General features: G+C 34.3%; 4 protein-coding genes across 6 annotated transcripts; 1 reads left to right on the forward strand and 3 right to left on the reverse strand.

Moving 5' to 3' along the window:
- Nucleotides 1–2251: 2251 nt before the first annotated feature.
- LOC132557331 (ubiquitin carboxyl-terminal hydrolase 16-like) lies at nucleotides 2252–22101 on the reverse strand. Its single transcript, XM_060221815.1, has 19 exons — nucleotides 22019–22101; nucleotides 20202–20345; nucleotides 19656–19741; nucleotides 18970–19110; nucleotides 16966–17069; nucleotides 15295–15398; nucleotides 14557–14678; nucleotides 13860–13907; nucleotides 12945–13231; nucleotides 12691–12778; nucleotides 11672–11762; nucleotides 11441–11529; nucleotides 10605–10661; nucleotides 9735–9905; nucleotides 8692–8881; nucleotides 7265–8377; nucleotides 6943–7037; nucleotides 6571–6657; nucleotides 2252–6380 (listed from the first exon to the last, which is right to left on the reverse strand). The coding sequence occupies exons 2-19, from the start codon at nucleotides 20314–20316 to the stop codon at nucleotides 6024–6026; spliced, it is 3345 nt and encodes a 1114-aa protein (XP_060077798.1). The 5' UTR covers nucleotides 20317–20345; nucleotides 22019–22101; the 3' UTR covers nucleotides 2252–6023.
- A 644-nt stretch (nucleotides 22102–22745) lies between these two features.
- Nucleotides 22746–28173, forward strand: LOC132557330 (kelch repeat and BTB domain-containing protein 2-like). Its single transcript, XM_060221814.1, has 2 exons — nucleotides 22746–22815; nucleotides 24842–28173. The coding sequence occupies exon 2, from the start codon at nucleotides 24897–24899 to the stop codon at nucleotides 26730–26732; it is 1836 nt and encodes a 611-aa protein (XP_060077797.1). The 5' UTR covers nucleotides 22746–22815; nucleotides 24842–24896; the 3' UTR covers nucleotides 26733–28173.
- A 1493-nt stretch (nucleotides 28174–29666) lies between these two features.
- Nucleotides 29667–51042, reverse strand: LOC132557324 (T-box transcription factor TBX20-like). The gene is made up of 7 exons (XM_060221809.1): nucleotides 50865–51042; nucleotides 37325–37427; nucleotides 36951–37067; nucleotides 36269–36425; nucleotides 34881–35065; nucleotides 32285–32400; nucleotides 29667–29932 (listed from the first exon to the last, which is right to left on the reverse strand). Exons 1-7 carry the CDS (start codon nucleotides 51040–51042, stop codon nucleotides 29667–29669), a joined length of 1122 nt encoding a protein of 373 aa, XP_060077792.1.
- Nucleotides 51043–59960: 8918 nt separating this feature from the next.
- Nucleotides 59961–70560, reverse strand: LOC132557339 (procathepsin L-like). Of its 3 annotated transcripts, none has more exons than XM_060221826.1 (10): nucleotides 70492–70560; nucleotides 65689–65905; nucleotides 63789–63928; nucleotides 63174–63329; nucleotides 62501–62533; nucleotides 62075–62266; nucleotides 61535–61700; nucleotides 60977–61082; nucleotides 60503–60618; nucleotides 59961–60033 (listed from the first exon to the last, which is right to left on the reverse strand). In XM_060221826.1, exons 2-9 carry the CDS (start codon nucleotides 65879–65881, stop codon nucleotides 60519–60521), a joined length of 1086 nt encoding a protein of 361 aa, XP_060077809.1. In that variant the 5' UTR covers nucleotides 65882–65905; nucleotides 70492–70560; the 3' UTR covers nucleotides 59961–60033; nucleotides 60503–60518. The 3 variants fall into 3 exon arrangements, with proteins under 3 accessions (XP_060077809.1, XP_060077808.1, XP_060077810.1); XM_060221825.1 differs by having other exon boundaries at nucleotides 59973–60052; XM_060221827.1 differs by lacking the exon at nucleotides 70492–70560 and adding an exon at nucleotides 66020–66042 and having other exon boundaries at nucleotides 59973–60052.
- Between the last annotated feature and the right edge of the window lie 1529 nt (nucleotides 70561–72089).

Genomic DNA, 72089 nt, shown 5'->3' on the forward strand with positions numbered 1-72089 from the left:
GAATTTGTAAGATCCTTCAGTCGTTAGATAGGTACGATAAGAAATCATCAGTATTGGATTTCCTGTCACTAAAAATCACAAAAGTGAAACACCAAAAAGGGATGATAGACTTAGATATCGGGATAATTTTAAACAATATCCCTTTATTTTTTGTTGTCTTGTACGTTCAACTTTGAGACATGCTTGGTTTCCTGTTTTTTTTATTAATGCTTGACTGGCTTGTACCGGTTAGAGTCACGCTTGGTTGTCTTCCAACATTTGAGCCATGCCTCGCTGCCTTGTACTGATTCCATTCCTAGTTGGTTGTCTTGAACTGTTTTGATTTGTTTTTCTCTTGCAATTTGGTCGAAGTTTGGTTGTATTTCGAACACTTGAGTCTATGCTTTGTTGCCTTTAACATATTTGATTGTTTGGCTGTAAATATTAGGTCATGCGTGTGTATCTTAAACAGTTTTGTTTCATACACAGTTTTGATACATGTTTGATTGTCTTCTGCAGTTATTAATTCACCATTGGCTGTCATGGGACATTAGCCATTTCTACTTGTCTTCTACAGTTATTAATTCACCATTGGCTGTCATGGGACATAAGCCATTTCTACTTGTCTTCTACAGTTATTAATTCACCATTGGCTGTCATGGGACATCAGCCATTTCTACTTGTCTTCCACAGTTATTAATTCACCATTGGCTGTCATGGGACATCAGCCACTTCTACTTGTCTTCCACAGTTATTAATTCATCATTGGCTGTCATGGGACATTTGCAATTTTTGCTTCCGTTTCATTTTTTGTTCATTTTTATACAACTTGGATTCTTGTTTGGTTGTGTGGTAAATGTTTGGTTCAGGCATGGTTGTCTTGTTCATATTTGGTCCATGCTTAGTTGTTCATATTCGAGTCCTGATTGGTTGTTTTGTTCATATTTGAGTCATGATTGGCTGTCTTGTTGATATTTGAGTCATGATTGGCTGTCTTGTTGATATTTGAGTCATGATTGGCTGTCTTGTTGATATTTGAGTCATGATTGGCTGTCTTGTTGATATTTGATTCATGCATGGCTGTCTTGTTGATATTTCATTCGTGCATGGCTGTCTTGTTAATCTTTCATTCGTGCATGGCTGTCTTGTTAATCTTTCATTCGTGCATGGCTGTCTTGTTAATCTTTTTCGTGCATGGCTGTCTTGTTAATATTTCAATCGTGCATGGCTGTCTTGTTAATCTTTCATTCGTGCATGGCTGTCTTGTTAATCTTTCATTCGTGCATGGCTGTCTTGTTAATCTTTCATTCGTGCATGGCTGTCTTGTTAATCTTTCATTCGTGCATGGCTGTCTTGTTAATATTTCATTCGTGCATGGCTGTCTTGTTAATCTTTCATTCGTGCATGGCTGTCTTGTTAATCTTTCATTCGTGCATGGCTGTCTTGTTAATCTTTCATTCGTGCATGGCTGTCTTGTTAATCTTTCATTCGTGCATGGCTGTCTTGTTAATCTTTCATTCGTGCATGGCTGTCTTGTTAATCTTTCATTCGTGCATGGCTGTCTTGTTAATCTTTCATTCGTGCATGGCTGTCTTGTTAATCTTTCATTCGTGCATGGCTGTCTTGTTAATCTTTCATTCGTGCATGGCTGTCTTGTTAATCTTTCATTCGTGCATGGCTGTCTTGTTAATCTTTCATTTGTGCATGGCTGTCTTGTTAATCTTTCATTCGTGCATGGCTGTCTTGTTAATCTTTCATTCGTGCATGGCTGTCTTGTTAATCTTTCATTCGTGCATGGCTGTCTTGTTAATCTTTCATTCGTGCATGGCTGTCTTGTTAATCTTTCATTCGTGCATGGCTGTCTTGTTAATCTTTCATTCGTGCATGGCTGTCTTGTTAATCTTTCATTCGTGCATGGCTGTCTTGTTAATCTTTCATTCGTGCATGGCTGTCTTGTTAATCTTTCATTCGTGCATGGCTGTCTTGTTAATCTTTCATTCATGCATGGCTGTCTCATTCATCTTTGGTTAATTCTTGACTGTCTTTTTTCATATTTGTTTCATGTTTGATTGTTTTTGAAGAGCATTTATGCCTGCCTGAATGTTTTGTACAGCACGAGACATGTTAGCCACTTTGAATCCAAGTTTGTTTGTCTTGTACGTCATTGATATATGTATGGTTGTGCTGTACACACATAAAATTAAGTGAGACAAAATTTAAACAAAGTCCAGAGACATGAACAGCTAAGAGGACATAGAAATTGACAAGAATCTGTTTATCAGTTTGTTTTTATTATAAGATCGCTATTGTGTAAATATCTTATAACAATGATATTGAGTTCTGAAAATGTCTTTAACAACAATTAACAGTAATTACTCCAAAGTCATCCACTATCAAGCACATTTTTTTAAGAATACAGTCAACAAATTAGGAGACATATCTGGCAGACAACTGTGTCAGTTACCAGCCTCCAATAATCCCCTGATGTGGCTAGCTGTTCTAAACAAGACTAAAACCTCATATCACATTGTATACAGCACTGGAAAAATCTTCTTTATATCACAAATGACTTGTGCCAAATGTTTTCGAGCTATATATAGGACAATCTGAAAACAGTAAGAATTTACTTTCTCAATTACTTTGAAAGGAAATAGCTTCTACTTTTCATTTACATATTCTAAAAGTGGCAGACCACTTGGCAAAGTCATTCACAAAGTCGTGCAGGAAAATGAAATAAAGGAAGTTTTCAATAATATTCTGTAACTAAAATGGGACAATCTTCTAGAACTGTCCTGTATAAAGAGGAAAAATCCTAAATTACATGAAAACATGTTCCCTTCCTCTGTTTGATGGTAATGTTAGTATAATTTTGTATATAATGCTGATTTTAAAGGTTCTTAATGTGACTGCAGCATACAATATCGAATGATATTTATAACAGTGTTTTAAGATGTTTAAAGCATAAAACATTTATTTGTTGGACCTGAATTTAACTTCAAACAACATTCGTGATTAAAATAGATGTTCAAGTGGAATGTGACATGTAGGGTACTGCAATTACAGCATTTGTGTAATGTTTTAATAATCTTCAGTAATGAAGATGATTTGACATTTGACCTTGATCAGTGACCTTGACTGAAAGGATGTGAAAATAGCATGTAACACATCATGGAAAAAGCCAAGTTTCTTAAAGATAGATTTCACCTAGATCAAAGAGGCACAAAAATGGAATGCAACACATTGTGTCAATAAGGAAGAAATAATTTGGTGGAAGAAAACATGGGAAAACCCCCCTCTCTTCCCTTCCTCCAATTTAATGTTGACCAAGTGTAAAGGGACCTGTTACTGGTTACTGCAGTCCCCTAAACTTCTCTTTCAGTCGTGCTTCAACATAGCTTGCAAGGAAGCTTTGCATCACCCAGTGCACCATTTCAATATTTTAAACAATGAACATAACACTTGCTGGGTACCCTGATGCACACCTATAAAAATGAAGCTTTCAATTAACACCCCTATTCGGCCACTTTGCCCAATCAGAAAACAGACATCATCATCATGATTTAGATGTCATACTACACATACATACCAAATTTTATTAAAACTTCCACCAATCAGAAACCTCCATTTGGCAGCCATTTTGTGAAAATGTCACTGTTTTTTGTTATGCCAACTAATAGATGACCCTATACTTATCCTTTCCACCAAATCCCATCTTGATGCTCTGAATAGAACAAGATTTATCGGTGAAAAGATATTAGCCAATCAGAAGTCAGAAAATTGCAGCAATTTTGCCAGAAAACAGAAGTTGTTTGAATATCTACAGGCCATCAGCATAAATCCATCTAAGTTGGAGAAAAGAAACTTTATGGTGCAGGGAACTTCACAAGTAGTGCAATACCCGACATGTTAATGGCACCATAATTCTAACTCAAAATTGTACAAAGGTGTAAAAGAAAAAAGCAAAACAGAAAATAGTAACAAGTAAAAACAGACTCTGCCTTAAAATAATTTTTTCCTCACAGATCAAGCATCACATGGACAATGTCATCGTATTGAAATAATCTATTTTTTTGTTTTGTTTTTTCACCAAGATGAATCCAATATACATATAAATTGAGGAAGAAGGATTAAAGTTCAAGCACCAACCTGCTTACTGTGCTGTGATGCCTGTCCAGTCTGGTTGGCTCATGAATTAAACATCTATTGATGCAACTGTAGGAATTAAGATTTAAGGCCACAGTCCTGTCTATACAGGAGTTTGTATGGCAATCACTGTCGTGATGGTACATATATAATTAACCTTACCTGTATCAGTAACCAACCCAAAACCTCACCCTAGCACTCAAACAACATTCTATTTTTATTTATAAGTATAGTGTTCCATTTTTGCAACAAAAAGACTTGTAACTTACAAGCTTTTACAATATATCAAACAGCAAAATATAAAATTTTGCAGAAAGTCAGGTATATATGAACTTTGAGTCAAAGACATGAAAATAATAAAAACAATACAACAAGTCAGTATAAAATAGAACCAGCAGAGAAAGTGTTCCAACTCCTCTGTTGTTTTTGACTAACAATCCTTTATAGCTATAACTGTGAATCTTGTATGTATTGAATATCAATAATATCATTTTCTGAAATGACAATGAGAGTTTATCATGAAAATATAGAGTAGAATGACCACTTACTAAATATAAAAAATCAAAGATAAATAAATAAAAATAATCACCAATCAGAATCTGCTTTTTAATTCCACATTTTACCTCATACAATGAAAATCTAAATAGCTGTAAAGTAAAAACTATCCAACCTGATGCTAGAGCTTTAACAATATTATATATGCAGCGGCAATTTTCAATGAAGTTAATGTTGAAAATGTTTTGTTGTTTTCATGATTGGTACTTAGCTATTCAGGTAGAAAGAAATAAAAAACTTTTAATTCCAAGTTCAAAATGGCACCATAGAATGTTCATACTTTAAACGATGCCATATATTAATTAAATTCCTCTGGCACTCAAAACTGAGTGATCACATTAGTTATAGCACATAATAATAACTTCGGACCTTCAAAGAATAGTCCATTAACAAATCACTGGTAACAATATTTTCCTGTGACACTAATTTAATAACAAAAACATCTATTGCTTCAGTGAATGTGCAATTGGAAAATTTATATATCTATATACATATATTAATATAAAAAAGAAATAAAATTTGGCAAGAGATTATCACTGACAAAAAATATGTTGCACGGTGATTTGAAAGTTTTTTCTTCACACTTAATAATATGAATGGTGTGATCCTAATGAATATTTATAACAGTTTCATATAAAAATGAAATTTCATAAACTTTCATAATTATGTAACATTAGCATAGCAGCTTTTTGCCGGTAAAAGAAAAATGAATCATGCTAGTATAAAAAAAACCTTGCAATTTCATAACATGTCTTTAAAAGGACATGTTCTCAGTATACTTAATTTTTGTAACACCACACAGTTCAGTCACTATAGTGCAGTTGATAATGTGCACTGTACAATAAGAAACAATAAGACTTGATTTAAGACATGTCCTAAAGTTGTAAAATTGTGTAGTTTTAAAAGAAAAGTTTATAGCAGGATGTTATTATCTGTGGAAGTGCATCCCGTGACAAATTCCCAAATTTCAAACAGAAAGGTAATTTTTATCCGTTAAATTTTGTGAGAAAAAAATAAATTCTAGCCATCAACTCCATGTGACAAGACAGCACATCACCATGTTGTGAGGCAAAGCTGAATGAGATCATTAAAATTATTTTGTAGTTACTGTGGAGGATAAAAAGGAAACTATCACAATGACTTAGCATAAGCTAGCCTGTTCACAATTACCAACACTTTGTACACAACTGCAGTACAATATTACATATCTACATCAAATTGAAAATCCTAGACTTTTAAACAACTGTTTTAGGGAATGATTATCAATGGCCAACTTGATGTCATGTTCACTTGGTTATTTCTTATGAGAGCTCCTTAAATCTTATGATGTGAATATGTTAAGGTGTCTAGTAAATACGTTCATAAAACAGAAGGTAGGCCTGAGCACGCTGTACAGTAGACTCTGTAGCCTCTGTAACACGACTGTCACTAATGTGGTACCAACGCCCTGGGGGAACAAGCTTTTCTTCCAGGACATCAATAGACTCCTCACGCTCTGGGGGCACACTGTTAGCCAGGTTTTCCATGTAGCGCTGGATGTATTCACGCCGACTGGGGAATCCTGACAGGAGGAAGGTGTTATTGAGGCCTACATTGGGACGCACCTTAACATAGGCAGTGTAATGACCAGCATTGAGACGGCCACTGTGTTCTACTACACCATACAGGGCATAAAGGATCCTCTGCTGGCCAGTCTTGATACCCTGTAATACAAAGCAAGTTATGAGATCTAGAGTACAGCAGACATGGTCTCTGATACTAATATAAATGTTATCATGCAGGCTCATCTGGTCTTCAATATGAACAAGCACATCCACTGAGCCAGGCGCAGCATTCCAAGGGAGGCTACTCTTATAAATTTATTACATTTATGCACGGTCATTATTCCCTTACCTGACATAGGGAACTACAGTAAGGTGCCAAGTCCAACACAAAGGGGAAGTCAACATGACGGTTTACTTTTCTGGAACTGTAGCCAACCTGAGAGAAATAGAATTCACAACCAAAGTGAAAGTTTTTTTTGTATATCATTTCATAATCATCAGTCATTTGAATAATAACATCACAAAATCTGCTTCATTCTGTACACAAATGTAACGTAACTGTAACAAACTTCTTGCTTCAATCTGGTTTAAAGATCAATTTGGATTTCAATTAACCTAAACAAACATATAGGTAAAAGGTGGTAAGCATAACAACTGAACACAGGTGGTCTCTTTATTCTAACTGGAAGATTTGTGAATCATGTATTCAGTAAATACTTACTTGCTCAAACCGTTTTAGATGTAGTGTGAGAATCGGAGGCGGTGTAAATATCAGGTACTGCTTTGAGGCAATGGAGTACTGCTTATCTTTTTTATCTGTTGATGAATATGATACTATGATATATTATACATATATAACATGAACATATCACTAATTCTGTATTAAAAGCTGGAGTACTTTTCTGTATACCCATATAAAAGAAAAATAGAATCTTGATTTGATTAAAGTCAAGATTAAAACTGCATTAACTATTTCATCAAGTTCTTTAAAATTAATTAAACATTCCCCTGACTTTTCCCCATCTGAAGCCTAATGAACTGACCTTTGTTAGGGTTCTGTTTATTTTTTATCCTGGTACAGTTGGCACATCCAAACTTGTTGTTACCAGTGAGAAGCTCTGCTGATGTGAACTGATGCAGACATGACATGATGGAACACTCACGTGACGACGGTTGGTATCTTTGTCCTAGGGTCAAAGTTGACTTTACCTTTGCCTCTTTACGTTTGGAATGCTTAGAGGCCTGTCGACACAGACCAGGACAAGTCTTCTTGTGCACACCATCAAGCATGCTTGAAGAATTTGAAGGCTTTGGCGAATTACGCCCACCTTCTACACTGGGTCCTAAATACTCCACTGAACGTGACTTTGGAAGGGATTGGTGATCACACACATTCCTTGAGGTATTGTTGTAAGAGTCTCTTGTTTCCTCACTAGGATCATCATGTAACTGTAGTTTATCTAGTTTATCTGTCAGTAATGAAGTGTCAGCGGAGACTCCGTTACAGAAACCAGTTTGCTCTTTATTCACTGAACACTGTGGCATGTCACAACTACTTACATGCCCATTGACGATGTGCGTATCTGAAAGACTTTTCCGTACCATTTCAACATCACAACTGTTACAACTTTTATCTACCAGTTCACCATTACATAGACTAGTATTTATTTTCTTCTCCCCCATACTGCTTACATCCAAGTTTAAGTCTGAGGTTTGACAGTGTCCATTCTGTGGGTCAACTTTACTATCACTCTGTCCTTGGCCTTCCTCCTTACCTATGTGACCATTACTTCCTCTATCATGTCCAATCTCCTCCCCATTACACATGCGACTTTTGCTATCCTTATTCTGGTCTAGTCCTTCCTCTGTGCTGTCCTGTCCTTGTTTGATGGTGCTTGTGCTCCCACTCATTGAGCCAGCTCCAGTGCTGCTTTCTGCCCCCTGTGAACCTTTATAAGTGCCACTGGACTCTGACAAATTTCCAGCTCCTCCAGATTCCTGCATGATTGACTCAACCACACAGCCTGATTGGAAGGTGTCATCATCACCACCAACGGCTCCCTGCTCCTCTTCTGTTGCACATTTCTCTCCAAAGGAGGCTGACAGACTGGCAAACCGGTTGACATCACTTTCCAAGTTGTCCTCCACATCAGCATCTGTTGCAAAAAAATATACCATAGACAAAGTGAGCATCTAACACACAAGCAAATAAAATTAAGATGTAATCAAACAATATCTTACTGCATCTGTAAGTTCTATGTCAGATCACAATATCAGTATGTTCTGGCATGTACTTGCATGTAACAATGTAATATCATTAATATAATATGACTTACATAGTGTAACAAATTTCATCCAATGTTCAATCATATTCTTCATATAATTGTGAATGGAAGTATCCCTATTTTCTCCATGATCAAAATCAAAGTACACATAACAAACAAAAACACATTTTCCAGAGTTCTCCTACCAGATGGGTCATCTCTATTACTGGAATTTCCATCTTCATCTATTGGCTCTTTCTGTCCTTCTCCAACTTTCTGTAGTTCAGTCTCTGTAACTTCAGGCTCTGCCTCCTCTCCAGCCCCATCTTCTTCCTCCACAAGAGTGCTGCCATCTGCCATAGGCAATACTTGGTTCTTGGAAACTTTGGCACGCCGCTATCACCATAAAACAAGATGTATACAGGTGAGAATTTCAACAGCAAAATTCATCCAGCCATTTATTTTCATTTGTAGCAATTTAACCTCCAATTATCTAAAGCACATAACTGAACTACATAAACTTCAATATTACAATCCAATCACCTAGTAACCTAATATATCTAAAAGATAGCTGTTGAACAGTTCACAACATTTCAAATTTATTTTTGCACCTGTTGAAAAACATGATTATTTGTATTTTTCACTTACCACATAAATGAAACTATTTGGTATTTAAGAGATAAAATGAAAACTTAAACCTCTAGGATTTTTGGTGCTCATAATCAAACCATGTTGATAACCTAGAAAACTCTAAACTGATTTACCGGTACAAGCTTTCTTCCTTCACTAGAAATGTCCTTAGTAAAGGCAAATAAAATGCCAGAGTTTCAAAACTATGTGGGCACAAAGGCCATCTTTATCAGATTGTAACATCATAATGATAAGGGACATAACTCTCCAAAAAAAATCAATATGGCTTTCGATTTCCTAATATTTAAATCTATTGCCAGTAACAGGTCATCTCATCGGCATTTCTCCAACAAAATGCACTGTCCAACCATGTTGAAGTATGCTACTTAGATATATATTCTGTATATCATTATACTTTATACTTTATTGTCACAATTTGTGTTTCTCAAGTTTGTGACAGAATTACATACAGGGAATTTATAGTAATATCAAAATGTTCTACAATAGGAAAGGTGGATGGAATGACAGAGTCATTACATAATACACCAATGTTAAAGGTAAACAAATAAAAGTGCACTATTACCATAGAAACACATAGCAATAAAATAACTGTATATACCTTTGCATCCTTCTTTGCTTGACGTTTTTCCTTTTTGCTGATGTGTTTACTGTTCTTATCACCCTTAAAGGCAAATCCATCTACACCAATCGCTGGGGAATCCTCCTGGACCTCAGTACTAGCTGCTACCTCTTTCTTCCTTCCACTTGGCACCTGGTTTGGTCTCTGAGGCTGGAGTAAGTAAACAGATAACCGTGAGACTTTTCCTATTATACTTCCTCACATATTACCACTTTTGTAGGACATATTTATATATATTTGAAATCTTGTAAACCTTTATTTTAAAGTTTATTTTTCTTTCATTTTTGCAAGCCTCTAGTTACGAAACAATTACATTATTTCCTTTTCGTTTTCTTGCCTTTAGTTATGAAACAGGTAGATTTCCCCCCACCCTCAAACCTTTTTATTGCAAGCCTCCAGTTATGAAATGAGCAGATTTAAAAAAAAATCATTTCATTTTTTTTTTCATTTTTGCAAGCCTCGAGTGAAAATCAAATAAATCACACTTTCTTATGTCCTTTCATGATAGCAAAGAGGCTCTTTACCTATCTTCACCATCATGACACTATAATTAAATCTTGAGATGTGCAACAGTAGATTAGGTCTTAACATAATAGTGTAATATACAAAAAAAGAAATAAATATTCACACAATCACATGACAATCACATGCTGTTACTGACAACTTTGGGAGTATGTCATGATTTAGAATCTTCATCTCAACAATGCTGATTAACAATGTCAATTAATCATCACTAATTAACTATGGGATGGGTACTGAAAGTACCTAGAAGTATGATTTTAACGGTAAATAACCGCTAAATAACCGACATCAGGGATGTGTTGATATAGGTTTTAAACAGGGGCCTACCTTCTCTTCAGTAATGGGCAGAGAAATGTCCAGAAATGGCTCAAAGATCTGCGAAATCTGTAACAGAAACGGAGGTTGTCTCATCTTTCTTTTTCATTTGTAAATTTCTCTTACTCCCTTCTCTCGAATTTGCACATTAACTTGACTTAATAATCAGTGTATTTACTATTTCCATGGTTTTTAAGTATTTGAAATAACAATATTTGTGTCCATATACAGGTTACCTGAGCATTCACCATTACACCAGCCAATTCCAGTCAATTTAATGTCTTATACTTATTGTTCCAAATTCATTAATATACATATATCTATGCTAGGTTGATCAAATCTTCCTAGCAATGCCTTGTGTCTCACAGATTTGATTATTATTAAACAACTGAATTGTGATTTAAAAAGATATGGATAGTGTAGAGTAATTCACTACATATATGTATGATGTATCAGTTTCAGAATATGCAACATATTAACTTATGTAAGGTTTGAAATTTAGTGTTGTATTCTTATGTATATAAAAGTATCAATATTGGTATTAAATGATCAATTATGTAATAAATACAGTTTTCAAGCATTGCAGCCATCTTCAGGCAATTGCACTGACACCATAGTAACCTTAGTAACATACATTATGACGTAATGTTATTGTCCAATGCAATGCAATTTCCTGAAATGGCCACAAGGCTTGAAAACATTAGTGATTGTGATTTGGAATCTAAATCTAAAAAGATTTTGTGGAACAATGAGATAAGTTGCAGTTTTAATGTTATGTAAGCAGATGGCCCTTGGGACACCAAAACCACTTAATCCTGTTTTTAGTATTATATTTTGCATATACTTACATAAGAACATTCTTCACAGATTACAGTGCTAATCAGGCTCCCTCCAAATACTGCATCCACAAAAGTATGCTTGCCTTGGCGACCATATTCTGTAAAGAGAAAATCAGAAAATTAATTCCGGTATATTATATTAATCTTTCAATGTGAATTGTTTTAAACTTTATTTTTCTTTCTTTCTGGTGAGCGTTATTCTGAATCATTCTTTTTATTCTGCCCCTCTTACAATCTTACCTCGAACTCTATATCGAGTTTCCTCATCGACTTTCTTTGGATTGACATTTTCTGGCAATTTGAAAAACTTTAAAATAGCAGCCTGTCGTCTCTAAAAAATAAAGAAACTCTTGATTACAAATGCTGTTGGTATGTTCGCATCAGGATTTTTCTGAACACTGTGGGAAACATCCACTTTTGAAGTAAAGTTTACACATCAAACATGAACAATTAGAGACAAAAAAGAGGATACACAAAATTTTATTTGAAAAGACTGATTGGCATTTTCTGACAAATAACTTCCAACATATGTATTTGTTCAAATTTGAAATCCAACCTAAGGTCCATTTCTTTTACTAGTACAACTAGGAACCAAGGGGAACTTACATAAAAAATTCAACAATAACCATAACATGTTTTCAGAGAATTTCACAAAAGGTCAAAGTTTTAAATACTCTTTTGGCCATTCAATTTCTTGTATCAGTTTCAAAAGCAACACAAAATTTTAACAAAGGGCAATAATTCTGTTGAGTGGTTTCAGTACACTGCACATCCTCTTAAGTATGGCCCATGTATACACCAAGTTTCATTATCCTAGTTTAAAGATAAGGAAACTTATACATTGGACACAAAATTTTAATGAAGGGCAATAACTTTTAACTGAGAGGTTGCCTCCTCTGAACGCACATTTCTTTCGCATAACCAATATCTACATCAAGTTTCACGACCCTGGCTTAACTGTGAGCAAAGTTATGTCTGTACACGAATGGATAGATGGCAAGATGGATGGGCAGACAAAGCAGCAACTATATGCTCCCCCTAAAATTTCCAAGGAGAATTAAAAAAAAAATAGTGACAGGAAGGACAGATGTAAAATGGACAACAATTATCTTAAATTGCCCATCTATGCTCCAGAAATGTGATGTACATGTGGAAAGGTAATAATTATGAACTAATAAACAATCTTGTGAAGACAAAATAGGCCTGATTAAAACTCTCTCTCACAACTTTTTGTGTTTACCATCTCAATTTGCACTCACCTTCACTTCTTCCATTTTCATGCTGTCTAGTAAATAACGCAATAATTCATGGCTGTCTTGCTGCTGGTAGCCTCGGAATCTCTGGGCTCTGTAATAGAGTAACCATTACTAGTCATTTCACATCCTACGAAACCTCATTAAAATTCCTCATCAGTAAGATGAGAAAAGAAAAACTTGTTATTTGAAGTTTTGCATAGAAATAGAATAGCAAACATACAGCTTCTTTGATTCAATAAATGAAAATTATGGCTCACTTTTTGCAGACTTGACTGAAGAGAGCATTAGGGTTGACCGTGGAGCTGCGGTTCGAGGTGTTATTGTTCATTTCCAGAAGGAAGTGTATGAGTGATTGAGTAAGTGGCCCAGCCTCTCCCAGAGACACAGCGATGCGTGGTAATTCCTTCAATGGTGGGGGTTCTCCATCACTTTCTTCTCCCGTGGAACTGTCGTCAGTGTCACTCTTGCCAGAGATTGACATTGACCTCCCTTTCTTTCCACGCTCCAACAGACAACTCTCAAAACAGTGAGTTTGAGTCATATTCTAAACCAATAGAAAAGATATCTATGAAAGAAGTATAAACACAAAATACAATGGTTATTTGGTAATTTCTTTGACCAACTACCTCAGAAACAAACAAAAATAATTGTGAAGTATCTAGTAAAACATCACAAATGTAATTACTGGTAAAGAGCAATGTCTCTGCAAACTTCTAACATCAACTTCAATGATTGGACTTATAACACTTAAACAGTAAAATGGAGTTGAGACTAAAACTAAAATTTGTTCCTATATCAAAACCAGTAATCCTAATACAGTTCTCATAGTTCTACAGCATAATAGACACATCTGATACCACTTTCAGAACTTATTTCCATGTGGGTCAGTCCACTCAAAAACTCTTATGCTGACATCAAAATAAAACAACATTAACGAGCAGTATATAATCTATTGAGAAGACTGTTTTAAGGATGATGGTCATTGAAATTATAGAGGCTTTCAATCTAATGGATTGGATACCACTTTTTAAATTACTGATATCTGAACAACAGACCAAGCATTTGAAATGTGTTTAAAGATGCATTGGAAAGGTTACATCCAGGGAAAATACACACACAAAAGTTAGTCTGTGGTGCTGATTACTCTTTTATAGATATGTAAATCTACCTACCTGTAAGACAGCATTGAAGAAACAAGTGTTTCCAAGGTTACTCAGGCCCTAAATAAAACAAAATTAAAACAGAGTCAAGGATAGCTAATCAGTGAAAGGAAACTTCTTAACTACAAACAATAATTAAGCACAAAATGTCTTAATAGTTGTTGACCAAGCATGTACATGCAAAATGACAAACAGCTGCAAAAGAAATTCTTTTTAACTGTATGACTTACATCAACCTTTGCTTAGTGATGCTTAAACACATTATATAAGAAACTTCGTCAAAGTCCAAAATGGCCACCTTGTGACAAACAAGTCATCATGAGGTTCACAATTAAACATTGTATAAAACAAAGAGAAGAGATTCTACCAAACAGTATGGTTATTAAAATGTTCAACTAGCAAAACAATGATGTATTGTTTGGTTGTGATATTGGTCTTTTTATCAGTCTTAAAGAAAAATATGCATAACGAAAGACCAAAAAAATGAATAACATAGAGGAGAAAACTAATTGTGTGAATTGTAACAAATAAAGGAAAAATAATTATCTTTTCCAATTTAACAAAGCTATCCTGGCAGCTGCCATGACAAACACAGGTCAATGTGATAAGAAATATGTTCTTTGTAAAATAGAGAATCAGAGATAATAATCAAACATAATATAGTGGGATAAAAAAAATTGTATTTCATTCAAGATCAGTTGCTTAATACCTTGATTTTATTACACAGTCCAGGTGTTGAGGTCTTTGGTGTAAGAGGTCGAGCATTGGAATCTTTTACAACTTGTTCTGCTCCATCCACAGCAGCAGATGCCTCATGAGTCACACGCTTAACTTTGTTAAACAAAAGACAAAAATTAATAAATATTGTCTTGACTGTTACGAAAAATAAACAGCATAAACATTGATTTCTGAAACCACCTACAAAAGTACAAATCAATATTATTAATTATGTTTTTCGAAAAAGTGTTTTCAAGTCATTACTCACTGGTCTGAAGATACTGAAATGGCAGAAAAAGCCTACAAATAACATAAATAAGTATGACCTTTGACCCTTTAATTGATTTGACCAATAACCATTAAATTTAATCAGGATTATAATTTGATACAACAATACTATACGTGAAAAGTTAGAAATTATATATCAAAAGGTGAAGTTAAACATTTGATCCCCTAACCTTGACTGACAACCAAATGAGTAGAACTTGATGTTACCATATTATTTTCAAAATATACATTACATTAGTTGGAAGATTCATGACATATATCCTGTATACAAGCAATATACAACTAATAAGACCTCATGTGTTTATCCAAATGTAACTGATGATAGTGTGAACTTACTCCAAAACTTTATGAACACCTTAGCTGGGCATTCATTCGTCGAATAAAAGTTGTTGAGAGATGTGATAAGTGAACAGTATACAATTTTTGAAAACTACTTTCTCACCTAATTCAGGCTGAGGCAGTCCTGCCTGTTTTCTCAAAAACTCCATACATTCTTGTAGCCTTTTACTGCGCTCCAGTGGAATATCATCATCACATTTGTAACACCTGAAGCAGAGACAAGAACATAAGAAAACCACATCCGATTTGTGCTGATTACATCCAACAAATTACAGTTTTGTATTAGACCACTGGCCTGAAGACACTGACCTGAGCAGAATCTGCTTTTCAGCATAAAATAAATTACTTCAGTCTACACACTAACTTTTGTAGGTATACAGATAAATGAGGAACAGAAATCTTTCGGGACGGCTAAGTCAGAAATGGTGATTTTCAGGGATGACCGAGACAGAAATGGTGATCTTTAGTGATGGCAGTGTTAGGAATGGTGATCTTTAGGGATGGCAGTGTTAGGAATGGTGATCTTTAGGGATGGCAGTGTTAGGAATGGTCGTCTTTAGGGATGGCAGTGTTAGGAATGGTGATCTTTAGGGATGGCAGTGTTAGGAATGGTGATCTTTAGGGATGGCAGTGTTAGGAATGGTGATCTTTAGGGATGGCAGTGTTAGGAATGGTGATCTTTAGGGATGGCCGAGTCAGAATGTGTGATCTTCAAGGATGTCCAAGTCAAAAATGGTAATGTTAAGAAATGGCTGAGCCAGGAAAAGTGATCTTTACTTTAGGGATGGCCGACTTAGGAATGGTAAACTTTTGGGATAGCTGAGTCAGCTTTGGTAATCTTAGGGATGACTGAGTCAGTTATTGTGATTTTTAGGGATAGTGTGATGGAGGAGGTTCAGACCCACCAATTCCAAAAAGTTGTTTTTCTTTTCCCCAAGGATGCTTCAGACCAGATTTGATTAAAATCAGCTCAGTCAATCATGAATAGTTGCAATATGTAGTAAAAGATGACAGACAACCAATGACAGATGCCGGAATATCCCTTTAGTTTACTGTCATTGACAGATTAGATTATGATTAGATACATTTACTGGATATACATGTATATACATAAACTGCAAGTTTTATTTAATTCCATTTACAGTGTGGTTCATGTACAGTTATGCTTCATTGACATTGTTGCAGCCTTCACCTTTTGATAACACAACTCAGTGCTATCGATGCTAGTATGTATCTATTGAGTTTTATTTTAAAATATTGTTGATGGGGCTTGTCAATCTTAAGGATATAAATATGAGTACACTACTTGTATTACTTAAGGTATCAAGTTCACAAAGTTATGTGTATGAGAGTGGGTGCATATGCATGTCTGCAATGACGAGTGTTTCATATTGCACTCTTTGTTTATATTTATACTTATAACTGTTCATTCAAATAAAAGAAATCCTTAGTGTATCAAAATATGAAATGTTTCTATTTACTTATTACTTATTCATTACTGTCACGCCATGCATTAAGGCACATATCTGGTGAAGTGATGAAAATAAGGCCAATCCTCAATGCACAATGTCTCCGCTCATAGAAACATGGCCAAGTCAAACCAATGAATAAGTTGAATATTGCATTTGGTCCTGTCAACTTCAACTTATCCGTATTTTACTGTATATCACAAATTCAGGAAAACATGTTTGCAGGAAGGACAAGATCAGTAACAGACATTTTTTGGCAAGTCTAGATCAAGAAAATTTGTAAAAAGTATTGTGTCCATTTTTACCAGCATGTCCAGGTGGAGGAGTTGATAACCAGACAGTGGCAACTGGAACGTGGCGTCTCGTAATGCTTTAGGCCATGCTTTTCCCTGGAATTCCGGTCACATCCCTGTAATACAAGTATACAAATATACTTAATTTGCTATCAATTTCTGACAATTTTTTGAAAGTTATAATTTTCCTTTACCTATGCTGTACCCATCACTAAATTCAGGGCTTGAACATAAGGTTGGCACAACAGTTCAAGAAGATAGAATCTCCTATGGGCTAGTAAATTGAAATTTTGGAAGCCCAACTGACTACTGAATGTCTTACTATACTTTTCTTGCTGAAAATGCTGGACTAGTGGCAGTCTTAGTTAGGTATCCAACAATATCTGCGGTAAGGTATCATGATAACAATCAAGCCCGAGTATTCCGATTTTGTGAATGGTGGTCTTGGACTGTCTAGGAAAGCATGGGGATTAAAGTATAAAGAATGGCCAAGAAAAAAGAAAAGACATATTTCAATATTTATGCTTTGATGTAATAGTTGTTTTACATCAAAAGTACAGTCTAATAAATGAAGACCAAGGGTAGAGCCCACGCTGAGGTGAAAAGTGGAGGATAGGTTAGTCTTAATGTCCTTAGTTTGGATACGAAAAAAAAACATTCACGGCAATCAGAGAGTAAAAGTAAATCTAAAAAGGGGTACAATAAGCTAGGGACTGGTTTTCTTGTGTTTATTGGTGTGGTCTACCGGTTTCCCTCGAACATTGGGCTTCATCAGGACAGATTGACTACAAATTTTTTCAGCTAATGTTAGTAAAAAAAAAATGGATGTGGTTGTTTACTAAATAATGTTCATGCTATCATTCTACATAGTGACATCATGAAGGATGGCAGGAATTATGACATCATCAATAGCTAATTCTAGTAAGACAACATAAATACAGATCATTCTTAATGAGGTGTAAAACAATGACATGTATTTATATAGTAAACAAATTTATACAGTAAACAAACTCATCCATAATTTTAGTATTTAGATGAAAATTTTGTGGTCAACGATTCATAATGAATTATATACTTATCGGTAAAGAGAGTGGCCTTTTCGGGATAATGTCAGTTATAATATAGAAACACTTTCATGTTCGACTTCTAGGAAATGACAGATTTCATTTTATTTCCCTTAATGTTGGATATCGTGACAAAGAAGCAATCAGCACATGTCCATTTGTGTATTTGCAGAAGTTAGCATCAGCATATTAATATATGATGTGGATGGAGACTGATGACTACAGATTCACTACCTTTTAATATTGGTCTCATTAGTGTTTAGGAAGCATCTCTATGAGTCTTACACTACTAATTCATCACAATAAAAAGGGATAGCCCTGCAGCCATTATCTTCAAAAATGTATCATGAAACACTGTTACTCTTGGGGAATACACATTCCCAGCTCCATATACCAATCGCTTGCAAATACAGAGTTGAGGCCTCAATTTGTGTCAGCTAGCATGCACACAATGTGACAGCAAGACATAAGTGAAAATTTGACATGCATGGATCCAAATTACCTGATTTATCAGGAAAATAATTACAGTATACTTGTACCTGAGATTACAATACTGACCACTGTTTATTAGTGTGAAGTCAAATGTTTCTGTATACAAGATAAATAAATATAGTAGGTTAACTGAATAGGTGAGTAGTCATTGAGTAACATGTCTGATGGATTGATTTCTTTGCTCTGGAAGATAGTTCATGACTGAAGCTTTTGGATGCACTAACTATACAAGTAGAGGCGAATTTTCAACCCCAAAATGTACCTGTGCATATAAAGTAGGTGTAAACAATACATGGGTTTTATAGTGCTTTGTTTCCACAGGGTCAATTTACCATTGGTTTGATTTGTTTTTTCCAATGTCTAAGCAATTAAACTAAAACTACACTAAATCGTAAATATTATATACTTTACAGCACTTAACAACTAAAAAAGCTACCAATGACACGAAAGTGTTTTATACCTGGTGACCACACTGGAGACACACCCATAGTGTAGGCTCTAGGTCACTAATCAAACTTTCTTCCTGATGAGATGCACCAGCCTGGTCCAAAGTCTCCCCTTGTGCTGGTTTACGTCCAGATGAGCTTTCCTTGGAACACGACTATCAAAGATATGAATGCACAAAATCAACAACTGATCAGACCTCTCTTAATGTTAGGAAGACAAGATAAATCTGCACATTTTTTTTTATTCAACATGCATGTATCTGTACAGTGTTTTACCATTCTCTTCAATTGATAGATGTGATGATACTTGAATATGTGAAGAAGTACCTTATATTCAAGACAGAACTTCCACAAAAATCTTTTAGGAATCATGAAGTAGGCCTCAAAAACTTGCACAACTCTATAATATTACAGATCCTAATCAGAACTAGATTACGTCATGGCAACCTTATTTTACTTTTCAGAAAACCTAGCTCGTCCCATATAAAAACCACCTTTAACAAGCAAGCACTATCCTGTTAGAACATTTTGTGTTCTTGTAGTCCACCACACACTTGAAATATTTTTAGCTGTTTGAAAACAATTTGTAAACAGACTTTAGTCTGTACTAATCAATAATAGATTTCTATAATAACATACATAATTCTGCACATTACGATGAGGTTTTGCAACATTATAGTTGCTTGTTACCAAAACTTACAGCACACTCCCCAAACACTTGTTTGGTCAATCCTTTCTTCATGGCAGCAAAGTTGACGGCCATATTAATGTGATTACAAACTGGTACTGCAAAAAAAACAACACATTTGGTTTTTACATACAACATTGTTAGTGAAAATATCAATTATGAGGCTATCCAAACTGGGTGATTCTTGTAATTGTACAAAAGACACATACTTGTATAGCACCATTTGATACAAATATAGTGTTAGATACAGTAGAGCCAAAAAATGAATTAAATTGTATCTTACAGTTGTTTTGTCCTTCTAGGACTCGACAGTGAAACTTGTACATGTAATGTATTAGTCTGATTTTCTAAATTCAACCTAAAGGTTAATACTTTACAACAGTGCCAAGCATACCTTTGTCAAGGATATAGTGACACAAACAATTACCAGGTAGGTAACATGTACATGTAACTCCAAATGTTTACATCCATTTGTGCGAATGAAGTTAATATGTACTTTTATGGTCAAACCAAAGTCACATAAAGGAAATAGAAAGGTGAAGGTTTTTGTATGGATACCTGATGCACATCCATCATCTGAAGACTCTGAGGCTTCCTTTGCCTTTCGCATCTTATGTTTGCGGTTCTTTCCCATGTTGTACGACTGTGTCGCTTCAGTCTCGAGCACTCTCATTTAGTCTGTTTTGTCAAGTTAAACCTGTGCTGTAAGTAAATAAAAGAAAAATGTTTTTATATTCATTAATTAATGCTGAAAGTTATACTTAACATAAAATGCTTTATTTGAAAAATCAGACAGAAAAGGATGATCAAATTGCCATAAAGTTTGATACCTGAATAGCAATGTATTGTTATCTTATTTATATTTTCTTATTAGTTATTTGATCATAAACAAAACAGCTTTGGAAATATCTATATTTACTCTATTGGATTACGAATTCATTGGTCGCATTGAGCTTTTGATCTGAAGTCTGATCATCAGCTTACTCTCACAAAGGGTTCAGAAACCCTTAGACTTGGATGGTATTTACATTTTTTAATCGTGTATATATATAATTTCTTCTACGACTGAGGTAGGATATTTATTCAAAAGCAAAATTCTGGTTATTAAATCTAAATTTCTTTATTGCTGTTATTCAAATCAATTTTTCTAATAATGGAAGTTTTTCATATGTAAATGCAAGTACAACAAAGGTTATGTTTCTGCTTTAATTAGAAAAGTGAACATTTTCCAAAGCTATGGTAATGCATTGTTTAGTCATTTCCAGGTCGGCACAAGTATTTGGAGAAACTGGGCGGTGTAAAAATATCATGATGAACACAGTAATAACACAATATCACTGAATAAGGAATAATGATAAAAAGCAGAAAAGTTTTATGTTGCATGTTTATGTAGATATGTTCTAAAAACTCACACATTAACCTAGACAATCACACATACTTTAATACACATGTAGCAAATTAAACATGAGATTTACTTCAAACTACTTACCTAGAGTTATAATTCCAAACTGAATCATAAGTGTCAAAATTAAATGGCAACTTGAATTGAATACACACTAGTTGAAATCTAATTGAAAATAACAAATCATATACTCAGTGATATGGTGTAGGTTTCAACAGATATTTGTATTCAGAAGTAATGCAAGTTATCAAAACCTTGTATACATTCCTTCAGAAAGAAGACAAGTGTACATACATTTCTGGTGTCAACTTAATGTATCTATTGCTGTAGTTTAATTAATCAGTGTATATTTGATGTTAAAAAATGTCTACTGATGAATAATTGTAGAGGCCAAAAATTGTTTTAAAAAGTTGTGTATTTCTTTCAATTTCATGTGTCATACTTTCACTCCATACATCTAAGGCGTGTACACACTACCCTAGTATGTCAAAATTGATGGACGTATATCGCTATTAAATAGCTTATACTTCATAAATGAACTACATACTTTAGAATGTCCTCACACTTATCATTGAGCATTTGGGAATATAGAAAGATCGGTATATAGGAGAATGAAGAAAACACGATATGATTTCTATTTAATTACACTTCAATAATCCTGCTTCCTAAACATGAGTTCAGTCAGGCGGAACAATCTAAACAAAAAAAGAGATACCTGTTCTCAACGAAATAGTGCACGTATAAAGGTTCTTTTTGAATGGAATGCAAAATCACGATGTAAAACCAAATCCTTGACTCATCTACACCTTCCTATCTGAATCATTCTTCATGTTATTTGCAGACTCTGTGCCCGATATAGATAACAAGACCTATACTGTACAGTATACCACTCGTGTTCAAGCAAAAATCCAATGATTAAACGGTAATTCAGAATGCTAAATTGCGCACATGACAGCCTGATTGTCTACATTACCTGTGAGAAATGTTGTTTAAGTCATTTATCGTAATGACACCATACAATCGCCGAATAAACTACTTTTCCCTGTCAATCATCAGTGTGGTCTTCGGGAAGAACATGGCGATTCCCTATAATTTCTACTTACGATAGTTACGTATTTTGACGTCACACTATTGTTTATTCCATATTTATGGGAAATGGAAAATTCTTAAATTTAAGGTGATTCCATCATAATTGCTTTATATTTTGAACTTACATACTAATAGAATACTTAATATAAACCGACTGAATAAAAACTACGAAACTATAGATCGTCTGCTGCGATGGTCGCATTCGTTTTATCCGTTCAATTCGTTAAATCGATTAATTAATAAATGTTCGCAAAATGAACATCAGCAATTTATGGGATTTAATCAATCTATTTATATTTTTCGCATTTTCTAACAGCAGTGAAAAAGTGAACCTCATCTTTCATATATCTCAATTGCGATTGAGGATTTATTTCATGTGGGCAGAACAGTGAACATCGAATGCACCGTAATGATCCTGACGGATGAAGTCGTATTTTGCGCAGTAGTAGACTGTGACAATTTATTGTAACTTTAAGTTATAATCAAGTATTTTAATGCCTTTGTTATCATCAAAGTTTGGATAAATTACATAAACAGTAAAACAATAAGAAAAACTGAAATTGATTGAATAATGAATCGAATTTCACACAGTTCCAGATATGACTGAAACGTGTAAACTAATAGAGTATAAGTTATTTACCTCTTCCTTGATGTAAGAGACAGTACCTTACCTCTAACAAAGTAAGACTAAACGTAAAAAAATATACTTCTTATATACATTTTACTTTTGCATATCAAACAATGTGTTAGACTTTTGTACTGCTTTATATGTCTACGGATAGATCAAACTACATGTACACAAATTAGAAAGGAAGCATTTTCCATATCCCTCTCGGTGTCCACTTGATGTCTCCAAGTACAAATGTAGCTAAACTGTAGTTCGATCTTCAACTTTGACATTGCAGTATACATGTACTGGGGGTTAGTAGCAGATACTGTATTGTCATTGACGTCATTCACATGACGTTTGGAATTACCTGAACGTCTGCAATTGGAATAATGTTTTAAGTATTTAGTGCAGTTTTATATTTTATAATCTGGTAGATTATGATACCAATATAGATATATTGTTATGCAAAATCATACTTACATCGGAATTCTATTGTGCTGATTAGACATAATTATTCAATTTGCATTTAATTTGTTTGCCTTAACTTTATCTTATCCAAATTTATGTTAAATGGTACTTTGTACAATCTTCAAGATTGCCTGTGGTAGACACTGCTGGTGGACTATTAGTCCCATAGGATTTTCATAACCTGATAGCCATTTGCTTTTTTATAGCAGCATGGTTCAGAAAATATGTACACATATAATTGACATTCTTCAAAATTATCAGAGACATGAAAGCCACAAAATTTTCTGAATGATGGGCTAGCACACTTTCACATCAAAATTATGATATTTATTGTAATCACTTTAGAGTTTCTTCAGTTGTCTCCTAGGTTTAACATTTAGGCTCTTTGCATCACTGTCGAGTCTTAGAAGGATGAAACAGCTGTATGATGAAATTTAATTCGTTGTTTGGCCCTGCTCAGTCTTATCCAAATTTGTATGAAATGATGTTATTTATAAGTGTCTTTTGTACAGTCTTTATAATCAATCACTTTTTTAGGAGGGGGATGTGTGTAACGTTCAAGAGTCAGTTGTGACCATTCATGGATGAAGCCATGCATCTTTAGCTCACCTGGCCCAAAGGGCTATGTGAATTTAATCAGTGGAGTGTCATCTGTCTGTCTGTCCGTCCTGCACCAACTTTTCAATTGAAACAATTTCTTCTCAATAATCAGGCAGCAAGCCAAATGTGATGATATTAGACTGGTAGGTTGCTGGGATAAAGCCCAACAAAGAGTTAAAAAAGAAATGATCTTGACCCATATTCAGGGTCACAAGGGTCAAATTTGTTAAAAGATTTTAGCAACTTTTTCTGACCGACTAAAATGTACAGAAACATGATATTTGGCTGGTAAGTATTTTGGATGAAGCCTGACGATGTTTGTGAAAAGAAATTAGCTTGCCCCATTCAAAATCATGGGGGTCAAATTTGTTTAAGCTTTTAAACATCTTCTTTGAACCAACTGAAAGGTCTAAAAGTATGATACATGTATTTCTGTTATAGGTTTTTTGTACAAATCTTGACACAGTTTGCAAAAAAGAAATGACTTTGATCCATATTCTAGGTCACTGGAGTCAAATTTGTTTAAACCTTAAAACAAATTCTTCTTATCAATCAAAAGTCCCAGAAGCATGGTATTTGGCCGATAGGTTCTTAGAATGGATCTCGACAAAGTTTGCAAATAGGCATGACTTTGACCCTTATTCAAGATCGCCAGGGTTGAATTTGTTAAAACCTCCTAACAACTATGATGACAAACTCAAATACCAAGAAATATAGTATTTGGCTGATAGGTTCCTTAAAAGAATCCTTGCTAAATTGATTATAAAATAAAGAATGGCCACCATTTAGAGCTGAGTGTTTGAAGCAACCAATTGAATGGATAGACCCACTTTGAATACCTATGGTGTATACATGTATGTTGATGTATTTGTGATGAACATTGATTGTATGAGCAGGGCAGGCCCATTAGACCTCTTGATTATTAACTGTTATAGTTGCAACAAATGGCTGACTTCAAGTGTTTAGTAGAATTTTCTTTCTCTAAAAAGTATTTTTCGTAGTGCTGATCTTTGTTACAATTTGTTTTAGCTGGACTTGCAAGGACATACTAGAACGTGCATGATAGTGAAGTCTGGAGCAGATAATGGAACATAATAAAGATACTGAAAAGAGCCACTGGGGTTTTCAAGTTAGAACTGGGTTAAAAAGATTGTTGCAAGAGAAACTATATTCAGATGTGATTTTGAAAGCTGGAGATCAGAAATTTGAATGCCACAAGAACATTTTGTGTGTGTTTTCATCCTATTTTGGATGTATGTTCCAGTCAGGAATGCTAGAGTGTCAAGAGGAAGTGGTTGAGCTGAGAATGGTGGAAGCATGTCCTCTGAAACTGCTGATTCAGTACATGTACACTGGTATCATTGACATGAGCAAAGACAATATTGTCAAAGTGCTGTGGACAGCTACCTTCCTCCAAATGGATGGTTTCTTGAACTGGATATGTTGCCATAACAACCTGGAAAAATACATAGATATGGACAACTTTATGGAGTTGTGGTGTTTGATGGACACCCACCATGACTGCAAAGTGTTGAAAGATTTGTTGATTGACTTCATTTCAACACACTTTGAAGAAGTGTTCAAGACACCAGGATTTGAAGAGAATATTACTTCTGAAGATCTTTTAACCATACTTAATGATAAAGGGTTAATGGTGAAGAATGAAGACACAATTCTCCAAGCTGTCCTCACATGGGTAAACCATGACAGAGAGGTAAGGAGAGGGGATCTCTCCAGACTGATAAAGGCAGTTCGCCTACCATTGTGTCACAGGAATAGTCTCCAACTCCTCAAAAGTATCTCAGGAGAGGATGTGGAACAGTCAGTAGTTGATAATTTGAAATTGGCAGAACAGTACCAACAGGACTATGGAGGACAGATGTGCTTCACCACTGTACAAAGCCAGTACAGGCCACACAGTGGCAAAGAGAAAGTCCTTGTACTGATAAATGAGGAGAAAGAAACCCACCCATCCAATGAGAATGACATCTGTTACCCATCAATCTCCTTTATCCGTAACCCTTCCATCTCATTTGAACCTGATGGAATATTGACAGTGCTTCCTTACAGTTTCAGACCTGGGGGCTATACCACCTGCACATATGCAGAGAGTTGTGTTTATCTGTGTGGGTATCGCCAACAAGCCAATGCCTTCTTCTACTACTCCGCCATTACTGACAAGTGGCAGTGCTTGCAGCCATGTCCTGGACCCTACAGAGTTGGTGCCCACATTGTTGCCATCAGAGACAGAGTCTACCTGTTTGGTGGAGAGGAAGTAGGTGAAGGTGTATTGTTGTCTGCTGTCTACATGTACAATGTTACAAACAATCATTGGGACTCCAAACCATTCTGTCATCTGCAGATTCCTGTCTCTAAATTTGTGAAGGGCTGTCTTGGTGACAAGATATACATTTTTGGTGGTACTTCAACTTTGGGAGATAGCGAAACGACAATTGGTGAAAACATTGTGCAGTGTATAGATACTACAACCAAGTCCTGTTCAGTTATATGTTGCTCTGATCTTGTCAGAGGAGTGATCAGTGGGGGATGTGCCATCAGCTGTCATGCTGAGGGTACTGTGCACATCGTTCATAAAGAAAACACCAATTCACTTCTCTTAATCAAGTTTGACCCATTATCACTTACAAAATTTGAAGTTTTAGGTTCTATCTCAGTTACTGCCGACTTGGACTTGATCAAATGTGATGTAGGTATGGTGAAACAGGACTGCAAATTGGTGGTAGCCAGTACACAGTCTATATTGTATGCATTTCAAAATGAACGAAGTTTTAGTGGTGTTGTGAACTTTGACCTTAAGTCCAATATAAAAACAAATGAAAAGCTATTTTTACACAGCATGAAGGTTGTAGAATTTCACTGTTTGGTTTTGACCGATGATATGATGAATGTAGATGTATGATGACAAAATCTGTTTTGTGATAAATTTCTGTTAGGATTACATTGTATTAGAATTTTGTATTGTGAATATATATGCAAACAGTTTTTAGTCCATCATGATTAGGTGGTGGGCTGTTTAAATGGCCTAGTATTTGTGGTATGTCCTTGAACTATTCTTGCATTGTTATCTTCATTTCTGAGAAATGTTTGATGGATCTTTCTCAGTTTTCCCCTTAGTCCTTGGTTTTGCCCTTTTGATTTTAGGAATGATTAAAAAATCAAAATGATTTTTACTATGTAAGATTATCATCGCTATTTCTTGAGGACAGAATAAATCTTTCTCAGATTTCATAAGCAGTAGAAATAAAAATCTCCAGCCAATTGTCTGATTCCAGCCTTCTCAGAAAATATATAATTCCATATAGTTTCCATTAAATACTTAGTAAACAGATATAATTCAGCCTTTGTTCAGATTTCCATTTTCATATCTGATGTATGTTCCCATTTGATCCCTGGTTGTGCTCATTTGTTGTAGAAATGATCAGAAGAAATTGCTGCCAGGTAGCCATCTTGGTTTTGACAATGAAAGTTTGTTATCACCATTTATTGAAAAGTACTTACTAGATGGTTCTGTCTCATATTTCATATGTAGGCTTTCCTTGATCTCTAGTTCTGCACTTTTGATTTTCAGACATTTAACAAGCTGACAGGCAACCATCTTAGATTTTGACATGAAAAGTTTGTTTGTTGCTATCGACGGAGTTGATGGATTTTTTCAAATTACATCTGCAAGTTTCCCAGGGTCCCTAGTCTCAGGTGTGCCCTTTTGATTTTCAGGGCCTGGTAGAAAACAAAATGGCTGACAGATGATTATGAATTTTGACTATGAAAGTCTGTTATTGCTATTTAGTGAGAAGGACTTGACTGAGTTACCTCCCTTCCTATGTGTTCTTTATTTTCTGTAGACTGGTTCCCTCCTCAGTTAGCTCCCTTATGTACTCTGAAGTGCAGCCCTGGCAGAGAAATATAGTTTGGTATTTATAAGGAAAGTCAGTAAGTCAGAAACCAAAAAGAAGAACTGTATATCTTGTCCTACTCCAGCTGGAGTAAGAAAAGTAAAGAGATCCTGATCAGCTTACCACTTGCAAAGTATACTCTGTTCAATGCACAAATATAAATTGTTTGTTAAATGAATACAAATTACATTCTTGTATCACTGAATGTAGTCATATCTCAACATAATCAAATAAAAGTGAGATATAGGTCTCACAATAACGTTTGTAGTATACTCATATAAGGGAATGTAGTACTTTGGTATTGAGTGAATAATTACATGTATCAACAAAAGGTTGTTCTATCCTGTGAGATAATGATGAACACCGTAATACAGATAAAAATTCCATATATAAAATTCAATTTATATTAACATGGAAAGAGTCCCATCTTTTTTTTGCTTTGTCTATGCATTGTTCCAGCCTGTACAGTAATCATACACAAACAAGTTAACAAATGCTACTCTCTTTTAAGGCTATGTCTTTTTCCTGTTATAATTAAGAGCAAATAAGAGTTAAGAAAAAAAGAGAAAATGGAAAATATACAAATTTTAAAGAATTAATGAAAATCAAATAATGATGGGCAAAAAAAGATCTAACTCGGATTTATTGATGTTTGTTAAACACCATCTGTTTATACATTTTTTACATGCGATGTACAAATGAAGTATATTGCAAGTACTATTATATTTATGAATGAAATGGCAATTATTTCTATTAGAATGACAAAAATTCAAGTTCATTTGTTCTTGGATTTTGACAGTTAAAGATTTCTTGAAAAGTAATGAAAACATACTCCTTAAATTTGCTTGTCCCCTATCGTGCTCGTTCAATTTTCTGAAATTTGATTTGTAGGCTCCCCTCGATCCCTATTTGTGCCAGTTCAGTTTTGAGTATGATTGAAGAAAACTAGCTGGCCAGCAAGTGTAAGTGCTTCAATGCACGAAATCAAATTTTATGTTTGGGAAACTACTTGACATACTAATGAGCATCCATTAATAATTAGTAATACATGTATTTATATATACTGTAATATCAACCACACAGAGAGACATGACAATGTCAAAGTATGGTGGCATATATATATATACACACACACAAAATAGATTAAGTTCACTAACGTGACATGTGTACAAAAATCTTGAAAGAAAGTGTTTTGGAAACTTTTATTGGTGTACAAAATTATAACAGCACATTGATGAAGATATTGTTCATTAGATTGTATACTACACACATTCAAGGTACTAGTGGCTCAAGCTTCTTAAGACTGGGATGTTCACAGAACTGGGGCCAGGTGAGTAAGGCAGGAGTTCACTAACAGGTTTGTACCACTTCGCCTTCATCTTACATTTGGTAACAATGTAAAAATATTGTGTTATTATATTGGCATCTGTTACAAGGTTAGTAACATGGGCATTCATCACAAGGTTAGTAACACTGGCCTCCATCACAAGGTAATTAACATGGGCATCCATCACAAGGTTAGTAACATTGGCATTTATCACAAGGTAAGTACCACTGGCGTCCATCACAAGGTTAGTAACATTGGCGTCCATCACAAGGTAAGTTACATGTTATTAATGTAGGGGTTAGGTTAAAGTTTGAAACACCATGGCATTGATATTAATGGCATGCCATTACATCACACACAGAGACACTGCTACCAATACACTGCTGGATTTCCACTATAATGTTATAACTGCAAAGTTATTCTTTACCTGGTACACACATTGATCATTCAAACAAATATTTGACAATTGCGACCCAGAAAATAGCTGATGTAGTTACACTGGATACACCTATTATAAGCGGGGTATGCACCATCTTTTGCAGATTTGCCATTCCTACATTTGATCTGTAGATATATATGGAATATTCATCACAATCTTTAAAAAGGCCTGACGTCAGGAAGACACACAAGATTTCCATGGGTCAAGCTGCTGATATTTTGTATCAAGATGGAACTTATATGACTCCTCTGTCTGTTGACAACTGTTCTTATAGACATCTGACGAGTACATGTCAGGACTCTCAACCTTGATATAACCAGGCAAAGCCATAGATGGATCCATGGTGATGACTGACATTGGACGTTGTATGTATGTATAGGGGTAGAGGCCATGGACGGAAGTCAAACACTCTCCCTCGGCATTTGTACTGTAGGTTTCGTCTGAAATAGATGATAAAACTAATAATAATACTAATAATAGTAAGCAGTGATTGAATAAAAAAGCACAAACCAATCAGAGAGTTTCTTGATGGCTACTTTGTAATCTGTGTTACCTTTTGGATGTGTCCACCTGGAGTTGATGGTAAAGGGGCAGGGTCAATAGAAACAAGTAACTTTTACTTGATGTCAATTGTTTTAAGGAATGTAGCCCTTGTGGTGAAAAAAAGGGTTGAACCTAAAGGTAACCATGTGGATAAAACATTCTTCTGACAAATATCCATGATATTCTTTGTTATTACGCAAAAAATGTGCTTCCCATTACATTGATCAGATTTTGTTTAAATATACCAGGTAGTCACAGCTGTATGACATATTTTCCCCACCATATGATTTTTTTATCTTTTATAGATAAAGAATTTTGTTTAGTTTACTAGTGTCTGTGGAGTTTTTGATCATAAAACAATACTTCAGAAAATATGAAAATAATACATTTTAACATGGGTTGTGTCCCTTCTTATAATCATTGTGGGGAATCAAGCCGCCTTCAATAATAGACTTCACAAAAAATATTGGGGTAATGTCAAGGTCAAGGATAAGTGCATATATTTTAATCGCTCATTACACAACACCAACTTTGGACTCATGGTTCAAATAACATTACTTAACACCTAACAAGGACTCGTGGTTAATAAAACAATACACAACACCGAACAAGGACTCGTGGACCTAAAACATTACACAACGCAAAACACGGACTCATGGGTAATAAAGCATTACACAATACCGAACACGGACTCGTGGGTATTAAAGCATTACACAATACCGAACACGGACTCGTGGACCTAAAACATTACACAACGCAAAACACGGACTCATGGGTAATAAAGCATTACACAATACCGAACACGGACTCGTGGGTATTAAAGCATTACACAATACCGAACACGGACTCGTGGGTAATAAAGCATTACACAACACCAAACACGGACTCATGGGTAATAAAGCATTACACAATACCGAACACGGACTCGTGGGTAATAAAACATTACACAACGCAAAACACGGACTCATGGGTAATAAAACATTACACAACACCAAACACGGACTCGTGGGTAATAAAACATTACACAACACCAAACACGGACTCGTGGGTAATAAAACATTACACAATACCGAACACGGACTCGTGGGTAATAAAACATTACACAATACCAAACACGGACTCATGGGTAATAAAGCATTACACAATACCGAACACGGACTCGTGGGTATTAAAGCATTACACAATACCAAACACGGACTCGTGGGTAATAAAACATTACACAATACCAAACACGGACTCATGGGTAATAAAGCATTACACAACGCAAAACACGGACTCGTGGGTAATAAAACATTACACAACACCGAACACGGACTCGTGGGTATTAAAGCATTACACAATACCAAACACGGACTCGTGGGTAATAAAGCATTACACAACACGGAACACGGACTCGTGGGTAATAAAACATTACACTACATTGAACACGGACTCGTGGGTAATAAAACATTACACAACACGGAACACGGACTCGTGGGTAATAAAACATTACACAACGCAAAACACGGACTCGTGGGTAATAAAACATTACACAACACCGAACACGGACTCGTGGGTAATAAAACATTACACAACGCAAAACACGGACTCGTGGGTAATAAAACATTACACAACACCGAACACGGACTCGTGGGTAATAAAACATTACACAACACCGAACACGACCACAGCAAAACCATATCATTGACCGAGAAAATTCCAATATAGTCGGCAGGGAAAGATCTTTTCAAGTGGCTGGTTAAGGAAGGCATCTGGATACACCTTAGCGGGTCAGTACGAAGCAAGGATTAGAGGACCACAGACTCTCGCACATCTGTAACCAAGTCACAGTTAAACAAAGAGTTGTCGCATTGACTACAGTACATCGTCACCATCTTGTGTATTTCTTTATTTCTATTATCTAATTACCATCTCGTCACACTAATTTCGACCCCAGTGTACAGTTGACCGATCCTTTACCATCTCGTACACTCGCCAGTGCTAGTATGCTTATCAACTGGTCATTTGTCTGATAAGATTGCCGTGTAGCCACCGAAACGTCACAGTTACTATTCTATCACGGTAGTTAAATTTTTAATAGTTTACTGTATAGCGTTTGCAATGCTTCTGGGTACACATTTTCATGCATAAGATATATTGAAAAGAATGAAAAGGTGTTTTAACTGTTGTCAGAATCCGAACATACCGGTATTACATCGAAAAAGAATCAACAGTGGCTCGTCATATCTGTGTACCCTGCAATACATTACCTCTTTGGTGAGCACTTCGTTTCAGCATTCTTCTTCCTAACAATGAGTTCATGTCAAACGAGCTAGGACCTTCGACTTGTAGCCCATAAGATTCCATCATAGCTTCTAAGGAACTTCTGGAATATAGTATAGGTACCCGTCATTAACTACAGGTATGTTGTCTACCCGTCATTAAATACAGGTATGTTGTCTACCCGTCATTAATACAGGTATGTTGTCTACCCGTCATTAATACAGGTATGTTGTCTACCCGTCATTAATACAGGTATGTTGTCTACCCGTCATTAAATAGAGGTATGTTGTCTACCCGTCATTAATACAGGTATGTTGTCTACTCGTCATTGATACAGGTATGTTGTCTACCCGTCAATAAATACAGGTATGTTGTCTACCGTCATTAATACAGGTATGTTGTCTACCGTCATTAATACAGGTATGTTGTTACCCGTCATTAATACAGGTATGTTGTCTACCCGTCATTTCCGTCAATACAGGTATGTTGTCTACCCGTCATTAATACAGGTATGTTGTCTACCCGTCATTAAATACAGGTATGTTGTCTACCCGTCATTAATACAGGTATGTTGTCTACCCGTCATTAAATACAGGTATGTTGTCTACCCGTCATTAATACAGGTATGTTGTCTACTCGTCATTGATACAGGTATGTTGTCTACCCGTCAATAAATACAGGTATGTTGTCTACCGTCATTTACTACAGGTATGTTGTCTACCCGTCATTAATACAGGTATGTTGTCTACCCGTCATTAAATACAGGTATGTTGTCTACCGTCATTAATACAGGTATGTTGTCTACCCGTCATTAACTACAGGTATGTTGTCTACCCGTCATTAAATACAGGTATGTTGTCTACCGTCATTAATACAGGTATGTTGTACAGGTATGTTGTCCCGTCATAAATACAGGTATGTTGTCTACCCGTCATTAATACAGGTATGTTGTCTACCCGTCATTAATACAGGTATGTTGTCTACCCGTCATTAATACAGGTATGTTGTCTACCCGTCATTAAATACAGGTATGTTGTCTACCCGTCATTAATACAGGTATGTTGTCTACCCGTCATTAATACAGGTATGTTGTCTACCCGTCATTAACTACAGGTATGTTGTCTACCCGTCATTAAATACAGGTATGTTGTCTACCCGTCATTAATACAGGTATGTTGTCTACCCGTCATTAAATACAGGTATGTTGTCTACCCGTCATTAAATACAGGTATGTTGTCTACCCGTCATTAAATACAGGTATGTTGTCTACCCGTCATTAAATACAGGTATGTTGTCTACCCGTCATTAATACAGGTATGTTGTCTACCCGTCATTAATACAGGTATGTTGTCTACCCGTCATTAATACAGGTATGTTGTCTACCCGTCATTAACTAGAGGTTTGTTGTCTACCCGTCATTTACTACAGGTATGTTGTCTACCCGTCATTAAATACAGGTATGTTGTCTACCCGTCATTAACTACAGGTATGTTGTCTACCCGTCAATAAATACAGGTATGTTGTCTACCGTCATTAATACAGGTTTTGTCTACTCGTCAATAACTACATGTATGTTGTCTACCGTCATTTACTACAGGTATGTTGTCTACCCGTCATTAATACAGGTATGTTGTCTACCCGTCATTAAATACAGGTATGTTGTCTACCCGTCATTAACTACAGGTATGTTGTCTACCCGTCATTAACTACAGGTATGTTGTCTACCCGTCATTAAATACAGGTATGTTGTCTACCCGTCATTAATACAGGTATGTTGTCTACCCGTCATTAACTACAGGTATGTTGTCTACCCGTCATTAACTACAGGTATGTTGTCTACCCGTCATTAACTACAGGTATGTTGTCTACCCGTCATTAATACAGGTATGTTGGTATGTTGTCTACCGTCATTAATACAGGTATGTTGTCTACCCGTCATTAACTACAGGTATGTTGTCTACCCGTCATTAACTACAGGTATGTTGTCTACCGTCATTAACTCTATGTATTGTTGATATTATCATTATTTGTTGTTTCCAATATGATTACCTACCCATTATTTAATCTACCATATGTTGATAACGTTATAGCAGTACGTGATATAAAATTACTTACTCTCCACAAAGTGAATGTTAGAAGCAGAGACATTTATTTATTTAGCCCATTGTTTTGGTTTTAAACTAATTTAACCCATTTCTTGGTTTTTAATTTATTTAACCCACCTCTTGGTTTTGAACTAATTTAACCCACCTCTTGGTTTTTAACTTATTTAGCCAAACTCTTGGTTTTTAACTTATTTAACCAAACTCTTGGTTTTGGACTTATTTAACCCACCTCTTGGTTTTGAATTATATTTAACCCATCTCTTGGTTTTGAAATGATATAACCCACCTCTTGGTTTTGAACTAATTTAACGCATTTGTTGGTTTTGAACTTATTTAATCCACCTGTTGGTTTTAACTGGTGTAACCTACCTCTTGGTTTTAAATTATATCTAACCCACTTCTTGATTTTGAGCTGATTTAACCCATCTCTTGGTTTTGAAATGATATAACCCATCTCTTGGTTTTGAAATAATATAACCCACCTCTTGGTTTTGAAATGATATAACCCACCTCTTGGTTTTGGTAAGCTGTTACCGCTATAAAGGACGTTTGTGGGAACGTGACTACAAAATGTTGCTTCTCAAACTCTCCTGCTACGTGGTCCGTCATCACACTCTCCACATGTATTCGTGGGATGAATTTTTGCATTGACACTAAGGATACCTGAAGAAAAAGCGTGTAATATCATTGGTGTTTCACGCTCTCGTTAGACATACGGGGTTTGAGACTATAGCAAACATATGTGGAAGAATTTCATTGGATAAAGTCACACTCAATAGCCAATCACACGAATGTATTCTTACGCTGTCTTAATAATGCAAAGCAATACTTTCAGGTCATACCATCTTACCTTCACTGATAATGTAATCTTTTTAATTTATCGTAATGTTTAGGTAATAATACAATTCTGCCGTCCTCGAAAGCTGTATGGTAACACTTGACTTTTTTCATACACATTATGTGTCATTTATTGGTCACAAATATCACTTTCTTATTCCAGCTCTGGGAACTCAATATGCCACACCTAAATTCACCATTCTTGTATGGCATACAGGTGTAAGACTATAGGAAAGATATACTAATTATTAACTATTGTCTTTTGTACTTTTGTCTGTTGTCTCCGAGATTGTTGGTGGTAGATACTGCTGGTTGACTTTTAGTAAAGTGGCACTTTTCAGAATATTCACATTTGCTATACTTTGTTCTAATATTACTCCAGTTTCACGAATCTTCCTTAACATAAAAATCTAAACTAACACAGATCCTTGAGTTAATAAAACACTTAGATTTAAGGAAGTTTCTTTCACTTACAAAAGTGTATAAAATGCTATCCTATGGAAAATTTTAAGTCAAATTCCTTACGTTAAGGAAGATTTATGAAACTGAGGCTTGCTATATATATACACCCGGAATTTATTTAATAATGGGGTTAGTGCACATCCCCATCTATATTTGGCATTTCTTTTGCCACTTTTGGTTTTCGTCAGTCGCCCATAAGTTTCAAAATTGAGATTTTTAGCATCACTGAAGAGTCTACTGTATCTCTAAATTTGTATAAAAGATGCTATTCATATGTGTGTGTTATCATTGTTTTACTAAATGGCGGCCATAAAAATTAATTTCATGTTCTTATAAGATTATTGAATATGCAAATTACATTGTAACCAGATTGGTTAAACATTATTTGTCAATTTTGATTTTCCTATCCTCCATTCTCATTTCCCACACTTTTGATCCCGAGTGTCATTGACGAGTCTTAGATGGACGACACGTGTGTATGTTGCAGTGTAATACAGTTATTCATATATTTTGTATTTTGTTTAATCCTGCAATACACTTGCTGTTATTCTAATTATATATTAATACCTGGCCCGCTCTCGACTTATCGCTGTTGGTTAACTTGATACGTTCGAATGACACGACTTGTGACGTCAGATGGGAAGCGTCCAATGGAGAGTCTGGATGATGATGAACTTGGTTAGGGACCATGGTCTCTCCGGAACCGGACACCATCCATTTTGAACTGAAAGTCACAAGGAGATAAAGATTTTCAAATCTCTTATAATTGGGAAAATGAGGCCAAGACTACTGTCATTTGTGAACGGAACATCTCTTACTGAAATAGAACTGTCACCTGGATCATCAATACATGAAGTATGATAAATGCTAAAGTGATCTAAATAAAGGATTCCAGTCGTGCTGCCAATACAAATCATTGTTATATATAACACAAATGAAAGTATTAATTGAAATGGTTCACACCTAGCACAAAAAAAAAACTGATAAAATATTCTCCCCGTGGTATACATATCAAACTAATCAGTTTACTTATGGTCCACCTGTTTGACCAACAGATTTTCGTGTGGTTTATGTGTCAGACTGACCAGCTTATCTTTAATATATTTGTCTTATCAGCTTACCTGTGGTATACCTGTCTAACTAATTACCTTACCTGAAGTTTACCAATCAGACTTACCAACTTACCGGTGGTATACCTGTCTAACTAATTACCTTACCTGAAGTTTACCAATCAGACTTACTAACTTACCTGTGGTATACATATCTGTATTTGTGTTTATCCTGTTGTTGAAAGTCTAAATACACTCTGTAGCGTTTGTTGGGTTCAAGTCCTTGGATTCTCACCCTGACTGCGGGAAACATTCGTCTGCAAAAATAATGATGTTTCGGGGGAAAAAAATGTAACAATTTGACTTTAAATATTAACTTATAATATCATTGATTATTAAAATGCATGTATATTAAAGGGTTTGGGATTCGCTGATTACGATGTAAAGTAATCGACGATTGGCTTATCATTATCTACAACAACATGTTAAATGTTTGATTGGCTGATTATAAATAACAGTATATGCAGTAACAGGTATGTGACTGACAATATAGATCTACAGGTTTGTGATTTACCTGCCAGTTTTGGTGATAATCATCTCCGTTCCTAGGTTATGGAAGGCGTGCCAGAGATCACTGTGGCAGAGCTCAATACTTATCTGACTTCTATCAGATATATCTGTTGATGAACGAAAGAGAATATAAATTAGAAACATTTCAAGTAAACTGAAACAAACATTGTACATTGAACTGTAGTCAACACTCAATTGCACTAATTGATAAAGGAAACACACGATTCCGGAATCTCGCGAAATAAATAGTTTTCTATTTTAGTTTATGCTGAAGACAACCATCATCTTAAATATGTGTTTCAAGTTATTTCCCAGAAAATCTTGTCAATAGTAAATTTTGTAATTGTTGGTAGTTCCATGGTAAAAGAAGAAATATCGTAAATGAGATCTCCTCAATATTAGAAAGGCACAAACAGGGCACTAATCTGATATTTCAGAGGGTTGAATAATTTTCAAGTGTAAACAGTAATTTCTCTTTCTTTTTTATGTATTTTTATTTTAATTGTACCAGAGAACCTGCGATCTCGCCAATAATGAGAAGGCATGGGGTATAGCCTGCTGCGATGTTTTTTTCAATATTAACTGAACGGTTTTCTAGTTATAGGCTGAGTCCATATTTAATACCTGTAGTAAATGCCTTTGGCAGGAGTAATAACACGGACGTACAGTAGATACACATTCGTTAACATTGACGGTATGAGATCACATACTTCAAAATGAAACTTAATGGTACTGCTTAGTAAAACTTATAGGTGTGGTATTTCACACACCTTCAGTGAAAACCTTGATCGGTTTGTTTGCCTCGCACGTTTTTCTTTTTTCGTTTTCTTTATGGTTGTGTTTATTTCTTTGCTAGGTGGGTCATAAAGATAAAATTATCTATTATGTAGGTCGATCTGATTGTTAGATTATTAACGATAGATATTGCGCAATGTTATCATAGTGTATATATAGGTTTCTACTGAAACATACACTTCTACAAATACACCAATATTTAAAAGCTAGATATGATCTAACCACGTTCGCCAGTTCAAAACAGGAAAATTGCCGAAGAAGCCATTTGATTGCCAACTTGAAAAAAATAAGTATTTGAACTTCTTAATTTAATTCAATGAATGAACAAATTTCTGTCAAAACTTTAGCGAACTTGTGGATACATTCATCCATAACAGTTATGGTTTTATTATTCAAATATGGGCAATGAGTGCGCATGTATCGGTCAGAAAATACTCATGGTCCACTCGCATGATCCTCCGGAAACGCTTTATCTAGTGTGAAGATGTCCAAATGTTATCTCGTGTGAATATATCCATTGTCGTGTGAGTGAATGACAGTTCTCGCCAGAAAACAAACAGATAAGTCAAGGATAATGAGTGAGAAATTGCACGTGATAATCTCTCGTTTTGATATGAAGCAGGCTGACGAAGAACATGTCACTTATTATGAAGGTTATGTCTATAAACTAAGGATGGTACCAAGCTGACTATGCTAGGTATAAAACGAGGACAGGACTGTGAACACTAGATACAATCTGATAGTCAACATAAGATAACCAAGGGTAATCACCGTGGTCAGTGGTCAAGAGGGCCAACGGACAGAAGCTGGACACGCGTATATCACATTACTATTCGTATCCGGTTCTTCTCTATACCGAACATTCAGATAAAATGTGTGAAAAAAACCTTGCTTATTCTAATGCACAAAATATTACCAAACGTCATCGTTATACTCATGGTGTGTAGTTTAACATTGTAATCTTAACATATGCTACATTACCCCGCCACATAATCTTTTTTAACTGCTACATTTACACTTAAATTAATAAGGTGAACGCATATACATGTACGTTTTATTCACATCGATGGAATTACGTAATGGGTCAAGGGATAAATATATTGAAACGTCTCAGTCAGTTTCTGAATAAATGAGATATACAGGGAAATAGAAATGTTGAAATAAAGTGCGTTTGCTTCCAAATCGTTTCAATCAATTTGACGTTTCATGATTTTGATTCTGACCTTAGATTAAGGTATCAGGTCTCAGTTTCACCTTTCTTCCTTAGCTTAAGGAAATCTTCATTTCCTTAACTTATGTAATACTTTCCTATGGTGGTTAATTAAGGAAGAAACTAGGACCCAAGGAACCATATAAGAAATATTTGTCATTGATAGTGTATAATGGGTGACAAATACATAACCATTGGGCATAGTTATAATGCTTTTTTATATAACATCTTTTTTCTAATTCAAACGTGTAAATTTATGCATTTATCATCCGTACACAATGTGTTATCTACACCCAACTCCTGATGGTCTAGCGATGTAGGTATAATGTACTGATATAAGTAGAGTACACATCAAAGAGACTGCTGTTTACTTGTCTGTAGGTACCTATCCTCTCCATAGATCAGTATGATAGTGGTATCAACTGTTACATCAGTCAATATATACAGATAGATATTATATAGCTGATAGTAACACAAACCATGGGAATATACCTACATTCACAAGAACAGATCTGACCGTAGTATTACGGGTATTAGGGTCGTTCACTGAGTTAACACAATTGATAGACACATTATCTGGTCCACACAGCGCTAACGTGTCAACTACAGAAACAGATGCTAAATTGATACCTTCCGTCTATAGACAGATATACAGTATGTGTGTGTTAAACATGGTGTAGTATCATACTTTTAGATAGCATCTCATTAACTTTCTTTTTAAAAATCAAGCACAATTCGTCTTCAAAATACTTCAGATTAAATTATCCATATAGTACTCCAGGCACAACTATCTGTATCACAGTTTTACATGGACGCTGTGTTTTGTTGCTGGAGAACTCTTCTTACAGCTGTCATATCAAATCTCTCCATCCCTAACGCCACTGCCTACATATACTGAAGTTAGTTGTTAATGGTACTATTGTACAAGAAACAAGTTTATGTTAAATCTCCTGGAGAATAGTATACTTATTTACCTATATATAAACAATATCAAAATATCCATAATTTTAAATCTTATCGTTCACACGGGATGTATTGTAACCATACAACAAAACTACTTAAAATGTATAGTAACACACAGGTCTATGGTAGATTTTACGATACACTCCGTTATATATTACCACACTGGTCTATGGTAGATTCTACTATACACTCCGTTATGTATTTATATTACCACACTGGTCTATGGTAGATTCTACTATACACTCCGTTATGTATTTGTATTAACACTCAGGTCTATGGTAGATTTTACTATACACTCCGTTATGTATTTGTATTAACACTCAGGTCTACGGTAGATTTTACTATACACTCCGTTATGTATTTGTATTACCACACAGGTCTATGGTAGATTTTACGATACACTCCGTTATATATTACCACACTGGTCTATGGTAGATTCTACTATACACTCCGTTATGTATTTGTATTACCACACAGGTCTATGGTAGATTTTACTATACACTCCGTTATGTATTTGTATTACCAAACAGGTCTATGGTAGATTTTACTATACATCACGTTATGTATTTGTATTACCACACAGGTCTATGGTAGATTTTACGATAACTCTGTTATGTATTTGTATTACCACACAGGTCTATGGTAAATTTTACTATACACTCCGTTATGTATTTATATTACCACACTGGTCTATGGTAGATTCTACTATACACTCCGTTATGTATTTGTATTACCACACAGGTCTATGGTAGATTTTACTATACACTCCGTTATGTATTTGTATTACCACACAGGTCTATGGTAGATTTTACTATACATCACGTTATGTATTTGTATTACAACACAGGTCTATGGTAGATTTTACGATACACTCTGTTATGTATTTGTATTACCACACAGGTCTATGGTAGATTTTACTATACACTCCGTTATGTATTTGTATTACCACACAGGTCTATGGTAGATTTTACTATACACTCCGTTATGTATTTGTATTACCACACAGGTCTATGGTAAATTTTACTATACACTCCGTTATATATTACCACACAGGTCTATGGTAGATCTTACGATACACTCTGTTATGTATTTGTATTACCACACAGGTCTATGGTAAATTTTACTATACACTCAGTTATATATTACCACACAGGTCTATGGTAAATCTTACGATACACTCTGTTATGTATTTGTATTACCACACAGGTCTATGGTAAATTTTACTATACACTCAGTTATATATTACCACACAGGTCTATGGTAGATCTTACGATACACTCCGTTATGTATTAGTATTACCACACAGGTATATGGTAGATTTTACGATACACTCCGTTATGTATTTGTATTACCACACAGGTCTATGGTAGATTTTACGATACACTTCGTTATATATTACCACACAGGTCTACGGTAGATTTTACGATACACTCCGTTATGTATTTGTATTACCACACAGGTCTATGGTAGATTTTACGATACACTCCGTTATGTATTTGTATTACCACACAGGTCTATGGTAGATTTTACTATACACTCCGTTATGTATTTGTATTACCACACAGGTCTATGGTAGATTTTACTATACATCCGTTATGTATTTGTATTACCACACAGGTCTATTAGTATACACTACGTTATGTATTTGTATTACCACACAGGTCTATGGTAGATTTTACTATACACTCCGTTATGTATTTGTATTACCACACAGGTCTATGGTAGATTTTACTATACACTCCGTTATGTATTTGTATTACCACACAGGTCTATGGTAGATTTTACTATACACTACCACACGTTATGTATTTGTATTACCACACAGGTCTACGGTAGATTTTACTATACACTCCGTTATGTATTTGTATTACCACACAGGTCTATGGTAGATTTTACTATACACTCCGTTATATATTACCACACAGGTCTATGGTAGATTTTACGATACGCTCCGTTATGTATTTCTATTACCACACAGGTCTATGGTAGATTTTACGATACGCTCCGTTATGTATTTGTATTACCACACAGGTCTATGGTAGATTTTACGATACACTCCGTTATGTATTTGTATTACCACACAGGTCTATGGTAGATTTTACTATACACTCCGTTATGTATTTGTATTACCACACAGGTCTATGGTAGATTTTACTATACATCACGTTATGTATTTGTATTACCACACAGGTCTATGGTAGATTTTACTATACACTCCGTTATGTATTTGTATTACCACACAGGTCTATGGTAGATTTTACGATACGCTCCGTTATGTATTTGTATTACCACACAGGTCTACGGTAGATTTTACGATACACTCCGTTATGTATTTGTATTACCACACAGGTCTATGGTAGATTTTACTATACACTCCGTTATATATTACCACACAGGTCTATGGTAGATTTTACTATACACTCCGTTATGTATTTGTATTACCACACAGGTCTATGGTAGATTTTACTATACACTCCGTTATGTATTTGTATTACCACACAGGTCTATAGTAGATTTTACTATACACTCCGATATATATAAATATTACCACACAGGTCTATGGTAGATTTTACGATACACTCCGTTATATACTTGTACTAACGCCCAGATCTATGGTAAATATACAATCCGTTATAAATTGTTCATTGTATATTATTATTAACTCCGTCATACAAAATCTATACATATAAGTAATATCACTTAATTTTATGTTATTTGATATAACTCAGCTTTATGGAATATATCTTCGTATTTGATTCTATATTTGGTCACATCTTCAATAATGACATATAACAATGTATTTACCACATCCCTTCATGACATTTGGTGTTCTGTCTTTGAATTATTTTGTAGTGTCTATTTGGTTTACTTTATCATCTCTATTTGGTTTACTTTATCATCTCTATTTGGTTTACTTTATCATCTCTATTTGGTTTACTTTATCATCTCTATTTGGTTTACTTTATCATCTCTATTTGGTTTACTTTATCATCTCTATTTGGTTTACTTTATCATCTCTATTCGGTTTACTTTATCATCTCTATTTGGTTTTTTTTATGTCTATTTGGTATATTTTGTGGTGTTTATATGGTGTGATTTTGTGATGTCTGCTTCGTTCAATTTTATGATTTGTCTTGTAATGTCTTTTTGGTATAATTTGTGACGTCTACTTGCTTTATTTTGTTACGTCTGTTTGGTATATTTCGTGATGTCTTTTGGTATAATTTGTGGTGTTTAATGTGTTTATTTTGTAATGTGTGTTTGGTTTGAGTGGTGACATCTTTTTAATTCAATTATTTTGTCAATGTGATTAAATTTCACTCCATTTGGTTCATCTTTTACTATACGTCAGCGATTTATTCCTATTGTACCTCTAAAATCATCTTTATCACGAATCAATGGTTTATGTATATAATAAAAAAAAATCCTATTTTATCATGCCTCTATTTTTTTTATCATTCATCAAACATTATTTACATTTATTCTTTAACCATAATTATCTCTAACGTATATAAAGAAAATAAATTCAATCACACATTTGCGGTTTGCTTATCATACGATCTAGATTGATTTATTTTGTCTTTTGGTCTTAAATCAATTTAGGTCCCAAATGTAGTTTTTACATTCACTTTACTAGAAGATTTATTTTTTATTTTACCTCTGAATCCATTCTTTATCATTTATCATACTTCTATGATTTTTTCTATCGCACCTTTAAAATTTGTTTAATTTCTCGCGAACAATCTAAGAAAAAAAACAAACGAAAAAGAAAAACAGTTATAATAAAAGCACGAAAACCTGTTAATTTCGTCTGTCATGTTTCAGTTTTACTTCTGAGTTTTAACTTTATCATCATTTACTTGTATGTTTTAATTCTATCATTTACTTGCGCATTTTAATTCTATTATTAAAATGTATATCAATTTGTCATAGACTGGTGTGTTTTACTGGTATATTTACCTGTGTGTTTTAATTGTATCATTTTACCTATGTGTTTTAATTGTATCATTTTACCTGTGTTTTACTGGTATCATTTACCTGTGTGTTTTAATTGTATCATTTACCTGTGTGTTTTACTGGTATCATTTACCTGTGTGTTTTACTGGTATCATTTACCTGTGTGTTTTAACTGTATCATTTACCTGTGTGTTTTACTGGTATCATTTACCTGTGTGTTTTAATTGTATCATTTACCTGTGTGTTTTAATTGTATCATTTTACCTGTGTTTTTTACTTCTGTCATTGACCTTGTGTGTTTTAATTGTATCATTTACCTGTGTGTTTTACTTATATCATTTTACCTGTGTGTTTTAATTGTATCATTTACCTGTGTGTTTTAATTGTATCATAGTTAAATGTGTGTTTTAATTGTATCATTTTACCTGTGTGTGTTTTACCTGTGTGTTTATCATTTACCTACCTTGTGTGTGTTTTACCTGTATGTTTTAATCGTATCATTTACCTGTGTGTTTTAATTGTATCATTTACCTGTTTTAATCGTATCATTTACCTGTGTGTTTTAATTGTATCATTTTACCTCTGTTTTTTAATTGTATCATTTACCTGTGTGTTTTAATTGTATTATTAACCTGTGTGTTTTAATTATATCGTTTTACCTGTGTGTTTTAATTGTATCATTTACCTGTGTGTTTTAATTATATCATTTTACCTGTGTGTTTTAATTGTATTATTTACCTATGTGTTTTACTGGTATAGTTAAACGTGTGTTTTAATTGTATCATTTTACCCGTGTGTTTTAATTGTATCATTTTACCTCTGTGTTTTAATTGTATCATTTACCTGTGTGTTTTAATTGTATTATTAACCTGTGTGTTTTGATTATATCGTTTTACCTGTGTGTTTTAATTATATCATTTTACCTGTGTGTTTTAATTGTATTATTTACCTGTGTGTTTTATTGGTATAGTTAAATGTGTGTTTTGATTGTATCATTTTACCTGTGTGTTTTTAATTGTATCATTTTACCTGTGTGTTTTACTTCTGTCATTGACCTTGTGTGTTTTAATTGTATCATTTACCTGTGTGTTTTTGTGTGTTTTAATTGTATCATTTACCTGTGTGTTTTACTGTGTGGTATCATTTACCTGTGTGTTTTAATTGTATCATTTACCTGTGTGTTTTAATTGTATCATTTACCTGTGTGTTTTAATTGTATCATTTACTGTGTGTTTTAATTGTATCATTTTACCTGTGTGTTTTAATTGTATCATTTACCTGTGTGTTTTCTGTTGTATCATTTACCTGTGTGTTTTAATTGTATCATTTACCTGTGTGTTTTAAATATGTATCATTTTACCTGTGTGTTTGTGTTTTACCTGTGTGTTTTAATTGTATCATTTACCTGTGTGTTTTAATTGTATCATTTACCTGTGTGTTTTAATTATATATCATTTACCTGTGTGTTTTAATTTTAATTGTATCATTTTACCTGTGTGTTTTATCATTTACCTGTGTGTTTTAATTGTATCATTTACCTGTGTGTTTTACTGGTATCATTTAATTGTATCATTTCTGTTGTGTTTTAATTGTATCATTTACCTGTGTGTTTTAATTGTACCTGTGTGTTTTAATTGTATCAACCTGTGTGTTTTAATTGTATATTAACCTGTGTGTTTTAATTATATCGTTTTACCTGTGTGTTTTAATTGTATCATTTACCTGTGTGTTTTAATTATATCATTTTACCTGTGTGTTTTAATTGTATTATTTACCTATGTGTTTTACTGGTATAGTTAAACGTGTGTTTTAATTGTATCATTTTACCCGTGTGTTTTAATTGTATCATTTTACCTCTGTGTTTTAATTGTATCATTTACCTGTGTGTTTTAATTGTATTATTAACCTGTGTGTTTTGATTATATCGTTTTACCTGTGTGTTTTAATTATATCATTTTACCTGTGTGTTTTAATTGTATTATTTACCTGTGTGTTTTATTGGTATAGTTAAATGTGTGTTTTGATTGTATCATTTTACCTGTGTGTTTTTAATTGTATCATTTTACCTGTGTGTTTTACTTCTGTCATTGACCTTGTGTGTTTTAATTGTATCATTTACCTGTGTGTTTTAATTGTATCATTTACCTGTGTGTTTTACTGGTATCATTTACCTGTGTGTTTTAATTGTATCATTTACGTGTGTTTTAATTGTATCATTTACCTGTGTGTTTTAATTGTATCATTTACGCGTGTGTTTTAATTGTATCATCTACCTGTGTGTTTTAATTGTATCATTTACCTGTGTGTTTTAATTGTATCATTTACCTGTGTGTTTTATTTGTATCATTTACCTGTGTGTTTTACTGGTATCATTTACCTGTGTGTTTTAATTGTATCATTTACGTGTGTTTTAATTGTATCATTTACCTGTGTGTTTTAATTGTATCATTTACCGTGTGTGTTTTACCTGTGTGTTTTAATTGTATGTTTTATTTGTATCATTTACCTGTGTGTTTTAATTGTATCATTTACCTGTGTGTTTTAATTGTATCATTTACCTGTGTGTTTTAATTGTATTATTTACCTGTGTGTTTTAATTGTATCATCTACCTGTGTGTTTTAATTGTATCATTTACCTGTGTGTTTTAATTGTATTATTAACCTGTGTGTTTTAATTATATCGTTTTACCTGTGTGTTTTAATTGTATCATTTACCTGTGTGTTTTAATTATATCATTTTACCTGTGTGTTTTAATTGTATTATTTACCTATGTGTGTGTGTGTTTAATTGTATCATTTTACCCGTGTGTTTTAATTGTATCATTTACGCGTGTGTTTTAATTGTATCATCTACCTGTGTGTTTTAATTGTATTATTAACCTGTGTGTTTTGATTATATCGTTTTACCTGTGTGTTTTAATTATATCATTTTACCTGTGTGTTTTAATTGTATTATTTACCTGTGTGTTTTATTGGTATAGTTAAATGTGTGTTTTGATTGTATCATTTTACCTGTGTGTTTTTAATTGTATCATTTTACCTGTGTGTTTTACTTCTGTCATTGACCTTGTGTGTTTTAATTGTATCATTTACCTGTGTGTTTTACTGGTATCATTTACCTGTGTGTTTTAATTGTATCATTTACCTGTGTGTTTTAATTGTATCATTTACCTGTGTGTTTTAATTGTATCATTTACCTGTGTGTTTTATTTGTATCATTTACCTGTGTGTTTTACTGGTATCATTTACCTGTGTGTTTTAATTGTATCATTTACCTGTGTGTTTTAATTGTATCATTTACCTGTGTGTTTTACCTGTGTGTTTTATTATATCGTTTTACCTGTGTGTTTTAATTGTATCATTTACCTGTGTGTTTTAATTATATCATTTTACCTGTGTGTTTTAATTGTATCATTTACCTGTGTGTTTTACTGGTATAGTTTACCTGTGTGTTTTAACGCGTGTTGTATCATTTTACCTGTGTGTTTTAATTGTATCGTTTTACCTGTGTGTTTTAATTGTATCATTTACCTGTGTGTGTTTTTTTGATTGTATCATTTTACCTGTGTGTTTTAATTGTATCATTTACCTGTGTGTGTCATTTACCTTGTGTGTTTTAATTGTATCATTTACCTGTGTGTTTTACTGGTATCATTTACCTGTGTGTTTTAATTGTATCATTTACCTGTGTGTTTTAATTGTATCATTTACCTGTGTGTTTTAATTGTATCATTTACCTGTGTGTTTTAATTGTATTATTAACCTGTGTGTTTTAATTGTATCATTTACCTGTGTGTGTATTTTAACCTGTGTGTATCATTTACCTGTGTGTTTTAATTGTATATTTCTGGTATAGTTGTGTGTTACCATTTTGTGTGTTTTAATTGTATCATTTACCTGTGTGTTTTGTTTATCATTTACCTGTGTGTGTTTTAACCTGTGTGTTTTGTATCATTTACCTGTGTGTTTTAATTGTATCATTTACGCGTGTGTTTTAATTGTATCATCTACCTGTGTGTTTTAATTGTATCATTTACCTGTGTGTTTTAATTGTATCATTTTACCTGTGTGTTTTACTTCTGTCATTGACCTTGTGTGTTTTAATTGTATCATTTACCTGTGTGTTTTACTGGTATCATTTACCTGTGTGTTTTAATTGTATCATTTACGTGTGTGTTTTAACGCGTGTGTGTGTTACCTGTGTGTTTTAATTGTATCATTTACCTGTGTGTTTTAATTGTATCATTTACCTGTGTGTTTTACTGGTATCATTTACCTGTGTGTTTTAATTGTATCATTTCTGTGTGTTTTAATTGTATCATTTACGCGTGTGTTTTAATTGTATCATTTACCTGTGTGTTTTAATTGTATCATTTACCTGTGTGTTTTATTTGTATCATTTACCTGTGTGTTTTACTGGTATCATTTACCTGTGTGTTTTAATTGTATCATTTACCTGTATGTTTTAATCGTATCATTTACCTGTGTGTTTTAATTGTATCATTTTACCTCTGTTTTTTAATTGTATCATTTACCTGTGTGTTTTAATTGTATTATTAACCTGTGTGTTTTAATTATATCGTTTTACCTGTGTGTTTTAATTGTATCATTTACCTGTGTGTTTTAATTATATCATTTTACCTGTGTGTTTTAATTGTATTATTTACCTATGTGTTTTACTGGTATAGTTAAACGTGTGTTTTAATTGTATCATTTTACCCGTGTGTTTTAATTGTATCATTTTACCTCTGTGTTTTAATTGTATCATTTACCTGTGTGTTTTAATTGTATTATTAACCTGTGTGTTTTGATTATATCGTTTTACCTGTGTGTTTTAATTATATCATTTTACCTGTGTGTTTTAATTGTATTATTTACCTGTGTGTTTTATTGGTATAGTTAAATGTGTGTTTTGATTGTATCATTTTACCTGTGTGTTTTTAATTGTATCATTTTACCTGTGTGTTTTACTTCTGTCATTGACCTTGTGTGTTTTAATTGTATCATTTACCTGTGTGTTTTAATTGTATCATTTACCTGTGTGTTTTACTGGTATCATTTACCTGTGTGTTTTAATTGTATCATTTACGTGTGTTTTAATTGTATCATTTACCTGTGTGTTTTAATTGTATCATTTACCTGTGTGTTTTAATTGTATCATTTACCTGTGTGTTTTAATTGTATCATTTACCTGTGTGTTTTACTGGTATCATTTACCTGTGTGTTTTAATTGTATCATTTACCTGTGTGTTTTAATTATACCATTTTATCTGTGTGTTTTAATTGTATCATTTACCTGTGTGTTTTAATTGTATTATTAACCTGTGTGTTTTAATTGTATCATTTACCTGTGTGTTTTACTAGTATCATTTACCTGTGTGTTTTACTGGTATCATTCACCTGTGTGTTTTAATTGTATCATTTACCTGTGTGTTTTAATTGTATCATTTACGCGTGTGTTTTAATTGTATCATCTACCTGTGTGTTTTAATTGTATCATTTACCTGTGTGTTTTATTTGTATCATTTTACCTGTGTGTTTTACTTCTGTCATTGACCTTGTGTGTTTTAATTGTATCATTTACCTGTGTGTTTTAATTATACCATTTTATCTGTGTGTTTTAATTGTATCATTTACCTGTGTGTTTTAATTGTATTATTAACCTGTGTGTTTTAATTGTATCATTTACCTGTGTGTTTTACTAGTATCATTTACCTGTGTGTTTTACTGGTATCATTCACCTGTGTGTTTTAATTGTATCATTTACCTGTGTGTTTGTATTGTATCATTTACCTGTGTGTTTTAACTGTATCATTTTACCTGTGTGTTTTAATTGTATCATTTACCTGTGTGTTTTAATTGTATTATTTACCTGTGTGTTTTAATTGTATCATTTACCTGTGTGTTTTAATTAATCATTTACCTGTGTGATTTGATTTATCATTTACTTTTGCGTTTTATTCTATCATTTACGTGTGTGTTTTTAATTACATCATAATACCTTTAGTTTCTTGAGAAATACTGGATGGATCTTTTTCAGTTTCATATGTAGGTTTGCCTTGGTCCCTACTTGTGTGCCCGTTTTATTTTGTTACTGATCAGTAAACAAAATGACCGTCTGACAGCCATCTCGGATTTGACAATGAAGTGTGTTACCGCTATTTCTCGAGAAATACTAGAAAGATCTGTTAAATTTCGTGTGTAGATTCATAATGATCGTTAGTTTGGCCGTTTTGATTTTGAGACTGATTAGAAAACAAATTACTGAAAGGCGACCGTCTTGGATTTTGGCAATTAAAAATCATTATCGTTATTTCTAAAGAGATGTTTTAAAATTTGATATCATAAAGAAAAACAGAGGAGGGAAGAGAAATGAAGGGGTACAACTAAAGGTCAAACAATTGTAGGCGCCACTATCCCCCTGGGATCTCTTGTTTATTTACATATTTATTCCAAAGGTTATTTAGACATTTTCGTGTAGTAGAATCGCCCAGTTTTCAATGTAAACTGTGTACTTGTATGCATAAGCTGCTTGATGGGTTTATGCAAAATGTTGACAAACATGTTTTCCATAATTAGAGGAAGAAGACGAAGAAGTTGATAAAAAGTCCAATCTTACCGTGAACAGTCTGTCTTGCCGGGTGTATACATTGTATACCACCACTAGCCGTGGACGAAAGACATATGTTCCTCACTGTGTTTCCGGTGACTGTGTTTTTTTCCTCTTCTGTTCTGTCTTTAGTTTTGAGTCCAAGTAAATTTTCTATTTGAAACGCTTCTGCTTTTGGGCTGAGCATATTATCAGAACGTCGTTTTCCTAAGTTCAGAAAAAAGAACAAATAAACTGACGGGGAAAGCGGTGTGATGTTCATATATTTCAATGGGATACAGTGCAATTGTAATTCGTGTAAATTTGCCTTTTTGCGGAATATACATAGGACTTGATAATAAATAGCGAGTAATATCGTCACAATAATGGAAATTGAGCTTATTTTTATCATGATAGTCTATAAAAGAATTTACATATTTTTTACACAAAATACAAAAACGTGTCACTGAAATTGTAATTAAGACAAAAAAAACCCAATATTTTAAGAATGCAACTAAGATTAGAACATATAACAAATATTTTCTTAGGAGTACTACCAAAGTGTAACTTGCCTCAATATTCTTTACATATTGCGAATGATTGAAAACTAACCATCGAGGTAGTATTTGAATGCATTCAAAGAGCGACAAGAAAGTCTTGTTAAAATGTATAATTGTGTTTTGTAACAATCTTTAAAATCAAGGTTTACGCAAGAACAAATTTATAGGAAAAAGGGTTTTCCTTGCCACTAGTTACAACGAATGAGGCAATATACAAGGGTGTAATAAATATTATCATAAATATTAGCAATAGCTGATCAAACACTGACGTAGCTATCTTAAGATAAACGTCGTCAAAATAACGAGAACTTCAAATAACATAACAGTAAATTAACATGATCAATATAGCTACATTGGGAGTATCATAACTTAAAAATCATCACAGTAAATTAACATGATCAATATAGCTACATTGGGAGTATCACAACTTAAAAATCATAACAGCAAATTAACATGATCAATATAGCTACATTGGGAGTATCATAACTTAAAAATCATCACAGTAAATTAACATGATCAATATAGCTACATTGGGAGTATCATAACTTCAAAATCATCACAGTAAATTACATGATCAATATAGCTACATTGGGAGTATCACAACTTAAAAATCATAACAGCAAATTAACATGATCAATATAGCTACATTGGGAGTATCATAACTTAAAAATCATAACAGTCAATTAAAATTGTTAGTTTAACTAGAACTGAAAGTATCATTACTTCACAAAAATTTAGCTAAAATCAATAGAAATTATCAATATCATTAGAACTGATATTGTTGTTTACAAACGTAATGAAAACAGAAATTAACAAAATCAGAAAGAAAAAGGTCAATAAAAAAAACAAAACAACAAAGACTCGGAGAGTTACCGTATTAACAAGAAATATGTTTACATTACTAATTTGTCAGACTATAAATCGACTAATAGGAATTACCAACTCACCAATATCTAACAGTATTTGTTCTCCGTTAGATTATAGAGCAATCAATACAAGTTGTCATTAATGGTAGGTATCCAATCCAATTCATTAGAAAAACTTGAAAAAGGTCGGTATAATTATCTCCGTAACGGAAGTGGTAGTATAGAAGTATTTTTATATCGGATACTTTCAGAAAAGGAACTGTTAAAATCTAAGGAGGAAAAAATAAAAGGAAAGGGTATCACTTAATTATTACCTTAGAAGACTGAAGAATCTGCCTAATCCAACTAGCTGCTCTACACTCCTGTAGCGGGTAGTGTGGCGGGTGTATTATCAGCCGGCGTACAGGACTTATCAAATGTGGATAGTGTGATTACAATAATAGAGGTGTTGTTTTAGCCACAGGTACTTCAACATGTTGGGCCCTATTTGACCTGAGAAGGTCAGACAGGAATGATAGGACTCCCAACTGGGTGCTTTTTCATCACCCGCTTCATAGATAACACAGCCCCTCATACTTTATTCTTGTCTTTACTCATATGTTTGTTTGTATTTGACTTTACGAAACTAAAATATTGTGCTGAAGACATACAAGTGACAAGCACCTTTTGATATAAATTGAAAGTCAGATGCAGTAGAGGCAAACGATTAATCAAAATGCACCACTCGTCAGTGATGGTAATGGCCTAAATCGTGAAGCCTAGGAGGTGACTAATGAAAATCCAAAGTGATCGACAGAAAAGTCAAAATCTAGACGGGGAGACGTATCGGTCTCATAATTATAGAAATTTCGTAATTTTCTCACATCAGATAAATTTAGAGAAACGGGGGAAATTTTATCAAAAGATATTGTGTCAATTATCATCGCAAAATTATCAACAAATATAACACACGACCTGTTTAAGCGTACTTTAAGTATAAGTTTTCATAGGTCTGAAGCATACACGATTAACTAAGTAGACAGGAGGTTCAGATTTGTCCGTTTCAGATCAGTCTCATGAAGAATTTGTGTTTCCATTCGAAATACCGATAACTCATTCTGATATTTCCACCCGCGTTTCCGATTATAATTAAGATTTTTATTTTTATTTTGTCCAATTTGAATGTCAACAGATAATATGACAGCTGAATCTGAGCTGCCCACAACGTGTCTTCAAAGTTACGGTAGCGCTTCTCATATGATAAATAATAAAACATACGTTTAAATGGATTCATTCATACTGGCAATTCCTTGTTTTATTCAATCCTTCATTAGGAACCTTGGGTCAATAATGAAGATGCAGGATTTCTTCATTAAAAGTAGACTTGTTATGTAACTATCAATAGTTGGAATCTGTGCAGACCTAAGGTTCTGATAAACTTGGTTTACCATTTAAAAGCACCTTGCACCACATCGATTCGCATTTGTAAAACAAGACGAAATCATCTATTAAATTTCATCTCTTTCGCTAGGTTAGCATCATTGTTGTACAAAGGTCACACAAGACTATGTAATACTTTTAAATGCAGATTTAGAATTATACATATATTAGCCCATTATGAATTAAACTGCATCATCCAGCGATATCGTCCTTCAGTGAGACTTATGACCTAAATCGTGAAACTTGACAATTCAATTGAGCAGTCCCAATTGTGAAATTTTCGGAGTACACTTTTTGTTCGGTTTTTGAACGGTTCCTTTCTTTTCCTGCTAATATAACTTACTCTTAAATGCTAGTCGGTACAACTGCTTCCATTTTTCACTTACTTTGGTGTCTTCGGGACCATGGCATTGCAAAGCTGGATTGACAAAAAAAATAATGGCACTTTTTAGAAGTCTCCGATAAAATCTTTCTCTCGTTTTTATTTCGCCATTGTAAAGCATGTGTTTTGATTTAAGATTCTGTTAATATGTCGGTATTTTCTTTATTTTTGTTAACTTTTTACTGTAATCCCACTTTCTTTCGGTAACGATTTAGTTTCGCGAATATTGCGAACAAAGCGAAATCGCATAAAAATCATCGCCGTGAATTAAACCATAGACAATGAACACCGATTTTCACAGTAAGATATGTTTTTTCTAATAATGACTATCATCCTCATGTGCAGTTTATTCTAAATCTAGATAAAGAGTAGATTTACTTTATGTGTTATAGCTGTACCTATAGTTGACCATGGGGTGTTCGATACCGAGGACATTGTGTTATGTAAATGAAACACTACTGTAGAGATCAGTTAGAATTCTATATCTGGGTCACCACTATAACCACACAATCTTTAAACTAACTATAATCGATCTTTACATCACTATCTAAATCAATTTGACTGCTTTATCCATTTGGGTGTTGTACCATATGCTGTTAATAAGATGTCAAACGTCGTTCACGTTTACAACCGGTCATTACTAGTTAACGGAGTTTAAATTTGTTAACTGTTAATCTAAAAAATAAAACAAAACTAATTTTAGAATTTTAGAAATATATAATGGGGCTTGCGTCTCCTCCCTTGAGAGCCTCTACATCACCATTCCAATTGTATCTAGTCGTTTTAGAATCAATTTCTCTTGAAAGTGAAGGTGTCCTGTCTTGACACGGGCGATAACAGTATACGATGTAGAATTCCGGCGTGAAGTTCCTTATATGGGATAGATAAAAAAAAAACGAAGTGTCTCCTATCTCACACTAAAGCTGCATCCCATTGTTGATACCCGGTTGCCGGTCATCTTTAGCTTTTAATCCTTTAATCCTTATATTGGACTGTATTTATATTCCACTGTAAACAGATTACGGTAAAGGGTGAAACAATTTACAAGTAAGACTTAGCAACATTCCAGATAGAACCGGGTACTTCCGGGTTATGTTCGACTTGGGTGAGAATGTATCGGTGTGTTTGTCCCGTATCTTTGTTATCATGGTAAACAGAAGCGTGTACAACTTCAGAAGTGTATAATTGTTCTAGGCCAACGAGGGATGCTTGGTATCTAGTCACAGCGAGTGTCCTGTAGGTCTTGTTGACAGAGATGTCACTATTTTGGGATGGGCACTAAACTAATGTGTTGAAATCCCCATTAAAATGTCTTCTCTGTGTCATCTCAGAGAAAACCGAGCATCGCCTGAAACTGGAAAAAAATACCAATGATTATCTTTTTTTTTTTTTTTTTGTTACTCAAAACGCAATTTATCTATTAATAATATCATTTTGTATTGGTACTTAAATCAGGTCTTTACATAGGTCATTAAAAATCTATACTGACCCTGACAGAATGGAAATTGATTTTCACAAAACATAACCATTGAACACAGTTCCGGTAGGGTGTCATGTGTTACAAGAAATGTCTTGAAAAATATCCTAGACTACCCTCCAAACCTTGAAGAACTTTCTAGATTCTTCTGCTTCTAAATCTGGAATATTTTTCATCAAGCATTACTATTTGTTGTCTTTATCTCAATTTCCTCGTTGAGGTTTTTGAACTATACATAGTAATACCTCTGCTTCCAAAACCTCTGCTACATTCTGTCATTTGTTGCCAATAGCACGAATAGACAAAGGATGGGAAAATTTTTACCACAAACAGTTTCGAGAGAGTTTAATAATTGACATCATGATCCTACTGTAAATATTCTGTTGTGAGGTATGAAGTTGGATGTGTGCGGTTCCTGGAATTCTCTAACAAGCACTTAATTCTTTGTTGCAGGTCTCGTTTGCATGTACCACTGCCATGTCTGGAATACTTGTCCCTAGCTTCTCATTTAAGTTGTAGATATATCTTTGGACCGTCCCACTGGCTTCCTTTGCTCTGGTCACCGAACTTATAGAGGGATTCGACCACGTGAAGACGAGAGTGTATCTCATTACCAGAATGGTGGTGGTTCTTGGCAAAGACAAGGTTTGTCCAGTGTTTGACAAATTAAGAGTTGTTCTCCGAGTTGTGCTGGAAACCGCTCGAGCATAAACGAATCATTTACAGAAAGTCGCCATAATTTTTTTCAGTCATCGCAATTAACCAAAAGCTCTAACACAAAAGTATTCATTCTCTTTAACAATCCTAGCGAAACGTGTATATAGAACAGGCAGGATATTACGCGAGTAAATTCCGGTAAGCTGTTGAAAACCATTTTGGACACCTCTTACGGTTGACTCGAACCAGCTACGAAAGAAAATGAAAGATCAAAGATAAGCGTTCTCAAACCTCGTCATATCTGTCTAAGCTTAGTGTGTCTTCGACACAGCATGTAGGCAACGGAATCGGATACTTTCTCTTCCAGGCATTCCCAATATTGTAAACGGGTATTTAGAAGACGAGTATACGGGCGCACGTTTTTCTTGTGTTCTCGAAGTTGCAGGGAAAATACTCCCACAAGACAGGAATTTTGGTAGATCGACATCATTTCCGGAAGCCACAACGTTAAGGAAGCCAGTAAAGATGTTATTTGTCAAGGCTGTCAAAAGCTGGAGATGTTATATCAATCTTCGATCGTCATAATGATAATTCCATTCATATGTGCGTTAGGAAGCTGGACGTGTTTGATGTTTGTCAGTTCGCCTGTTGGTTCCGTTAACGTGACATTACTTACTAAGTTTGACAAAGATTTACATGGCGGATGACGTCGATGAAACAACTCCAGAACACCTGACGATCTTATTCTGTTTGTACTTTTCCATGAATCTCCGTGTAAATCTTTCTTTTATTCTTAGTTTGCCGCAGTTTTATTAAATCTGAATTTGAATTATGATTATGTTGACATGTTGGTACACGTGTATTTTCTTGTTGTTTTTTCTGTTGAAGAGTCATGAAGACGCCGAGAACAATAGACTTAAGATGGCAGAAACAAGCCCACATACATCAAAGGAGAAAAGTGAACAGCAAAGAACTATAGGGGAAAGATAATACTTCATAGCTCTTTCTATTGTGGAAGAATTGATAAAGAAAGCTGCAAATGTGCTAAGGTAATTCATCAATAAGGGAAGCTGGAGTGGTACGTTGTTAGGGTAGCGACGCAAGTCAATATATAGACGGAGCTTTAACGCTGTAGTGATGCAAAAAATGTCTGAATTATTGCGTATATTGTAAATTTTGAAACTAAAAAACTGAAAATAAAAATACTCTCAATGTTAGGCTTTGTGTTCAACCCCCACAAGCTGCCGATATAATGTAGACTTTTGTAAGTTGTTTCATCACAGGTAGTGTGAGAAGGAGTTTAAAAGTACCGGATAGATACGGGTGCACACATGAGTATAACATGTCAGACTTGAACAATTAATACATGAACTGACAGTCCCCGTAAGCTATTGACCAATTGACGACAAAATGACGTAATGGAACACAAAACACAACATAACGATAAGGGAGTTGTTAAGATAGTCCCCCATGGGAGTGTTTTTCTCCGTCTTGACCTGCTGGCATTATTCATGTCATAATGTTGTTATTGCAATGCGCCGCAGTGGTAAGAGTCACGAATCTCCTCCAAGGATGGAGATTAATCTGCCTTACACTTAAAGTAGGCAAAGACCTTATCGATCTAAACCAGAGAACTTCAGCACGAAGATTCAACGAATACTCGATTTAAAGTCATACCGCGAGGGCTGGAATCATCTCTGTTGATCACATAGAGGCGATCGGTCTTTTTTTCAGACATTTTCCGATTTCTTTAATTACGCAATTTGTTGTATTGAACTGAATTTAAAAACAGTCTACCATCTTCTAAAATTGTCAAAATTGATATCGGTTTTTAATAGTGACCTGATTAGTTAAATAGCGTGATGATGCGACCCATTCCTGACTAATGACGTTTAAAGAATAAAAACTCACGTATTTTCGCAAGGAACGGCCTATAAATCTTTAAAATTTCAAATGGGCCATTTTTAAAAGTTTTTTGGTGGGAACATTAAACTGGAGTTCTTTAAAGTTTTTTCTTCTCCTCGGAAAGACGGATTTTGTCGAAATTACAATGCATTGAACAATCATTTATGATATTAGTTTTTTGATGATAGGACTTGGTAGGACTTGAACTGATAGAGATACAATAATTAATGTATTTTAACATATTTAAAGAAGGAATCAAATAGCCATGCTTTATATTTGAAATGATGGTTCGATGTATTGTGCATACATTATGACTGAAAATTGACAGAAAAGGAGAAAATCTTCGATCCAGCTTGAATGGCATATATGTCTAAACCACAGATGGCCGCCACCAAGTCATTAGTTTCACTGTCTGATCAGTTACTCCCAAAAAGGAATTATATTGGTATTCAGAGTCGTTAACAAGTCATCATGGCAAATCAAGGAAAAATCAACCAAACACTAATGTAGAAAAAAGAAACTTTATTCACTTACACATCTGTCAACTATCCATCATCATGTATAGTAAAAATAGGTTAACATTCAAAACCAGGTCCCAGTTATAGACACGTCATTAATACCAGTCGAGTCACCTACTTCTTGTATATGAAATGAACACTACAGGACAGTATGGAGTCGTTCAGAATCTACTTTCTGGTCAGCAGGTTAATATTTTGGAATTATAACGAATCGTTTTCAAATGTAACCTGTGTCTAAACAAATCCAGACACTGATTTATACATACAGGACATGAACACTATAATATTATAAAACGTTGTCATACTCTGAGGATGTTACTTCGAGCTAACTTACATGAATACGAGTTGTCTCCCTTACTACACAAGGCACTCACTGATATGCTGTTACAAAGGGACTACTCTACATCATAAAAATATCAAAATATCACAAAGTATTAAATAGAAACTTGTACGGTGTAATGAAACAACAGTTTATAAACTGAAGACATCAAACAAATCTGACTATTATTCAATTGAAATAAGTTATATATTTACAGAAAAGGGAATTCAAACTGTACCTATAATCTGTTCCATACTTGTCACTAACTTGTGAATAAATGCTTAGCTACATGAAATAGAACATTTTCAGATCAATATCAAATGTTGGAAAATTAAAAAAAAAATCAGATCAACATCAGTTTACTTTCCAAATAATAAATGTAAACAAGAAAATAACATCACAGCAGATCTAACAAAATGAGATATATTCCTGAATCACAAGTCAATCAGACCCTGAATAATACCTCCCATACTCACACTGACATACAGAACTCATCCTCTCTTAAGTTCAGAAAATGACACATTTCAGTCACATGTTAATATCTTATTAATTTGGTGACAATTGAGGAAATCCGTCATAAGTATACAAAACAGTTGTCCTTAAAATATTATGTTCTTTTGCACACATATAGAATGGAATGGTTACAAGGAAAAATATCTCCGATGTACAGCGACACCAGAAAACTCCTCTTTTATGGTAATAGTGACAAATACAGCAAATATAACTTCCAAACTAGTAGAATTAATCTAGAAAACCATGTACTGTGAATATATTTGGCCCAATAAAATTTTTGCACAATATCAAATTTTAGAAAAATAAGCCCAATGACAAAATTGCAATGATTGATAGATAAGCACAACATAAAATACTGTACTTAGCACAATCATTTTATAGTACAAAATCTTCAGCCTGAAAAGTGCTAAAATAACATCACTGCTAACAAATGTACCATTACAATTTTTTACAATAATTTCAACAACCTTTTAAGTTATCACCTTGTTGGAATATCCAATCAGAGTCCCCGCCCCCCTCCCCTTTTTAATTGACAGCTGTCTTGGTCTTCTTCTGTCAGTACTTGCTGCTGCTGAGTGGGATCCTGAAAAAAAGTATTTGATCTGAAATTTTACAGCAAAACAGGTCATTATGGCAATGAAGGAACAATGTGAACATCAATACTGTAGTGTTCTGGTATGGATATGTTTAAGTATTCAGTAAAGATTTCTTGGAAAATTTTCAGAAAAGGTAGGGAACATATTTCAGAAATTAAAGACATGTATTTGATGATTTCATCAATCGGATTCCTGCACATTATGTGTAACTTATACACCTGTAAAGATGCATGAACAGTCCTTAGATTTACACAAATGGGAAGCACATTTACATAGCTGTACAGTCATGTGTTTACACCAATGAGAAACACTTTCACACACCAGTGCAATTGTGTGATTATACCAATGAGAAGCCCTGTTACATACCAGTACAGTTATGTGTTTACACCAATGAGAAGCCATGTTACATACATGTACAGTTGTGTGTTTACACCAATCAGAAGCCATGTTACATACCTGTACAGTTGTTTGTTTACACCAGTGGGTAGCTGGCCTGAGTAGCAATACCACACATATTGTCCTGATTCCTTGCCATCTTGATATATCCTTCATCTCCCCACACAACATCCCAGCTGTAAGTCAACACAACAAATTTAGTACAAGCACCGATTACAAAATATAAACTTATTTTCACCTTTTGACTCATGATATCAACTCTATAAAAACCTGACATCTATCCTAACACAATCTGACAACTACCTTATTGCAAACTCACACCTACCCTAACAAACACCAGCCAAATACAAACTAATACATACCCTAACACAAACTGTAACAAACCCTCTGATATAATGATATCTATTCTGATAATGCAACACACTGTGACAAGCTGATAAAGAACCATGTAACATAATGATCAGGATATGAGTATTTAGGATAGGTGATCACACCGAGAATATCTAATAAAATGGATAAGATATGGGACAGCACCTGTTCTTGACAAGCCAGTAGTCATTTCCATCCTCTGTCCCATACCCAACAGTCAGCACGCCATGGTCCAGCTGGTCACTACTGCACTCCTCCTCTGTATAGACACCTATAAATAACAATATGTGTCATCACTCTTGTCATACAATGACAGTATCTTCAGAAACATGTCAAAGGCAAATTGGAGCCAAACTTGTAAACTCAGGTGTAAGAAGATTCCTGTGAAATCAGATGTAAGCGGTGCCTTTTAACTCCGATATAAGTGATGCCTATAAACTCAGATGTAAGTGGCATCTATAAACTTAGATGTAAGTGGTGCCTTTTAACTCTGATATACGGGTAAGTGATGCCTATAAACTCAGATGTAAGTGGCATCTATAAACTTAGATGTAAGTGGTGCCTTTTAACTCTGATATACGGGTAAGTGATGCCTATAAACTCAGATGTAAGTGGCATCTATAAACTCAGATATAAGTGGTGCCTTTAAACTCAGGATGAAGTGATCAGTAAGTTGTAGTTCAGTTGTCATGTATAAACTGAATACTAATCAGGTCATTTTACCTCCTTTATAAAGCTGGAAGGACTGGTGACTAGCATCAATGGCTACAGAGATTGGGCCTACTGAGGCAACAGCCTTCTTAAGTTGATCCTCGTCTCCACTCTCGATATCCATACACCCAGTACATGTGGCATTGACCTCGTTCTTGTGAAAGTGGCACTTCTTATCCTGGAAGTATCAATTACTAGTACTCAAGACTAAAAGCAAATATAAGAATAATGCAGATTTTTTTTTGTGACACGAGATAAATACCAGCAATTGATCAGATGATATGTACACATTTTCTCATTGCTAGCTTATTTACATCTGATCCCTATAAAATGATGGTCATTTGTAAGTATGAACCAACAGGAGAATGATTATATTGTAGTACTGAAGCTATAAACCATCTGAAGAATGTTTTAACTGAAGTGCTGAAGTTGTCAACCTACTACACAAAGGTTTTACTGGGTTCTAACTTTCCATCAAAAATAAAATGCATTGCCTTCACTTAAAACATGCTGCCTCTAAACACATCAAATAGGTGCACACTGAAAAAATACCTTAGCCTTGTATGGGTACTCTTCCTCCGACTCAATACCACCAATATCCCTGATATAATCAAAGGCCTGATCCATGAGTCCTCCTTCACAACCATTGTTTCCATAGCTTTCTGAGCAGTCTACCAGCTGTTGTTCACTCAGTGACACCAACTTTCCTGTGCTTCGGAAATGCTGTCCTTCAAGGGCACCAGTCTACAAGGTCAGAGTTCAAAACTTAAATGACAGGGACACAGGTTTCTGGTATTAGTTACTTAAACAACTGTGATAAATCTTAATCAGTTCTGTACTGAAATTCAAGTTGAATCAACTACAAAATCTGGACCTCTTTAAAAGCTACTGAATTCAAGTGTCAATGTAATATTAAGAGAAAATGTTATGAAACTTAAATGTTTTCGGAACATGCAGATTGAAGTTTTAGGTACTTACAGTACTGAATGACCAGCATGACCCACATTGTCCCTGTAACAAACAACAAATAGTAAATACTAAGTGCTTCAAAGAGTCTGTGCCATTAATACATCTCAGCGAACAATACAAAATATTTATGATTACATGTGATACCACTTCATAAACTAACCAGAAACTGATGTTATTCACAGTACTATAAATGACATCAAATATATGTCCATTATGCCATTAAAATTGAAACCGAATGTAGTGATGGTACATCAATCAGGTTGTCAGTAATAAATCACTTATTTTAGTTAACTGTAAATCAAGGTATAATCTGACTAAGACAGAAAAACGGTAAGTAAATATCAGCCATACTATATTTACAGCAATGGCTGATTTATACTACTACCAAACTTTACACCTTGGTGAGTTACTAACTAGGTTTTTCACCATGGTAATTGCTTCTCACTATGATAAGTTGCTAACCTGTGTTTTAGCCTAAGTGAGTTACTTACTTTCTCCTTAACCCTTTTTTAAACCTTAATGTGTTACTAATTCAAAACATAACCTGGTTTTTTTATCTTGAAGAGTGTTTATCTTGGTGAAATACTAACATGGATTTTAACCTTTTCAAGTTACTAACCTGATATTAACCCAAATTTAACAAGGTGAGTTACTATATATTTTATCTTTGTGAGTTACTTACCTGATTTTTCACCTTGGTCACATATCCTTCCTTTCTCCAGTCAACCTCTTCAGGCAATGTCAAGAAATGTGGCTCCATAAATTTTCCACAGTCAGAGGTTTTTACGTTTGTAGACTTTTTCAAGAGACCGTTGTACTTAACAAACTCCTTGAGTTCCTGAAGTTAGAAACATGTCCACCACTACAACTTTGAGCATTTCCATGAAAAATGTCTATGAACAATTTCTATGAAGGATGTGATGGTAAATTTGAGAGCTGTTTTTTCTATGTACCATCTAGGCAAGCAAAAGTTTCAACAGAAGTGAGACCAAGTTAGCTTACCAAATATATATATATATATTTTTTCATTCTGTTTGAAGAAACCTAAATTCTTGGGGAACTGTTTAACTAAATCGTGACTAACTTGAAATATTCTTCATTCATGCAATCTTACATCAAATTGAAGAAAGTAATTCACAATAACTTACTTGATTAAGATTTAATTTGGTATTTTATTTGTGATAATTTCTTTCAGTTTGCATAAACAGTTCATACTGCCTAAGTCAAATTGGCACTTTTTCACAAACTGTTGCAAAGTGTGCAGTTCAGATTACAGGTTTGATGATGAAGAACATACCATGTCTGTAAAGTTGTTGATGCCCAAATAGAAAGACTTCTGTCCTCTGTGGAATTTTTTGTTGTGTTCCCGAATAGCATCCAGATTCTTGACAAAAGTACCAAATCGTGACTTCTCATCCTCTGTTTCATACATTTTGCCTGTGGCAGAAGCACATTAATGGTCTTTTACAGGTATCAATGAAACACAGCATCATTTCCTGGCCCAGATCAAAGTTTGTTAATAAAATGTGTCAATATATAATTATATGTATGGTTCTGTCTAGAATGTTTATAAAATATCCTTGAAAAGTGAGACGACTGCCATGCTAAGACTTCCCTTTTCCGTCCCAATGATTGTGTTTGAACTGTATGCATTAAAAACTGCACCATCACCTTGAAACTTTAATTTACTAAAACAATATATAAAACATAAAATCTAACGATTCATGGGGAAAAACTGATAGAGTATGGTGGCTATAGTGGCATATAAAGATAGCATCAGTCTGTATAATCTGAAAGTTAAATTCAGCATGATGTTGTTCTATTGACTCATCCCCTAGAGTTAACTTGGTACAATTGTATTCAGCTGTATGATAATGTGTTTTTTAGTATAATTGGGTGTGTACTTAAAAAGATCAATGTTCTAGTCCAGTGAAAAATAATTCAGCATGTTTTAATGAGCATCACATAAGTACAGACTATACTTGACATTTCATTTAATCATATCCGACACTTAACAAAAAAAGTACAAGTTCCAGTGTTTTCCTGTTGTGACACAGTGACCACCTACACAGTCTAAGTCAGCAACATGAGTTCACTAAACTCTGATAAACAAATCACTCTGGCACCATCACAAAACTCTACAACTTAATATGTGATTTGGGGTCAACTTGTGGTCAACTTACATGTGATTTAGGGTCAACTTTACATGTGATTTGGGGTCAACTTTACATGTGATTTCGGGTTGACTTTCATGTGATCTTGGGTAAAGTTTATATGTGATTTGGGGCCAATCTTGCATGTGATTTTGGGTTAACCTTCCATTTGACCTGGGGTCAACTTTACATGTGATTTGGGGCCAATATTACGCTTAACATGTGACTGGGGTTAAGGTTATATTTGATTTGGGATCATCTTTACATATAACTTTGGGTCAACCTTACATGTGATTTGGTATCGACTTTATATATAAAGGATCCTTATATGTTTTGCTACAACAAAAACCAACTGGGACAGGTTTCAACCAAGCATGATAATTTCAATTTCTCTATTGTGAATTTTCCATGACTGCATGGCAACCTTCTTGCATTCCAAACCTATGGTGTTAAAATGTCGTAGTTGATTTGATATTCAAGAGCTCCTTCTAATTATCACAATTTTTGTGCAAGATGCCAGCAACTGACAGACAAACTAATAACTTGGAGTTTCAAGTGATGCAGGTTGATTAAGATTAATGGCAAAGTTTACATTTGTCAATGGGAAATATTCCTCATATGATACGAGACTGGATGTGTTTTATATGCATTATTAAGCTTAGTGGTTTCATTCTTCTTTATCTGGTTCTCATTTGGGAACTTGACATTACTTATTTGAATGACAAAGATTTACATGACAGATGCTGTCAATGAATCAGACGATGCTTACCATTCCTTAGCACCTCGTTTGTTCCTTTGAATTATTTTTAGGAGTTTCTGTGTAAATCTTTTTTTGTTCATATTCTGCCCTAATTTCATCAAATTTGAATTTAAATTATGATTTTGTTGAAATGTCAGCATTTTCTTTGTTTCCTTGATTACAAAGTCATGTATCTAAAACAAAATGATATGAAACAAATCTGTACCTATAGCCATATCTTTTATTCAATAATGTATTTCTTTCATAAACATTAAAAAAGATATACTTTATGAAAGAATACTTACCAAAAGATCGTTTGAAGTTTTCGAATTCAGTAAAATAGTCATCAAATTCCACCCTAGCCTGCTCACGGCCTAGAAGGTGAGGTTTCGGTTTGTTAATTGTCTTGGCAGGTGACATTTCAAACCATTCCACAAAGCTTGGTGCACCAAAGGTGACTGTGGCCACAGAGGCCATTATTACAAGAGCGTACATCATCCTTGCAAGGTACAATCACGCTTTCTGTAACAATAGAAATATAATAATGCTTTCTTACAAAATGCTTTTTCACAAATAAATAACTACAAATTCACAAAAAGACTCTACATCAGAAGTAAACACCCTTATAATATATACCAGTACACTTTGTCTATATGACAGTGTGTCAACATCTGTGTGACTGCTCTATCCTCACTTCTACTGTGTGAGATATCTGTTACATTATTTATATAGTATTTATGCGTATATATTGTATCATAAAATTACCATATAGGGTAACTACTTGATTAAAATCTTAAGGTCACCTGATATTATTTATTCGTGTCATGTTAATAGTGCTGTATACTTTCCAAGTCATGAACGGTGATAATTACGACAGAAGTGTACTAGGTACGGGGAGCCCTGGAAAGCTATCAGGATCTTACTTTAATGATCCTGTACCATCATCAACTTAAACTTCTACTTGTTAAATACTTCAGTAATGATTTACAACATAAACAACTTAATTCGTTAAAGTACCTTTAACTTATGTATATCATCAACACAACATCACAGGGTGATACTCTGGTAATTTACAACTGAAAGAGATTTCATTGCAATCTTGTAATCAAACCCATTCTTACCAACAATATCCAACTTTAACTGATGTACAAAAAATTGTGACAAGCATTTCCTATTACCTACCAATAAATTAATATCTACCTGCTGTCATTTCTACCATCAATCCCTAACATCAAATGAGGTCATTTCTATCATGCATCACCCCCTAATACAGACTGATGTCATTTCTACCATATCACCAAATATTAACAATTCATGTCATTTCTACCATCAACCCCTACCACAGATTGATCAATATCATTTCTACTATATTACCTCCTACCAATCAACTGGTATCATTTCTACCATATTACCTCCTACCAACAACTGGTATCATTTCTACCATCAACCCCTACCACAGATTGATTCATGTCATTTCTACCATATTACCTCCTACCAATCAACTGATATCATTTCTACCATATTACCTCCTACCAACAACTGGTATCATTTCTACCATATTACCTCCTACCAATCAACTGGTATCAATACTACCATATTACCTCCTACCAAGCAACTGGTATCATTTCTACCATCAACCCCTACCACAGATTGATTCATGTCACATATTATACCAATCAACTGACCTCCTACCAACAACTGGTATCATTTCTACCATATTACCTCCTACCAATCAACTGGTATCAATACTACCATATTACCTCCTACCAAGCAACTGGTATCATTTCTACCATCAACCCCTACCACAGATTGATTCATGTCATTTCTACCATATTACCTCCAACCAACAACTGGTATCATTTCTACCATATTACCTCCTACCAACAACTGGTATCATTTCTACCATCAACCCCTACCACAGATTGATTCATGTCATTTCTACTATATTACCTCCTACCAACAACTGGTATCATTTCTACCATCAACCCCTACCACAGATTGATTGATATCATTTCTACCATCAACCCCTACCACAGATTGATTGATATCATTTCTACCATCAACCCCTACCACAGATTGATTCATGTCATTTCTACCATATTACCTCCTACCAACAACTGGTATCATTTCTACCATCAACCCCTACCACAGATTGATTCATGTCATTTCTACTATATTACCTCCTACCAACAACTGGTATCATTTCTACCATCAACCCCTACCACAGATTGATTCATGTCATTTCTACTATATTACCTCCTACCAACAACTGGTATCATTTCTATCATCAACCAAGTTGCCCAAGGACACAATTAGTTGCTCTGTTCAGGATGGTCTGTTTCTTTGACCATCTAGATTTCACAAAATACAATTGTAATTGGTAGCTCTAGACATACATGTATCAGAAGGAAAGTGTGCAGTTGTACAAAGTAAAACTTAGTCATAAAGTAAAAGTTCTGAAAATCTTACCAGTGTTTTCGTCAGAAACCAAAACCGATAGTGTTAACAGGACGTAGTCTACTGTTTTATATATATACACAAGGTAACATGCTTGTGACTCATGCCAGGGGTTCACTCACATGATGTAGTACATCTGCTGTATTATACACACATGTCACATGATTGTGAATAAAAACAAGTCAAACACCTACATATAAGCCAGAGGCAATTAAACAAAGAAATCACTAAATAATTACTGACAAAGTTATATCCCAACAAAGATAGGTGTCTGAATGTGGCATTACCTTAATCTTTAGACATGCCTAGTATAGTGTAAGTTCCATTATTCTTTTGAGAAATATTACATCACACCTTATTCTTTAGATTTTCAGAACAATATCTTTCCAGACAACTTAAATTCTACAAAGAACTTATACATAACCTGGCACTTATATAAATCCCTTTGTATATGTTCTGTGATATGATAATTAGATATAGAGAGCTAGATTTACAAAAAACACTACTTGTGGCGAGATGAAATGGTTAATTTCACTTTCAGTTTCACTTTGTAAATGTGAATTCCTATTAACACAGAAATATTCTCTTTTCAAGATTCGTTTTGTATAATTACACTGAATTGATAAATCCACAAATATTCAAACATGTGATAACATTTCAAAATATCTTGGTGATAATATTAACAACAAACCAATATTTTTACATGATAAACTGTACTACCAAATGAAGCACAAGTAAGATAAAACTTGACATTGTATCATTGCAAGAAAATTTCATTAAACTATAGTTAATCTTATTTTTTGAGTCTCAAAATTACGAGCAGAATCTATTCAATTGAAATATCAGAGATATATCAATATATAAACACATTTATGGATACAATTGAAATAAAGGACATACAGTCATAATCAACATACACTTGCAAATGCTCATTGAGCTTTCCTTCAATGTATTTGCCACAGTACTGTAAAAAATTATCAAAAAATTACAACCATAATCCAAAAGTTTTGATATCCAGTGTGCTTTAATGTGAATGCCTTGAAATAAGCTTGCCTGTGACTTACTTAGGTTTTGGATCACACTCCCACGAGATGCATCTCATAGTCATTATCATTTATTTAAAAATCTAAGCTATGTTTCTCCTAAAGTATTGATTCAACATTAGCAGTTAAAACATCTTTATGTACATATTTGTTGTACTATTGGAAACTTGAGGTACAGAAGATGTATACCATGATGTATAAACTGTTCACTCACGAGACAATGACCCATAAATCTTGATAAGCCGGAACATGATATCAGCTGTTGCTGATGAAATCATGTACATGTGACATAAGTATTTATATAGATGAGTGCTACTACAAAACTCTGTTACTTGTACAGAAAGATGAGTATTACTACAGCTATGAGTTTGATTAATGAAAAAGATGATAAGATATAAGTCTACTTTTAAAGACATTTCATAAAAAGTACAAAGTTCTGTGTAATCAAGCTTGCTGACACGCAATGACACGAATGATTCATCAGGCACAATTTAGCACAATGTCAATGTCAGGTAAACAAAAATGGAACAGTCTGTTTTTTCAGTGAGCATTGCAGGATAAATGGAATACATGTACATGGTCAGAGCTTTAAAATACAAACTGTATTTAAGCTCTGGATATCTGAAGTTTAAATAGCCATAGTCTAAATTTTCAATCAATATTGCAGGATAAATATTGTACATAACTTGTGATTCACCACTTGTCTGTCTTTACCCTTGCCAAAAAACAGAATACAGTCTGTATCTTGTTTGAACCATGTTTAACCAACAAAAGACATTGTATCATAATTTATTTGAAGGTTTTGCAAAGTAGCATATTTCTTTCTTCAGTATTCAAGAAGTTTCACTCATTATAGTTTTTATCAGGATACTAACATTGGAAAGTACAGATTCTCTTAATAGCCTTTGCTGGTGGGAATTACCCTTTTGTAGAGATATACAACTTCCCTGTGGGTGCATGGAGTTTTATTATCTTCCTGTTACAAATTTGGTGCTGTGACCACTCCAAAGGTTAAAGCTGTAGAAAATTGAAATACTTTCTTGGATCTAAATAACCTAGTTTTTTGTTGTCTTCAGGTCGAAGAGTTCAAGACTTTGTGAAAAGAAGGTAGTGTAGAAATTGGGTGTACATGTTGCTTTACTAGACTCAGCTAATTGGAATTTCCCTTTAGTTTAGAGTGTCCAGCTATAGAGATGAAGTGCCAGTTCAAACCTTGAATCTTAGAGACAGAAATGTTCGGTCTACCAAACGGGCCAAGTAGAGTTATTTATATTTAAATATAAGCTGAAAGCCTGTTTCGGCATTGTTGTAAAACAAATAAAATTTATACATGAATCTATAGCTACGCATAAGACAAATTAAAACATCACCAATACAGTGATAACGAAAAGATATAAGGGTTAAAAAGTGTATTAACATGAAAGTGAGTATTTTCGGTTACAAAACCGACATAACAGTCAATCAAATTGTTGTGTAATTGTCAATAGACTAGAGGCCAAATAGATAGTTAGTGACTGACACTTTGACTAAACTCAATTGGGCAGATAATTCAAAACAAAAGTGGACATTAGTTCAAAAAAAAAGTGGACACTTCTGAAATCTGCTCACCTTTAGTCTTCGTGGAGTGTTTCGTGTAAAGGTTTCTTCCTCTTTGTATAAAAAGTGCAGGTCATATGATTGTTTATCATGTGATTGTGAGGAAGTGACGTCACACAAGACTGTATACCGAATTCGTGGGTTATCTACCTTAGTACAACTTTTCTCCACTAGACAACTCTTATTGTGGTTGTGAACAACAGAGAGATAATAAACATTCCGACCGAAGTCCTATGTAACGTGCATTGCCCGTCTTCCTTTGCAACCCTATTTTTTGGGCGAACACCTATGAATTTTAAGTCAAAATTAATAAAGAGCTGTCGAATGATACAATTGTGCAATAAAAACTGTATTTCATTCATAGGTCGGAAACAAAGTGTTTCAACTTAAATCCGTCTCCTTTTCTCAGACTCATGGATTAGTGGTATACGACATCGAGTAGAAAAGTGAAAAGTAAATGTAGATTCTTGTATTAGTAAACGTGAAGAGATAGAACAGAGAAGTAAGGAGAGAGAGTAAAAGTGCGATACTGAAGGAATAAGAGAGGAAAGTTGCCCGTCATTGCTGAAATATATATAGGGGGACTGTAACAACTGTGAATTGGGCCAAAAAAAGCAAACTCTAGGAGCTAATAATGAACATTTGAACACATGAAAAAGCAACGAATTTTTATCATCTGTAATTATTTAAGTCCACTGTCACCGAAGATAATGATAATATTTCGGTTAAAATATGAGTAGTGTGTATGATGAGAATATCAGAAAAAAAGTCGACAATTCAATAAAAAAAAAATGTTCGATGGTCTTGTCTTCTTGATTACAAGTGGACTATTGACAAGGTTTCTACGAAATGGATAAAATCTGAGTGAACTGCATTCTATCACGAACCTTGCATGGTGAATCATGGCTGACCCAGTCTGCTGCCGCTAAACGGAAATAAGGAATTTTGTGGCCATGTGCATTTAAATGATGTTTCAATTTGGTTATTGACGGGTAACTTTTTATTGTGTCAGCTAAAGAATTCCAGATTTTATATAAAGGCTTGGTCGACAAGAAAGAGGACGAAAATTCTTATCAACACGATTATAGATGCTGTTAACTACCAATTTTCGGATCATTCATGGATTTTACTGAGGTCGTAATTTAACATTTCCGCGCTTCTCTTGTGTGTGTCAATAATGGTGTGAGAAATAAGCTCGTATGTCTTTCAAAATGTCATTAATAAAAAGGAAAACAAAAGGGGACCTAATATCGAACCCTGGGGAATCCCAGCCTTAAAGTTCGGCGGGTCAATTAGAGACTTCCCGTTGATAGCAACTCTCTGTTTGCGATTATAAGGATAATTTTTGAACCATTTCAGAAGTGAGCCCCGAGTTTCAAAACAAGAAAGCTTATTTAGGATTTACTTTAGCCAAAAGCGTTCACACGCTTGACTGAAAAAAGCGTATGTTTTTACCATTGTCTGAAGCAGAATGAATTCATGTGTTATAGCTATAGCAAAAACTTGATAAACTGGTGAATCAACACATCTAAATTTGGTGTAATTCCTACAATTATTAAGATTATGTGTATAATTCGACATTAATGACTTTAACATCGACATCCAATCGC

Source organism: Ylistrum balloti, unplaced genomic scaffold (genome assembly GCF_031769215.1).
Source record: "Ylistrum balloti isolate Yb309-2 unplaced genomic scaffold, AGI_CSIRO_Ybal_v1 Utg370660, whole genome shotgun sequence".
In the NCBI taxonomy this organism is placed as follows: Eukaryota; Metazoa; Mollusca; class Bivalvia; order Pectinida; family Pectinidae; genus Ylistrum; species Ylistrum balloti.

Coding starts and splice junctions, on each gene's coding strand:
- LOC132557331 (XM_060221815.1), bottom strand. CDS start 20,316: ATGAGAGTGCTCGAGACTGAAGCGACACAGTCGTACAACATGGGAAAG. Junction 15,399..16,965: donor TCCTCCACCTGGACATGCTG/GTAAAAATGGAC, acceptor TCTCTGCTTCAG/GTGTTACAAATGTGATGATG. Junction 11,530..11,671: donor AACTCGATATAGAGTTCGAG/GTAAGATTGTAA, acceptor TTCTCTTTACAG/AATATGGTCGCCAAGGCAAG.
- LOC132557330 (XM_060221814.1), top strand. CDS start 24,897: ATGGAACATAATAAAGATACTGAAAAGAGCCACTGGGGTTTTCAAGTT.
- LOC132557324 (XM_060221809.1), bottom strand. CDS start 51,042: ATGCTCAGCCCAAAAGCAGAAGCGTTTCAAATAGAAAATTTACTTGGA. Junction 37,428..50,864: donor GGCAAGACAGACTGTTCACG/GTAAGATTGGAC, acceptor GTTCATCAACAG/ATATATCTGATAGAAGTCAG. Junction 37,068..37,324: donor ATTATCACCAAAACTGGCAG/GTAAATCACAAA, acceptor TTATTTTTGCAG/ACGAATGTTTCCCGCAGTCA.
- LOC132557339 (XM_060221826.1), bottom strand. CDS start 65,881: ATGATGTACGCTCTTGTAATAATGGCCTCTGTGGCCACAGTCACCTTT. Junction 63,330..63,788: donor TCAACAACTTTACAGACATG/GTATGTTCTTCA, acceptor TTCTAACTTCAG/GAACTCAAGGAGTTTGTTAA. Junction 60,619..60,976: donor TACTGGCTTGTCAAGAACAG/GTGCTGTCCCAT, acceptor GTTGACTTACAG/CTGGGATGTTGTGTGGGGAG.